The sequence below is a fragment of the Dasypus novemcinctus genome (genome assembly GCF_030445035.2).
Source record: "Dasypus novemcinctus isolate mDasNov1 chromosome 12 unlocalized genomic scaffold, mDasNov1.1.hap2 SUPER_12_unloc_4, whole genome shotgun sequence".
NCBI classification, from domain to species: domain Eukaryota; kingdom Metazoa; phylum Chordata; class Mammalia; order Cingulata; family Dasypodidae; genus Dasypus; species Dasypus novemcinctus.
The window spans coordinates 362457-416051 of NW_026688132.1; the positions used below are offsets into that span (position 1 = coordinate 362457).

Consider the following 53595-nt stretch of genomic DNA (forward strand, 5'->3'; position numbering starts at 1 on the left):
TTAGGGATTAATGTACAAGATATAGAGAGAGATGTAACAACTCAACAATAAAAAGACAAACGACCCAATAGAAAAATGGGCAAAAGACATGAATAGACATTTGTCCAAAGAAGAAATACAAATGGCAAAAAACACATGAAAAAATATTCAACATCATTAATGATTAGAGAAACGCAAATCAAAATGAGATGTGATTTCACAGCTATCAGAATAGCCACTATGAAAAAGTCAGAGAAGTGCAAGTGTTGGAGAGGATGTGGAAAGACAGGAACACTTATTCACTGTTGGTGGGAATGCAGAAGGCCACAGCCACGGTGGAGGACTGTCGGGCAGTTCCTAAAGAAGCTGAATATAGACTTGCCACGGGACCCTGCAACAGCACTACTGGGCATATTCCCAGGAGAACTGAGAGCACTGACATGTCAGACACCTGCACACCTACCTTCAGAGTGCCGTTATCCCAACTGCCAGAAGCCGGAAACAGCCCGGGTGTCCATCAGCCGGTGACTGGAGAAACACACTGTGCTGTATTCACACGGAGGAACATCGTGCCGGGGTGTGAAGAAGTCAAGTCGTGAACCCGATGACAACATGGATGAACTGGAGGACGGGATGCTGAGTGAAGCAAGCCAGACACAACGGGACAAATACAGGAGGCTTGCACTACTCTCACCTAATTGCACTGTGTAACATAACGTATGATTCCATCTACGTAAGATGTCACTATAAATCAACGTATAGAGGGAAAAAAAGTATTTGTGCAAAAATACCTAGAAATGGGATCTGCGGACAGCAGGGGAAGCACAGAGAGATCAAGAGGTGATGTATTTTACTAGTTGTTTTTTTCATTTATTATTATTATTGAACTAACGAAAATGCTCTAATGATGACTGAGGGGATCAACTCATGACTTTGTGATTGTGCCAAATACCACCGATTGTGCACTGTGGATGAACTGTATGCTTCTTTAAAACAAAGGCAAACAGCACTTAAAAATGGGAGAAATACGAGAATACACATTTACCAAAGGAGAAACGTATGATCCTTTTCATCACTAGGGAAATACATGCTAAAATCTGCTATAGATAATAAAATGGCTAAAATCAAGAGACGTAATGCCAACCGTTAAAGAAAATGTGGAAAAACTGGAATCCTCACACATTTCCGGTGAGAATGCAAAACGGTGCTGCCACTTTGGGAAACATTTTGTCAGTTTCTTAAAAATGTGAACTTACCGTAATTCATCCTGACTCCACTCCAAAAAGTCTTTCCTAAACAAACGAAACTGTATCCGTGCAATGATTCCTAGAGCAACTGTACGGCAGCCAAAACTGGAGGAAAAAAAACACACACGTCTATGAGCTGGAGCATGGATAACAAAAGGCGCTGCATCCATCAACAGACCTGCACCTCTACCTATCTAATCTCAGGCACCTCCCCACCACGCTGCCCTTAGAAGCAGCCCACCAAGGCCTGTCTACAACCTACCTGGAGGACACGCAGGCCTCTACAGGACTAACTTCAGTGCTAATTACAGACATAAATAGAAGGACAGAAGAGCCACGTGTGGGGAAACAACTGGGCCCAAGTCAGTGCACTCGGCGGGACCATAAATTCCAAAGTAGGGACCACTGGCAGGGCACCAAACTCCTGAGCTGTCTGCCTGGCTCCAGCGCCTGGATGTTTCAGAACACTCAGGACACCAGCTCTCTGGGGTAGCATCGACTTTGGCAGTGAGAGACCCTGCTGAGACATGCATAAGCATCAACCCTGGGATAACCTCTGGGCTCACCTCCCTTTGCAGACTCTTAGCACCTCAACTGATTTCTCTTTTATCTTTTCCTCATTTTGGTCGAGGTCTTTTTCCAGTGGCATTGCTAGTTGGTACTTGGTAGTAATCCCTCGGTGCCAGGGAGTCTCATACCCTGGAGTCATATCCCACACTGGGGGACAGACAATGTATTTATAGGCTGAGTTTGGCTTAGAGAGAGGCCGCACGTGAGGAACGAGGAGGCTCCCAGGAGGCAACTCTTAGGCACCCTGTAACAGAAGGCTAAGTTTCAATTTCGAGTGTGAAGGTTCATAAGCACACACAGTCATCAATATCAAGTGTCCATCAGGAGACCATCTTCCTCCACTAGTCATTGTCCCTGTACTCTAGGGGGAATCTTGCTGACGTCTTAGAGAACGTGGCAGAGCTCCCCAGGATGGGAATTTGACATTCCTTCGGTTACCGTCTGAACCTCCATCCACCGAGGCGATGCCCCACGAACGTACATTTATGGGCCTTATATGGACGCGAGGTGGGCTTCCTCCCACGTTATCCCGTCCCTGACATCCCACTCCAGTGATCCTGCCACAGACAGAGAACCACAGTGCTGGAGAGGACGTGGAGACACAGGAACGCTAACTCACTGTGGGTGGGAAAGCACAGTGGTACAGCTCCTGTGGAGGACTGTTTGGCAGTTACTAAAGCAGTTAAAGATAAACTTGCCACATGACACTGCAACATCACTACTGGGTATACAGCCCTGATAGCAGGGACACAAACGGACATCAGCACACCCATGTTCAAAGCAGTATCATTCGCTATCGCCGGAAGTTGGGAACACCCCGGGTGTCCATCCGTTGATGAAAGGATAAACGTACTGCGGTGTATTCACATGAAGGAACATTATGCAGCAGTAAAAAGAAATGAAGTCATAAAGCGCATGACACCATGGCTGAATCTAGGGGACATTATGCTGAGGGAAGCAAGCCAGACACAAAAGATCAAATACTATATGGTTGTGTTGACTATGAACCAAACGTATCGTGTAATATAATGTAGGATTGGAAAAAACTTATCAGATACCCAATATATTCAATTTATAATTGTATTGTTTTTATTCAAGTGTTTTCTTTTCTTTAAATTGTTTATATATTCAATTATTAAATGCACAAAAGAAAAAGAAAATAGATGAGGTTACACCGAAGAGTTGAGTTTGGAGACTTTAAAATGTGATCTGTTGCTCAAGAAACAGAGGTAACAAAAGAGATAGAGTAACCAAAAGGTTCTTTCTTAGCATAGGAAAGATCACGTGTGAAATATGAATATGGATAAAACTGCATATATCAGTGTAATTTTTGAAATTGAACAAATGTATGTTAACACTACAAAATATTAATATATCCCTTATGTTAAGGGAAAGAAACCTGACTGTAAGTACTACATACTGCATGATTCCACTGATAGAAAATGTAAATCAGTTTATAAAGATGAAGTTAGGTTAGTGGTTATATAGGGCTGGGGAATGACTGCTAAGGGGCTTGAGATTTTCCTTTTAAAGTACTGAAAAAGATTCTAAAAATTTTTATAACGATGAATGCACCACACTGTGATTATACTAAAAGCCACTGATGGCACGCTTTGGACAGTTCATATCGTTGTGAATATATCTCAATAAAACTGCTTAATACATCAATAATTGTGCTGGAGCTGCCAGAAAGGGAAGTTATATCCAGCAGGCAAACAGAGGGTGTGAAGAATTTTCTCATTAGTTTATTTTTCTTATTATTGAAATAATGAAAATATTCTAATGATGACCAAGGTAATGAATGCACATCCATGTAATTATACTAAATACCATGCATTGTACACTTTGAATGACTTGTAGGCTTTCTTAATATCAATAAAACTGAATTGTTAAAACATACATGTATCAATAAAATTAATTTGTTAAAAAAAAACAAAAAGGACTGCTAATCCTCATCTAAAGATTTCATTGCTACGGTTTTCTTATAAAACCACTGAGAGTAGCACTGTATTCTTCCTCGTCACACTTAGGATCTGCTGAGTGACAGGGCACTAGGAGAACAGCGTGGTCATCTGCATGGAAGTGACAGGGCCCCAGCAGCCCTGCCTGGCTCCCCTTCCAGGAGGCAACCCTGTGAAAACCACCTTCAGAAGTGCAGGGGGAAGTGCAGGGGACAAGAGAAGGGGGTGGGCTGAGAAGGTCCAGCCATCTGTCCTGAGTGAGAGCAGCGGCTCCACAGCCCTGAGCTGCTTCCCTACAACGGGACCAACTCTTCTAAGAGGCCGAGAACAGTAAGCACAGAGGCGTCCTCTGCAGCCAGGCTCCTTTAAGGCCAGCTGGGTGACTGCTCCTGGTAGACAAAGCAGGGCGACAGTGGTGTCCCCAAGACACCCAGGTCACCCCCCTGCCAAGGAGAGGCTCCTGGAGCCCCTGGAAATGCTCAGCACACCCCTGGGACCGTCAGCAGCCTCGGGCAGGCGGCCTGGCCAGCAGGCGCCCTTTCCCAGGCTGTGCAGAGGGTCCTAGCAGGCACCCAAATCCAGTGGCCCCCACCGGCCAGCTGCCCTCCTCCGGCCCTAGCAAGCTATCACCTGAGCAAGAGCTCTCCAACCGTTTCCACCCAGCGTTACTCCAGGAAACCACACTTCTAAGAAAACCTGTAACCACCACCAAAAGGAAAGAGTGTCCTGGGACCAGGGGGAGCTCTGAGGGAAGCCAAGGCTGAGGCTGTCCTGGGCCTACAGTGCAGCCACAGCCAGGAGGGGACACAGTGGTGGGGGCCCTAGAACCCAGCCCTCACCTGCCCTGTGGAATCCCAGAAACCAGAAAAGAATGAAACAGGACACACAGACAAGGAAAGGCTCAAGTGACTCACCAGGGCTGTGACCCCAAGAACGCAAATGCCTGAGAGCAGGAGGAGCCGCACCTGCAGACCTCTGGGGCCAGACACACACTTTTAGACGCACACTGTGGTGGTCCCTGCAAAGCTCCCAGGCCGGGCACAAACCTGCACCCAGAGGCCCCTCCCGCGAGGGCCCCACTCACTGTGCTCCCTGCAGGCACACACCGGGGGTCAGTCACGCTCCCCCTGGGCCTCCCAGGAGCCCTTCCCCAGGAGCCCCCAATTCCCCCTCAGCAGTGACCCCTGGAAGAGCCACTGCTGCAGGCCAGTCCCTGAGCCTGGCCTTTCCAGGTGGGAGGAGAAGAGGGAGAAGCAGCCTCCGCCTGGCTCCAGGGGCCATCTGAAGTGTAGGGCCTTGGCAAGGGGGCGCTGAAAGGGGAAGCACCCAGGGACCTGGGAGGGCCAGGAGGGTGCAGGGCAGGGCCAAGGGGTGGACCATGGGGGACCCTGGGCAGTGCAGGGAGGGAGGGGGGACTGTGGAGAGGGAGAAGGGACCATGGAGGGCAGGGGGGACCACAGGGGTGCAGGAGGGATCATGGGGGGCAGGAAGGGCTGTGGGGGGCAGGAGAGACCAAGGGGAGGCAGGAGGGACTGAGGGGGAAGGAGGGAATATGGGGGTGGGCAGCTGGGACAGTGGGGGGAGAAAGGACCTTGGAGGGGACCATGGGCAGGGAAGACCATAGGCGGGAGGGACCAATGAGGAGGACAAACTTTGAGGGGACACTGAGGGTGGGGAATCATGGGGGGAGAGAGAAAGAGGGACTTTGGGAGGACAGGAGGAACTGTGGGGTGACAGGAGGACCGTGGGAGTGCTGGAAGGAAAGTTGGAGGAAGGGAAGACGGTGGGGGGACAGGAGGGACCATGTGGGGGGACCGGGGTTGGGGAGGATCATGGGAAGGAGGGAACATGGAGGAGGATGGACTTTGGGGGGGGACACAGTGGGTGGGGGGACAATCACGGGGAGGAGGGACCGTAGGAGAGGAGGAGGAACTGTGGAAGGGCAGGAGGGACCGTGGGGGGGGATGAGGGACCATGTGGGGGAGGAACTGTGGGGAGGCAGAGGCAGGGACCGCGAGGGGAGGTGATACTGTGGGGGGCACGAGGGAGTGTGGAGGTGGTAGGAGGGACCGCGGGGGCGAGGAGGACCATGGGGGTGGGGAAGAACCCTGGGGAGGAGGGAGGAGCCGTGGGAGTGGAGGGAGAATGGCACACCAGGAGGTGCGTGGGGGGAGCAGGAGGGACCATGGAGGAATAAGAGGGACCATGGGGGGATAGGAGGGACCTTGGCGGGGGAGAAGGGACCATGGGGGGATAGGAGGGACCTTGGCGGGGGAGGAGGGATCATGGGGGGGATAGGAGGGACCTTGGCCGGGGAGGAGGGGCCATGGGGGAGGCAGGAAGGGGGGGGCAGGAGGAGCCATGTGGGGGTAGAAAGGATTGTGGGGAGGATGGACTGTGTGTGGGGGTGATTCATGGGAGGGGCAGGATGGCCTGTTTGGGGAGGGACAATGGGGGGACAGTAAGCGGGAAGGAGGGACCATGGGGGGATAGGAGGGACCTGGGGGGGACAGGAGGAACCTTGGCAGGGGAGGAGATACTGTGGGGGGGCAGGAGGGTTCGTGGAGGGAAGTAGAGGCCGTGAGGGGGCTAAAGGGACCTTGGGGGAAGGGACTGTGGGGGAGAAGGGAAGGTAGGGGTGCAGGAGTGACTGTGAAGGGGCAGGAGAGAACTTGAGGGTGAGGGACCTTGGTGAGGTGGGAGTAACCATGAGGATGGAGGGAGCGCGGGGCACCAGGAGGGACCATCAGGAAACAGGAGGTACTGTGCGGGGAAAAAGAGGGACCTGGGAGGGGACAGGAGGGACTGCGGGAGGAGGAGGGAGAGTGGGGGGACAGGAGGAGCCATGGGGGACAGGAGCCTTGGGGGGGCAGAAAGCAATGTGTGGGGGAGGGACCGTGGATGGGGGCTGGTTCATGGGGGGGATAAAGGAGGGGACTTTGGAGGGTCAGGGACCAAGAGGGGGCTGGACGGCCTGTTCGGGGAGGGACAACGGGGGGGTGGTCTTGGGGGAAAGGGACAGTAGACGGGGAAGAGGGACTTTGGGGTGAGGGCAGGAAGGACCATGGTAGCCAAGGAGGGACCTGGTGTGGAGAGGGACAGCGGGGGTTAGGAGGGAGAGTGGGGGGGAGGGAGTGGGGGGGGGACAGGCGGGAGTGGGGAGGACAGGAAGCGTTGGGGGGGGTAGGACCTTGCAGGAAGGGGGACTGTGAGGAAAAGGGGGGGACTAAGTGGGAGGAGGAAGCGCTGTGGGACTGGAGGAACCCTGGGGGCAACATTCAGGGGCCAGAGGGGCCCTGGGGGGGAAACGGGGTACCGTGGGGGTGTTCAGGACCATGGGGGGCGCAGGAGGGGCGGGGGTGAGGGCGGGCCACCCTTCCCGTGAACCCCCGGGACCTTACTGTGCCACGGGCCCGGCACCACAGTCCCGCCGGGCCAGGACCCCGACAGCAACCTGCGCCCCCCCCCCCCCCGCACCCTGCGCCCCCCCCCCCCCCCGACTGCAACCTGCACCACCCCCCGAGTGCACCACGCCCCACCCCGACTGCACCCCGCGCCCCCTCGACTGCACCCCCGCCCCCGGCCCCGCGCCGCCCCGGAAGCAGCGCCCCCGCCAGGCGCCGCCCGGGCCCCACCAGGCCCTGAGGGCGCGCAGGACCGGGGGGGCCCCGCTCGAGCTCGCTCCGACGCGCCTGCACCGCGCACGCCGCGCAGCGGACGCTCGCCCTCGCCGCGCCCCGCGGGGTCCCGCCCCCGCCGCCCGCCCGCCCGTACGCCCGACGCACGCTCCGTCCAAACTTACCGCTACCCGGGCGGGACACGGGCGGGGTCCCTGGGCAAGGGCCCAGCGCTCCCGCAGCCCCCACGCCCGCCGACCACACGCTCCCCCCGCCCTCGGGCTCCCGGGCGGCGCCCCGGAACACCCAGCAGGGCCTCGTGCGCCCCACACGCCGCCAGCTCTTCTAGGGGCCGCCGGCCCGGGACGGGGCGGGCTTCAGGGGCGGAGCGTCTGCGTCGGCGCCAGCGCTTGAGCCAATGAGCTCCCGCCCCGCTCCGGGACGCCACGCCCCTACGGGGGCCTGTCCTACCCTTGACGGACAGCCACAGGCACCCAATCACCTACTACCCGGATTGATCCCCGCACACCTGTGCAAAAACCAAACACCTACACCAATAATGACCAATAGAAGGAGGAAATCAAGAAATAAACCGTCATTTGTAATAATAATATAAAAACATCACATACTTAGGAATACATTTAAATAAAGATGTAAATGACAAACACAGAAATCTACACAACACTTTAATCAAAGAAGACGTAAACAAATGGAAAAATATTCCCTGTCCATCAATAGCTAGAATAAACGTCATTAAGGTGTCTAAACTGCCCGAAATAATCTACAGGGTGAATGCAATCCTAATAAAAATAAACACAGCATTTTTTACTGATTTGGAAATACTCCCTGTGAAATGTATTTGGAAGGGCAAGGTACCCTGAACAGTCACAGACATATTGAAAAAGGAAAATGAAATCAAGGAAGGGCACTACCTGACGTTAAATCATACTACAAACCTACAGTGGTCAAAACTGCATTATACTGTCACAAGGACAGACATACTAACCAATGGAACTGGACTGAGAGTCGGGATATAGATCCTGACGTATAGAGTCACCTGATATTCGACAGGGCACCAAGCCCAATCAACTGGGAGAGAACGGCCTCTGCAACAAATGAGCCTTGGAGAACTGCATATCCATATGCATAGGAATGAGAGATGAACACCTGATATAAAAATCAACACAAGGTGCATCAAAGATCTAAATAGAAAAGCCAAGACCATAAAGACCTTGTAAGATAACCTACGGAAGAATCTACAGGACCTTGTGATAGGAAATGGCTTCATGAACTTCACACTCAAAGCAGGAGCAGAAAAAGAAATAATAGATGAAAGGGACCTCCTCAAAATTAAAACCTTTTGTACCTCAAAGAAGTTTCTCAAGAAAGTGACAAGGCAGCCTCCCTAATGCAAGGAAATATTTGGTAACCAGATACCTGAGGGAGCCTAATATCCAGCATATGGAAAGGAATCCTTGATCTCAAAATAAGGAGACAAACAACCCATTTTAAAAAATGGGCACGAGATTTGAACAGACATTTCTCCAAAGAAGAAATACAAATGGCTAAAAAGCACATGAAAAGATGCTCAACATCAATAATTAGAAGGGAAATGCAAATCAAATCTATAGTGAGATACCATCTTATACCCATTAGACTGGCTACTATTAAAAACGAAAGGACTTCAAGTGTTGGAGAGGATGTGGAGGAAGGGGAACCCTCATTCCCTGCTGGTGGGAATGTACAATGGCCAGGCATTGTGGAGGACAGATTGGCACTTCCTCCAAAAACTAACTATAGATCTGCCACATGACCCAGAAATTTCACTACTGAGTGTATACCTACAACTAAAAACAAGGATGCGAACAGATGTATGCACACCAGTATGCATACTGGCATTATGCATACTGGCATTATTCACTATTGCCAAATGGAATCACCCCAAATGCCCTTCAACAGACGAATGGATACACAAAATGTGGGATACACATACAATGGAATGCTACTCAGCTGTAAGAAGGAATACAGTGTGAACATACGGGATACCGTGGATGAATACTGAGAACCTTATGTTGAGTGAAGCAAGTCACGTCTTTAAGGACAAACATTACGTGACCTCTCAGATATGAGTTAAGCAAATCGAGCCGACTCAGAGAGCTACAGTCTGGAAGACAGGTTTACAGGAAAGAGAAGGTTGTGAGCGAATACCCACACAGGCAAAATCTATGATAACGTGGAAATGAGTAGTTGCGCAGGGAAGGGATATGGTAGGGGTATAAGTATACCATTGGGTTGAGCAGTGCAAGCGTCACAACTTCTAGGGTGGGAAGGATGGATCGGATGTCCATGGAACTCAGGGGAATGTTGGGGGAAGGGGCAGATGAACACTGGGGATTCACAGGTATGTGGCTGAAACTACAGTGTTGAGTAAACACTCTGGCAATATGACAAGGAAGGAATACTAGTTTAGGGGGCTGAATAGGAGGCATCTGGCGTAGAATGCACCTGGAGCAGGCTTCTAGGGAGGGTGTGAGTGCTCATCATGTCACAGTGTGTTATACTGCTGAGTGGAGAGCCATACAATGAGTGGGAAGGGGTTGTACCCACTTCCTGGGGAGGCCTGATGTTCTCAAACAGAGGGGAGGGTGTCTCTCGAGAGCATGGGTGACAGACACCTAATGGGGGAGGACAGACTAGCGTGTCAAGCCCTCAGCATTGTTGCAAGTATCGACGAGTCTTGTTCTTCAAGTAGTGAAGCGTCATTGTCACGGTGGTCTCCGAGGGGAGGGGAACAGAGGAATAGGATAGATGGAAGAGGGAAACTGGGGGCAATGGAAGTGTTCTGCATGATCATCAAATGATGGATACGGGTCATGTTAAATTTCACTAAAAACTTATAAACCTGTACGGTCGGAAATATAAACCAAAATGTAAACTACTGACCATGGTTAGTAGCCATGTTTCAATACTTACACATCAGTAGAGCAAATGTAATGTCCACATGGAAAAAGATCATTGGTGGGGAAGGTATAAAGGGAGGATGTTGGGGTATATGGGAGTCCCTTATGTTCTGTATGTGACTTTAATGTGACCTAAAACTTCTTTGAAGACATAAAGAAGAAAATAAAGAGGTAAGACCCTGAGGAAAAAATGGAAGAGATGGCCTTGACACTGTACAGTCAAGACAACACCTATTACAGTGATGAAAGGAAAAACGTCAAAAAATTTTTTGTAGCATTTTTCCTTTTCCAATACCCCAATTTTTTTAAGTTTTCTTACTTTTTTCTAAATTAATATGTATTTGCATTGTAATGCTTAAACTAATCAGTATTATTTCATTTTCCTCTTAACGAAATCTGGCAATATATTAGGCTTAATTTTTTAAGAAGTTTTGGATAGCAGAGGCGGTCAGCTATGGCAGGGGAGGAGCACTGGTGTGGGTGTCATTGATGGGGATGTATGGGAGGGAGCTCGCCTTGGCAAGCCTATGACTTAGACATATTTGGATGTTCATTGGGTATTGTCCTAGTGGGGAGAGTTTCACACTACAACTGATGGAGGGCTGGGTTCCCATCTGGGGAACTCTGCCACATTCCCCATGGAACAGCAACAATCCCCCAAGTGCAAGGGCAATGACCAGCTAAGAAGCATGGTCCAAGGATGGGCCCTTGATATTGAGGACTATGCTTATGACCCTGTTGCGCTTCAAGTGTCAGCTGGCCTGGTGTTGCAGGCTGCCTAAGAGTTGCCTCTGAAATACCTCCACGTTGCTCCAATATGGCCACTCTCTAAATAAACAGTATATAAACGCATTACCTTCCCCCAAGCATAGGACATGACTCTCAGGGACGAGGCTCCCTGGCACCCAGGGATTACAACCAAGCACGAGCTGGTGATGCAGCTGGAAAAAGACCTTGAATTAAAGGGGAATTGGTAAAAACAAATGAGTTTATATGGCTAAGAGACTTCAAAATGAGTCGGGAGGTCATCAGAGGGCTTGTGCTTAAGCACTTCTCAGCAGGATCTCATAGACAGCCGAAGATGACACAACACAACCCCAGGTAGTGGTGCTCCCAGGGGCTATGGGGACACCCTCGTCCTATGGTCATGGCAGATACATGCAGGGTTCAGTGCCTTAAGAGTAGGCCCTAATTAGCAATTTGTCCTCCTGTGATGGAGTTAGACTCAGATATGACTTTCCACAGTGCCTCTTCTGTCCCTTTTTATTGAACTTCTGGTGGGTGCTGGGTTTGCTGTATGCCCAGGAGACTTCAATCTCTGGGCTATCCAGGTTCCACCTGAGCCTCAGTGGTGTTGCTGCACCACCTACACTCCACTTCATTGGACTTACCCAGATCAGCTGAGAGGGAGATGAGGATGGACAACAACCACACCAGGGAACCAAGACAGTCTACGGCTGTGGGCACGAGAGTCACATCCACCAGCCATGTGGGAAAGAAGCCCCTTCTCAATCGAGAGAAGGAGTGGGCATCGCCATCCCAGGGTCCTAGGGATAGACAAAGAAAATATGGACTAGAGTGGACTTAATGGTATTCAACTACAGGAATTATTTTTACTCTAGCAATAGGAGCAATTGTATCATTGATGTGGACACAGTGGCCTCTGGAGTTGCTAAACGCAGGGAAAGGGAAAAGGAGGTGTGATGCGGAGGCATTTTCAGGACTTAGAGATGTGCTGATTGATATTGCAGGGACAGATGCAGGACATGACATATCCTACCAGAATCCACTGGATGGACTGAAGAGAGTTTAAACTACACTGTAAGTAATAGCCCATGCTGTGTAGCGGTGCTTCAAAATGTATTCATCAAATGCAATGCATGTACCACACTAATGAAAAAGTTCTTGATGTGGGATAAGTGTGGGGTGTGGGGTGGGGCATCGGGACCTCCTACCGCTTTTAATGTCACATTTTGTGTGATCTACGTATCTTTTGAAAGTAAATAAAAATATATATCTAGGCAAATTATGTCCAGATTGTATTAGTTTTGAAAGGATTGAAAGAAGTCAGTTAACTAAACAAAAAAGATTACCTATATAAAAAAACAATGATGGCGGAGGACTTGGCCCAGTGGTTAGGGCGTCTGTCTACCAGGTGGGAGGTCCGCGATTCAAACCCTGGGCCTCCTTGACTCGTGTGGAGGTGGCCCACGGGCAATGCTGACACGCGCAAGGACTGCCATGTCATGCAGGGGTGTCCCCGCACAGGGAAGCCACACACGCAAGGAGTGCGCCCCGTAAGGAGAGCCGCCCAGCGCGAAAGAAAGTGCAGCCTGCCCAGGAATGGCGCAGCACACACGGAGAGCTGACACAACAAGATGACGCAACAAAAAGAAACACAGATTCCCAGCCGCTGAGAACAACAGAAGCAGACAAAAAGACGCAGCAAATACGTACAGAGAACAGGCAACGGGGGTGGGGAAGAAGGGGAGAGAAATTAATAAATAAATAAATCTTTAATTAAAAAAAATAAAAACAAAAACAATGATAGAATTAAGGAAAATAAATTCTGAAAAGTCATGCAACTAAGAAGAGGGTTACTTGTAATATATAATGTTAAAAAATTCCAAACCTATACAGTCAAATTCTCTGTATGTAGAGAAATTATGCATTAAATCTTAAGAATAAATACTTTCCTAGGGAGAAATAAAGTAGAAAAGCCTCTTCCTAACAACCATGCCCTAAAAGAAACCTTCAAAAATTTGTCCGGGAGAAAGAAAAAGATATAGATCCGAAAATCTCATCTTCTGAATGAAAGTTACAGCATTATTGTTGGAGTAATGAGGTTTAAATAAAATATTTTCTTTTTCTAATCAAAAAAAGTTAACGTGGTCACTCAGACTATGACCATCTGAAGCTAAAGGAACTTCAGCGAGACAAGGCCAGCACCACGGACAGTTCTCCAAGGCTGTGCCTCAAATGCAAAGAAGCCTAAGGCTTAGAGGGAGAACTGCTTGCGGATCCTGGTTCCACCTCTTCCTAGCTGAAGGTCACTACCATGGGCAGGAAATTTAATTTATATCACCATCAGATAGAAATTAAATATGCTCTAGGTAGTTCTCAGTGCATACATACCAAATGATTAGTAAGAGCTGTATCGCAGTTGTACAAATCAAAGATGTTAAAATGGTTTTTATTCACTTTCACTTCTAATGAATGACCTTTCTCTACATAATACTGTAATATATTAATGAAATTGCTAGATTCTTCTCAAGGAGTTACTAAACATCTCAGCAGTTAAATAACCTTATGAAAGAAACGAGAATACAATAAATAGACACTTTATCGGGGAGAGAATGAGGACTTATTGTTGACACTGTAGGTTCAGACAAGGGTTCTTAAATGTGTTATGGTGTCTCATTTTCATAACTCTTCGGTATTACCCACAGAGTAGCAGGGAGTAAGAACACGCCATGCTGTTTCATCAGCCATGTTCCTGAATGGCCTGAAATGAATGGCATCTTGTATGTCAGCCTAGAGTGGTGTCAAAACTCAGACTCATGGCTTTTCCACGAGTAGTCACTTCTCAGGGGTTTCTTGATTTCAGAACATGTGAGTGAAGGACAGATGGAACAGAGAGTGAAAAAGCACACCTCAGCTCTAGAAGAGAACGTATGGACTTCCATGACCAGGAGATGGAGATATAGATGTCCAGAGACCCCTTTGTGCTGAAGGTCTGGCCATGGTGGGGATTCTCTGCAAAGACCCTCAACCCAGTGTCTATTGAAGGAAATGAAAAATGAACTTTGATATCTGTGTGATACCTTAGGCAATGCAGGGGCATATTAGTGAAAAGCATCTAACTTTATACTGAAGGATTTTAAGAGGAATGAAGTCTATGTCATTAACATTTAATTTCCTGTCTCTGAAGCCAAAGTATTTTCCTTCTCATCCCGCTATTCATTCTTAATAGACTTAATTTGAACGTTTACTTCAGAATAGAATACTAAATCTAGGTTTTCTACACACATGAATTTTCCATGTGAAAAATGATTTGTATATGTAAGTTAATTAATATAAAATGTCTGATAATGAGAAATGATTTGGTACCAAAGAAATGCCCCCTACATCTTTCCACGTGGTTCATCTTATGTACATATGGATGGAGATAGCTACAAGGAGCTTTATAAAACAACAAGACATAAGATCAGCTTGGCTGACTTTTTTATCAGTTTGATAGATGTCTGCCATTATCTGTTCAATAGCCCACTGAGGAATCGGTTGAAACAGCAGCAATTTTCTACTTAGGTAGCATGTTAGATCCGTTACCAGAAGCAAAGGATTCATGTATGCGGCAGTTTTCCCTCAGAAGTTTCAAGAGAAAAATGTTATTTACTAGTCATGTAATAATTTATACATTCGAAAGATCAATGTAATGGGATTGAATTCAGAAGGTGCTAGTTTGAATCCGTCCTTCATGGTAAACTGTTTAAACTCATGGAGCCTCAGTTTCATCCTCTGAAAATGGACTATTCACGTATGTCATAGCATGATGTGGGATTACATTAGATGATGCTGGTAAAAGGGCATGCTATTTTTACCATGTCTCTTTAAAAGAAACCTAATTTATAAAAATTATCTTTTTTGGCTATTTTCAACAGAAAGTGAGGGAGAAGTTTGGAGGAGGTGAAGGAACCAAGCTAGATGATGACTTCAAAGAAATGGAAAAAGTAAGTGTTGATCTACTCAGAGCTCCTTTTTACAAAAGAGAGAGGGGAGAAATGGAAGAGGAAACTGTTATCCACATGAACCTGAGAATACATTAAGTTATTCTCAAAAATATTATCCTTTTGGTATAAGTTTGAAAACATAAAAGGTAATGTCTCCTGATTTTTCTTGAGCTATCCTGACAACAAAACCTCAATGAATGTGAAATGTTATAAACTACTTTTCCTGTTGGATTTTCTTAACACTCTTCTAAGAAGGGACAAAGGGTAGCTGGTCTGAATTGCTGTAAGGTGGGAAGAAAACAGGAGAATGTGGCAAATGATGTCAAATATTTTCTAAAGCCTTAGACTCTGTCTTGAGAGGGTTTCTCTGTCAAGACGGTACCCCTGGCAGTGATGGGGTGTATTAGGCAGAGTGCAGTTTTGGATCCTCTCAAGCCTTGGCCCAGTGCCACTTCGGACACTTGCTGAACAAGCCAGTTCTTTCCTGAGCTTGCATTTTCTTATAAATACAGAATGGGGTTCCCTATACTTTACTCTACAGATCTTAACGAAGGATCAAAAATAAAACAAATTGGACAGGTTCTGGGAAGCTGGTACCAGAGTAGGAAGGCAGGGCTCAACTCTCTCATGAAAAAACAATAGAGGAAGGGCCAAAAACTGTGTGCGGGACCTTCTCTGCGGTCAGCAGACCAGGACAGTGTTGCACAACGCTAGGGGTACAAGGCACAGAAAGTCAAAGGACCTGAAAAAACAAACATGAGTTACTAAACCTGAATGGAGACCAGGAAGGGCTCCCTCTACCCACCATCGAGACTTTAAACCTGGATAAAACCCCTGCCTCACTGCAGCTGACCTAGAGGGAAACAGATGCCTTCCTCCCTGTCAACTGTCACAAGGGAAGAGGGAGGGTGAGTTGGAGAGCTTCTCTTCAGTGAATTTGCCCAGGAGAGCTTCCTTTAAATCTTGGCACCGTCCAGACTAAACGCACTCAAAGCGGAAGTTGAAAGAACTATTTCACTGATGAGTGCCAACTGCTGGCCGGACTGGAAACTGTGATCCAAAACTTCAAAAGTGAAGACTAATATACTGCCAATAAATAGGAAAATGAAATAGTTACGACAGGTTTAATGATAAGAAATAGAATACATAATAATTTAGAAAAACTAAAAGTAAAAATAAACTGGGGTATTAAAAAATGAAAAATATCATAAAAAAATGTTTTGACGTTTTGCTTTTCATCACTGGAATAGGTGTTGCCCTGTATGTACAGTGATCTCTGGTCAATTTTGATAACACAAACTAGGCAATTTTCGAGACTTAGAAAAAGCTGAACCAAAAATCAAAGAAGAGCTGTGATAAAAAACGCTAAGTAACAAAAGAAATTTGCCATCGGCATAAATTCGCAGACATATTCAGATGCCAAGACATCACCAAAAAATTACAAGCCATACTAGGAAACAGGAGGAGATGGGCGAGTCAAAGGAACAAACCAAATATCCTGAGGAAATACAGGATTTGAGGCAATGAATCCATAATAATCACAGAAATCTCCTAAATCAATTCAAGGAGTTAAAGGAAAATATGACTGAAGAATTAAGGATATTAAGAAAACACTGGGTGAGTTTAAAGAACTATCTAACAGCAAGCAAAGAAAAGTAACAGAGCTTATGAGAATTAAAGACATGATGGATGAGATTAAAAACAGATTAGAGGAAGTGGATTTGGCTTAACTGACAGAGCGTCCGCCTACCACATGTGAGGTCCAGGGTCCAAACCCAGGGCATCCTGCCCCTTTGGTGAGCTGACCCATGTGTAGTGATGATGCGCACAAGGAATGCCGTGCCACACGGTGGTGTCCCCCACGTAGGGGGGCCCCACTTCAAGGAGTATGCCCTGTAAGGAGAGCTGCCCCATGCAAAAAAATGTACAGCCTGCCCCAGAAGAGAGCCGCACACACTCAGAGAGCTAACACAGCAAGATGATGCAACAAAAAGAAACACAGACTCCTGGTGTCGCTGACAAGAACGCAAGCGGACACCGAAGAACACACAGTGAATGGACACAGAGAGCAGACAACTGGGGGGTGGGGAGAAAGGGAGAGATATAAATGAAAATTGTTAAGAAAAAATAAAAATGAAACACCTGAGAAAACTTCCCCCAGCGTGAGACATGACTCCAGGGATGAGCATCCCTGGCACCGAGGGATTACTACCAAGCACCAACTGGCAATGCAACTGGAGAAAGACTGTGATCAAAGGGGGAAAAGTTAAAGAAAAATGAGTTTATGTGGCTGAACACTTCAAAGTGGGTCAAAGGTCATTCTAGAGGTTATGCTAATGCAAATTTCAGCAGGATCTCACTGACTGCCAAAGTAAATACTACCTCAAGTAGCAGGGCTACTGCTGGCTCTGGAGACATGCAGACACTAAAGTCAGGGCAGAGAGCTGAGGAATTTGTTGCCTTGACAATGGGCCGTACTTTAGAACTTATGCTCCCCAGTGTGAAAGAGTTGGACTAGGTTGTGGTTTCCCTACACATGGCTTTTCTGACCCTTCTATTTGAACCTATAATTAGTATAGCATATGTCTAAGAGACTTCAATCTTTCTGCTGCCTCTGTATCAGCTGGGTCCTGAATCTCATCAGAGTTGCAACACCTACTCTCTAGTTCATTGGACTCACCTAGGACAACAAAGAAGGAGATGATGATGGACAACAACCATCCCACGGAACTGAGAGTCTACAAATAACTACAAGCAAGAGAGTCCCATCCATCTGCCCTACGGAATCAAAGCCCCCTCTCAATTAGATGTGGAGTGGGCATCACCATCCCAGAATACTCAGGATTGAGGAGTGAACTATGCACTAAAATAGAATTACTGATAATCGACTATAGACTTACTGTGATTCTAGCAATGTAAGAACTTATATGACTGATGTGGAGGCAGGGGTCACAGGAGGTTCTGAGGGCAGGGAGAGGGAAAATCAGGTGTAATACCGGGGTAATTTTGGGACTTCGGCATTGCCTGCATGACATTGCAGTGATAGATACAGACCATGCAAATGACGGATACTGCTAATATGGGAAAATGTGGGAGGTGTAGGGATTGGGGTATGTGAGAAACCCCTATAATTTTATGTAACATTCACGTAATCAAAGTAACTTTTTAAAAAGAAAATGAATAAATAAATAAATAAAAATTAAAAAATCTGCACAGTCTGATGACTATGATGCAACTAATATCTGGGTAGGTGCTCTGGTGTTTCCAGTCTTGACAAGCTCCCAGAACTTAGCTGAATACTTGAATCAATGCTGGGGCCAAATTAGCACTAAATTTGAATGAAGCTACAACAACAACAATCTCCTCATGATGAAGTTTCACCTCCCATTTCAGATTGCTCTCAGTGAGCTCTATTCCCAATTTTTGATACACCACTGGGCAGAAGTGAACTCCCTTGATCCCACCCATCCTCAGGTAGAGGAAAATATTGTGGACAAAAGAGCAATTGTGATGGTTTCCAAAGCTCCACCAGAGTACTGATAGTTATATCCACTCATGGAATCACTAAATCAATGGTTGCATGAAATGCACTAATTAGTTTCCTTAATAGGGAACCTGGAGAATACGTGTACTGTAACAAGGGTAAGATGTTGGCAGAGTAGGGAGTTCCCTTCAGGGCAGTTAAGAATCATCCAGAGCTACCTGGCAATTCAACCTGTTTGTGGGACCCAGGAGGCCTGAAGAGCATTCTACAAGATCCTTGGAAGAACGGGAGGAGGAGACTGCATATCTGCACTGAAGATTCATGAGGAAAGCACTACATGCTGCGGAGCCTGGTGCCCAGTTCCCACTGGCAGGGCAAGATGCCTTGGGAACTAGTTCCTGGATGGAGTTGGAAGCTTCATTTCCCATAAACAGGGGAGGAAGAAATGACTGGGTGCCTACTTCAGTCACTGATGAGTAAATTTGGCTGGATGAAGTACAGCTGAAGATTGGACCCGCACAACTCAGAAAGAGACTGGCAGCCTTCATTTAAACAATGCCTCCAGCGTAAGAGGAAGCAGGGCTACTTTAAATTCACAGTGAAGGTAGGGACAGGCTTCTTTCCACGCAGGTGTGACTGCTGACCTAGACTGGGCTCAAGCCACGACTCCAACATGGAGGAAGCTGGGGACTTGTACCAGACTCTCCAGGCCACTAGAGTCACTTTCAGCCAACAGAGACGAGGAGAGGGCTCTACTGTAAGGCCACATGTCCATTCCCAATGCATTCTGGTGAAGTGTGTGCTTGGAACTGTTCAACATCAGTCCTGCAGGACTGATCCCTGCCCTCCCAATCACCTTAAGGTCAACAAGGAGTTTCACCAGTTAAGTACTGAGAGGGGTGGAGAGTTTGGGGTGGCCTTGACTGCCTCAGGGTAAGCTTTCCAGGGGAAAGGTTACATTAACACTCTTCACTTGCTGGGCTGCTCTAACAAATACCACTGCCTCACTGCCTTAAACAACAGGAATTTATGGTCTTGCAGGGTGAGAGGCTAGATGTCCAAAATCGGCATGTCAGCAGGATCACTTTTACGGTCAGCAGCATTCTTGTGGCAGGTTGCCAGCAATGCACAACTGCATCCCTGCCTCCACCACCTGGCCATCTCTTCTCTGTCTCCCACTCCTGAGTGGGTCCCAATTTCCTCTACTCATAAGCACTCCAGTCGTACTGAGTTGAGGTCCACCCTTATGCAGACTGGCTTCACTGTCGTGAATGGGATCTTTGAAGGTCATGTTCATAAATGAGTTCACAGCCATAGTGTAGGAGATTAGGACCTGACATGTCATTGTGGGAGGCCACGATGCAACCCATAATAAAGACAGAGGCACTCTGGGGTGCCCCCCCATGCAAGCAGGGGAGCACCTCTGGCCCAGCTTTCTATCTAGTGGGTACTCAGCAGGCGCGACTGGGAGCTGCCCAAGTGCTGAGGGCCCTCTGCCCCAGTGGAGGCCTGTTCAGGGCCCAGGTCACCCCATGGCACCTTGTCCCAAACTGAGGTTACATAAAATTCTGTAATAATATGTATGTAAAATACCAACGAAAACAAAGCCTGAAGGAAAATGTACTTGCAGTGATCACTTGGAATGAGTGAATGGATAAGTTCCTTTTTTTATTTTCTAATATTAAAATTAAAATAAATATAACGGGTTTTATTATATTTTAGAGTATTTTTTATAACTGTTTTAGGTTAAAATTTACTAAAGTAAAAAAATGTATGCTTTTTAAACCAAACAATCTTTTTTTTTTTAATTTAAAGGCAAAGGTAAAGGTTGCTAGTGGCTTTACCAAAAAAAATGGCAGGAAGCAGATGTGTCTCAACTGCTACAGCGTCCCTCTACTTACGGAGGGTTCAGGGTTCAATCACCAGGGCCTCCTGACCCGTGGGGTAAGCTGGCCGACACGCAGTGCCGCCGCGCACAAGGAGTGCTGCGCCACGCACGGGGGCCCCCAGGTAGGGGTGCCCCATACAGAAGGAGCGCGCCCCACAAGGAGAGCCGCCCCACGTGAATAAAGTGCATCCCGCCAAGGATTGGCGCCACACACACAGCTGATGCAGCAAGATGACGCAACAAAAAAAGAGACGCAGTTTCCCAGTGCTGCTAAGAACACACGGGGAACAGACAGGGACAGCAGACAATGGGGCGGGGGGAGGAGGAAGGGAGAGAAAGAAATAAATCAAATCTTTTTTAAAAAAGTTATTAGAGAGAAAAAAAGAAGAGCACCAGGAAGCTGCCATTTCTTGATATGCAGCTGTCGGTACTGGACAGTGTTGAGGGTAGGGGTCATAATGAATCATTAAATCATATAATATCATAAAATCATTATGTCAACCTCTTTCCTTCACAACTCCCGCTCATCACATGTCCCAAGTGTGGTATCACCTCTGCCATCCCAGAGTCCAAGACCCTCCCCTCTCCTCTCCATCAGTGTCACTCTTCAGGGGAAATTTATACCAAGGCTGCTCAGCCAAGCAATACGTAAACACACTGTATGCCAAACCAGAGACCTGAAAGCGAAAGGTCGGAAAAAGATACTCCATCCAAATGGTAACCAAAAAAGAGCAGGGGTAGCTATCCTAATATTGGACAAAACAGACTATAAATGCAAAAAAGTAAGAAGAGATACACACGGCCATGAAATATTAACAAAAGGGACAATCAACAAACAAGAGGTCACAGGCAGGAGTTATGTGAGAGTACACGAGGATGAATATAAAACAGCTAATATTACACCAAAAACATATAGGGGACGACAGACTAATAATGAAAACCATAAGACAAAACATAGGATAACTAAAAAATTTAGAAAACTGTACAACCTAAAGTATGGAACACATAGTAAGCACAAATGTCACCTTGTTTGAAAACTATAGTTTCGGAATCTGTACATCAGTTTCAGGAAATATGATATGAATAAGTTAAAAGATTATTGCTGTGGAAGGGAAAAGGTTTTATGGTGGATCTGGGGAAATACTGTATATTGTATATATGAATTTCGGTGATCTAAGACTCTTCTGAAGCTGACATTATGTTGGGATTCACTTTACGGGAAGTTTTGGATCACAGAGTGGTTCAACAATGGCAGTGGAGGAATACTGATATGGGATGTTATTGACAGGATATATATGGTTGACAGGGAGTTATACAGGGCATTTGCCCAGGGTATATGGTAATGTCTACATATACTCATAGTGGAAACAATTAAAAACAACAGGTGGGGGGGTACTGGGCTCCTGGCCGGGGGGTCACTGTTGTGGGCCCTGGGAGAGCAGCGGCAATCCTCCAGGTGCAACGGCAAGAACCAGGAAGGAAGGACGGCCCAACAGTGGGCTCTTGATACTAATGGCTGCACTTTTGAGCCTATACACCTGCAATAAGAACAAGGCCTAGAGTAGCATTGTGCCTGGGGGTTTCCTCCTGACAGCCTTCATGTTACTCCAATGTGGCCACTCTCACAGCCAAACTCAGCGTGTAGATGCGATGCATTCCCCCCAGCGTGGGACACGACACCCGGGGATGAGCCTCCCTGGCACCGAGGGATCACTACCACATACCAGCTGAAGAAGCAACTAGAAAATGACCTTGAATTAAAGATTCAATGCGGAACAGCAGAATATACCTGTCTACATATAATAACATGACTTCGGGAGGCTGTTTGACCTAATGTAAGGGGGAAATGGAAAGGAGAAATGAGATTATAAGGCTGTGAGCCTCTAAAAAAGAGTCTGGAGGTTGTCAGAAGGAATACCCCTATGTACAACTGAACAGAGTCTAAGAGACAGATAAGGTAGATACAACCCCAGGTATTGGTTCTTTTGAGGGATAAAGAGACCCACGGGTTCTATGGTCATGGCAGAAGGGGTTCACTGCCATGACAGGTGGCCCTTCTTTGGAGCTGGTGTTTCTGCGTGATGGAATTGGACTCAGAGGGGATCTCTTTTCACAAGACTTGCATGCTACTTTACTGGAATTGTAGTTGGTGCTGGGTTTAAGATATATGTAGGGGATTTGAATCTCTGGACTGATAATATGACACCCAGGCCCAGAGCCTCAACAGACTTCAGCTCCTACACTTTGATTTACTGGACTTACTCCACTCAGCTAACGTGGAGTTGAAGAAGGTCAACCACCACAACATGGAGCCTAGAGTGTCTACAACTGGAAGCGGGAGGAGTGCATCCAGTGCCCATGTGGAATCTAAGCCCTCACTTGACATAGGTGTGCAATGGACACAACCAATCCAATGTCCACAGAGAAAATGTGGAATGGGTGTGGGAACGGTAGCCATGGTGGCTGCTGGGTGTGGGGAACGGGAGGAAGAGAGGAGATGTGGAGGCGTTTTCGGGACGGGGAGTTGTCCTGGATAGTGCTTCACGGACAATTACGGGACATTGTAGATCCCCCCAGGGCCCACTGGATGGAACGTGAGAGAGTCTGGGCTATGATGTGGACCATTGACTATGGGGTGCAGTGATGCTCAGAGATGAACTTACCAGGTGCAATGGATGTGTCATGATGATGGGAGAGAGTGTTGCTGCGGGGGGAGTGGGGGGCGGGGACGGTGGGGTTGAATGGGACCTCATATTTTTTTTAATGTAATTTAAAAAAATAATAATAAATAAATAATTTTTTTAAAAAAAGATGTCACAGGCATAAATATCTACGCACCTAACTGAGGTCCCCAAAATACATGAAAGAAACTCTGGGAAAACTGAAGGGAGAAACAGACATCTCTACAATAATCATTGGTGACTTCAAAATACCTCTCACATCATTAGATGGAACTAGATGGAAGACCAACGAGGAAAGAGGGAACTGAAACAATACGATCAATGAGTTAGACCTAACAGACATAGACAGAAGGCAGCATTCAAATTCACTGGGATATACATTCTTTACACGTGCCCAAGGATCCTTCTCCAGGATAGACCACATGGTAGGGCATAATGCAGCTCTCAATAAATATAAAAAGACTGAAATTATATAAAGCATCTTCTCAGATCATAGGGGAATGAAATAAAATCAATAACAGACAGGCAAAAGGTAACTTGGCAAATGTGTGCAGGTTAAACAACACACTCTAAGATAATTACTGGGTGAAAGAAGAAAGTGCAAGTGAAATCAGACAAATGAAAATGAGACCACAATTTATCAAAACTAATGGGATACAGCAAAGGCAGTCTTGAGAGGGAAAGTTATAGACCTAAAAGCCTGTATTAAAAAAGAAAAAAGAGCGAAACTCAAAGAATTAAGGGAACAAAATGAGAAATTAGAAAAAGAACAGCAAACCAGTCCTCAAAAAAAAGAGAAGAAATAATAAAGATTAGAGAAGAAATAAATGAAATTGAGAAGAAAAAGAAATAGAGAAAATCAAAACAAAAGCAGATTCTTTGAGAAGATTAGTAAAATTCACAAACTCCTAGCAAGATTAACAAAGGAAAAAAAAAAAAGAAGAACCTAATACATACAATTTGAAATGAAAAGGGGCAACCCAAGAACTAGAAAGGATCATAAGAAGATATTCCCAGACGCTGTATGTCAATAAACTAATCAACCTAGATGAAATGCTCACATTTCTAGAAATGCACAACCTAACCTACATTGACACTACAAGATACATAAGAACTTAACAAACCAATTACAATTAAAGACACTGAATCTGTTTTCAAAAATCTCCCAACAGAGAAAACTCCAGGACCATCTGCCTTCCCAGGTGAATTCTCCTAAACATTTCAAAAAGAATTAACACCAATCCTGCTTAAACTCTTCCAAATATTGAAGAGGAAGAAAAATAACCCAACACATTTTAGGAAGCCAACATCACCGTAATACCAAAGCCAAACAAAGACACTGGAAGGAAAAGAAAATTACAGACCAATCTCTCTAATTAAGATTGATGCAAAAATTCTCAACAAAATATTTATAAATCGAATCCAGCAGCACATCAAAAGACTTATCTATCAAAACCAAATGGGATTTATTCGGTAGGCAAAGCTGGTTCAACATAAGAAAATCAATCAATGAAATACACCACATTAACAAAGTGAACGAAATGAAACCAAATGATCATCTGAATAACAGCAGAAAAAGCATTTGACAAAATCCAACACTGTTTCTTATAAAAACATTTCAAAACAGACGAGTAGAAGGGAAATTCCTGAATATGGTAACAGGCACATAAGAAAAAACCCACAGCTAACATCGTACCCAGGGGGAATGGCTGAAAGCTTTTTCTCTGAGACCGGGAACAAGACAAGGATGTCCACTAGCACCATTGTTCTTTGACATTGCAATAGACGCTCTAGGTAGAGCAACTAGAAAAAAAAATAAAGGCATCCAAATAAGAAAAGAGGAAGGAAAACTCTGTTTTCGGAAGGCATGATCTTATATTTAGGAAATTCTGAAATGTCTACACCGAAGCTACTTGAGCTAATAACTGAGTTCAGCACAGTGACAGGCAGCAAGATCGACACGGAGAAATCAGTAATGTTTAGGTACACTAGCGCTGCACAACCTGAGGAGGAAATCAGGGGAAAATTTCATGTACAAGAGCAACAAAAAGACTCCAACATCTAGCAATCGATTTAACAAAAGCAGCACAGGACCTATAAGGAGAAAATTACAAAACAATGCTAAAAGAAATTTAAAAAGACCGAAACAATTGGAAAGACATTCCGTGTTCATGGACTGGAAGACTAAATATCATAAAGAGGTGAATCGTACCCAGAATGATTGATATATTCACTGCCATACCAATGAGAATTCCAACAGTCTACTTTACAGAAATAGGAAAGACAATTGCCAAATCATTTGGAAGGGAAAGTGCACACGAGGAGCCAAAAGTATTCTAAAAAAGAAGACCAACGTAGGAAAAATTTCACTGACCTTGAAACATATTACAAAGCTACAGTGGACAAATCAGCATGACACTGCCATAAAAAGAGATACACCAATCAGTGCAATAAGATTGAGAGTACAGAAATATACTCTCACCTCTATGGTCAAGCAGTTTTTGACAAGCCTACCAAGTCTGTGTGAATGGGAAAAAACAGACTCTTCAACAAATTCCTATAGAACAGGTTATAAATAACCAAAAGAATTTAAAAAAGACCCCCATCTCACTCTCCATACAAGAATCAACTCAAAATGGATCAAACACCTAAATGTCAAAGCAAGTACCGGAGAACCAGGAAGATGGCAGAGGAGTAAGGGGCTCCTACAGTCCGCTCCTGCTGCAGGGCAGTTAGCAAACACCCAGAGCTCTCTGAGCCAGCTGAAGCATCATATGGGGGCTCCAGGAGGCCAGAAGAGCTTCCTGCAACATCCTTGGGGGAGTGGAAGGAGGAGATGCCCGTCTGCAGAGAAGACTCGTAAGTAGAGGCTCCACACCCTGGGGGCCGGTGCCATCCTCCACTGGAGGTACAAGCCGCCTCAGGAGCAGCTCCGAGGCTGGAATCAAAGCTCCACTTCCCAAAACTGGTGAGAGGCGGCAGACTTGGCCCAGTGGTTAGGGCGTCCGTCTACCACATGGGAGGTCCACAGTTCAAACCCAGGGCCTCCTTGACCCGTGTGGAGCTGGCCCATGTGCAGTGCTGATGCGCGCAAGGAGTGCCGTGCCACGCAGGACACCCACGCGCAGGGTGTGTGCCCCGTAAGGAGAGCGGCCCAGCGCAAAACAAAGTGCAGAGTGCCCAGTAGTGGTGTGGCACACACGGAGAGCTGACACGACAAGATGATGCAACAAAAAGACACACAGATTCCCGGGGTGGGGGAGGAAGGGGAGAGAAATAAATAAATAAATAAGTAAATACAATTTTTAAAAACATGGGTGAGGAAGAGATGGATGGGCACCAACTTCAGCTACTGATGAGGAAATTCAGCGGGCTACAGTATAATCCTGAGAAGAAGTTTGAGCCTGTCCAAGTCAGAAAGAGGCCGGGAGCTGCCATCTTAACTCCACGCCTGTCACGAGGGGAAGCGGGGTGGACTGAGGATCCCAGTGCTGGCGGGGACCGGCTTCTTCCCACCAAGATCACATTGCAGCTCCAGCCTAGGCCCCAGTGCCACCACCAGCCAGCAGGGAGGAAGCTGCGGGGACCTGAGCCAGCCTCTCTGGGAAATTACCGGCCAAGCCAGGGAGGCCCGTGATCATCCTACTCTGGCGGCACGAGCCGCCCCAGGAGCTGCTCTGTGACAGGAATTGGAAGATCCACTTCCCAGAAACAGGAGAAGACAGTTGGCTGCCCATTTCGCCTACTGATTGGGAGACTTGGCTGGCTAAGAGATAACCCTGGGAACAGGAAGGGTGAGAACGAGCCAAGCCGAAAGTCAGAAACAGGCCAGCAGACGCCATTCTGACTCCACCCCCAGCCTGAGGGGAAGCCGGGCTGACTGAAACTCTCAGGGTCAGCAGGAACCAGTTTCTTTCCCGCAGATCAGCCTGCAGCCTGCCTAAGTTTCAGCCCTGCCTCTGGCAGGGAGGACACTGAGGAGCCCTGCACCAGCCTGTACAGGTAACTGCAGGGAACTCTGGCTGGCACAGACTGAAAATCAGAAGTCTACCAGCGCCACTGTGGTCATCTTAGGACCCGCACTGCATAGATTGCTGCCCACACCTGCAGCTCCATCCCTGCCCCAGGCAGGGGAGAAAGGGATGTGAGGCTCCATCAGTCTCTCTGGGCAACTACAGTCTAGGCCTGCATGTGGATTATTCCAGTCACAGGGGCTGTGACTCTGTCCCTACCCCTGGCAAAGGAGAAAGTTGGAAGAAGCTTCACTGGTCCCGGCACAATGAAGGGGGCTTGAAACTCCACAGCTCACAGCAACAACTACATGCTTGGCTCCTACTGCACAATCAGCAAGGGAGGAAGGATAGGAAGCCCTAAACTAAAGAGAAAGATTGCACCCAGAATAAATACTCTAGGAAGCCAGATGCAAAGACACCAACAAAAAATTACAATCCACACCAAGAAACAGGAAGCTACGGCCCAGTTAAAAGAACAAGATAAGCCTCCAGATGACATAAAGGAGTTGAGACAACTAATTATACATGTTCAAACAAATCCCCTTAATAAATTCAATGAGATGGCTAAAGAGATTAAGGATATTAAGACGACATTGGAGGAGCACAAAGAAGACTTTGAAAGCAGACATAGAAAAATAGCAGATCTTATGGGAATGAAGAAGGTGCAACTCATGAAATTAAAAAAAACACTGGAATCATATAATAGCAGGTTTGAGGAGGCAGAAGAAAGGATTGGTGAGCTTGAAGAAATGGCCTCTGAAAGTGAACTTACAAAAGAAGAGTTGAAGAAAAGAATGGAAAAAAATTGTAAAAGGTCTCAGGGAACTAAATGACAGCAAAAGGCATGCAAACATATGTGTCATGGGTGTCCCAGAAGGAGAAGAGAAGGGAAAAGGGGCAGAAGGACTATTTAAAGAAATAATGGTAGAAAAGTTCCCAACCCTGTTGAAGAAAATAGGTATCGCTGTCCAGGAAGTACAACATACTCCCATCCGAGAAAATCCGAATAGACCGACTCCGACACATACTCATCAGAACGTCAAAGGCCAAAGACAGAGAATTCTGAGAGCAGCAAGAGAAAACCAATGCATAACATATAAGGGATATTCAGTAAGGTTAAGTACGGATTTCTCACCAGAAACCATGGAGGCAAGAAGACAGTGGTCCGATATATTAAAGATATTACAAGAGAAAAACTTCCAGCCAAGAATCTTATATCCAGCAAGACTGCCTTTCAAAAATGAGGGTGAAATTAGAATATTCACAGATAAACAGAAACTGATAGAATTTCTAAGCAAGAGACTAGAATTTCAGGAGATACTAAAGGGTGTGCAAAAGAAAGACAGGAGAGAGAGGCCTGGAAGAAAGTCTAGAAATGAAGATTATATCAAAAAAAGTAACCAAGAGTGTCAAAAAAGTGGGGAAAATAATACGACAGATAAAACTCAAATAGGAATAAACTTAACCAATGATGGAAAGCACTTGTATTCAGAAAACTGCACCTCAGTGTTAAAACAAATTAAAAAAGGCCTAAATAACTGGAAGCACACTCCATGCTCATGGATTAGAAGGCTAAATATCATTAAGATACCAGTTCTACTCAAATTGATATACAGAGTTAATGCAATCCTGATAAAAATTCCACCAGCATTAAAGAAAAAACTGAAAACACAATCATTAAATTTATTTGGAAGGGAAAGGAGTCTTGAATAGCCAGAAACACCATAAAAAGGAAAAGCTAACCCTCATCTCCAGACTTTAAATCATAATACCTACCTATAGTGGTAAAAACAGCGTGGTACTGGCCTAAAGACAGACACAATAGACCAGTGGAACCAAATTTCTGGTTCACAAACAGACCCTCACAGGTATGGTCAAGTGATTGTTGACTAGCCTGTCAAACTCACACAGCTTGGGCAGAACAATCCATTCAACAAACGGTGCTGAAAGAATTGGACATCCATAGCTGAAAGAAGGAAAAGAGGACACCTATCTCACACCTTATCCAAAAATTAACTCAAAATGGATCAAAAAACTAAAAATGAAAACAAGAACCGTAAAACTTCTAGAAGAAATTATTGGAAAATATCTTCAAGACCGAGTGGTAGGGGGTGGATTCTTGAAGGAGAAAAGAGGGGAACTGAGTGGACTACTGATGTTTAATGTATGTAGAAGTTTTAGTTAGCTGTGCTGTAAAATTGGGGAAATGTATAGAGTGGATGGTAACACACAGTGAGTAACAGCTACTTTATAAATGGGGATGTGACTGAAAATCGTAGTCTAGTTATGTAAATGCCAATTGACGGAATGCTTGGGAATGATCTAGGAACTGGATAGCACGGTAAACCAAGAGGTGGGTGAGAATTGTGGTTGATGGCACAGATGCACGAGTGTCCTTTGTGAGCTACAACAAATGTATATTACCAGGGCAGGTGTTGGGAATGTGGAGAAGCATGGGAATAATACAGCTGGAGGGACCTATGGACTGTGGTTAGTAGTCATAATATACTATTCTTGCATCTATGCAAAAGATGTACTGTGTTGATACTGAGGCAGTATGGAAAAGTGAGCCAAATGTACGCTATGGACATGACAATAATCAGATTTCTGCACATGTGCATAATTGTTTGATAAGTTTACAACTTTTGTCATAAAAATATACATATTTAAAAAATAATAGGGCGGTTTGGCCAAAAAACACACCAAATGTAAGATAAGAACTATGATTAGTGGTAAGATTTTGACAGTGTTCTTTCATAGTTTGCAGCAAACGTCCCATGACAATACAAGGTTTTGGTGGAGGGTTGATGTATGGGACCCCTGCATGACGTTATGCATGTTTGCTTTGTAAGTTCGCAACTTTTGCTATAGACTTTTTTATGTATGTTCATATATAAATGATATAAAGATAATAATTGTATTGGTTAGAGGAAAAATACTTTGTTTAGTAGTAATATTTTGACAATGTTCTTTAATCATTAGTTTAAAAGGTTTAAAAACAATACAAGTTACTGGTGGTAGAGTGAGATGTTACATGTTTTTTAAGTTCACAACTATTATACATTTATTGTTTCTGTAAAAAAAAAAAAAGGGCCATAAAACTACTAGTAGAAAATGTAGAGAAATGTCTTAAAGACCTTGTAGTATGTGGTGGTTTCTTGGACCTTACTCCCAAAGCACAAACGACAAAAGAAAAATTAAATAAATGGGACTTTCTGAAAATTAAACACTTTTGCACCTCCCAGGACTTTATCAAACGGGGGAAAAGGCAGCCAATTCAATGGGAGAAAACACTTAGACACCACATGTCCAATTAGGGATTAATGTACAAGATATAGAGAGAGATGTAACAACTCAACAATAAAAAGACAAACGACCCAATAGAAAAATGGGCAAAAGACATGAATAGACATTTGTCCAAAGAAGAAATACAAATGGCAAAAAACACATGAAAAAATATTCAACATCATTAATGATTAGAGAAACGCAAATCAAAATGAGATGTGATTTCACAGCTATCAGAATAGCCACTATGAAAAAGTCAGAGAAGTGCAAGTGTTGGAGAGGATGAGGAAAGACAGGAACACTTATTCACTGTTGGTGGGAATGCAGAAGGCCACAGCCACGGTGGAGGACTGTCGGGCAGTTCCTAAAGAAGCTGAATATAGACTTGCCACGGGACCCTGCAACAGCACTACTGGGCATATTCCCAGGAGAACTGAGAGCACTGACATGTCAGACACCTGCACACCTACCTTCAGAGTGCCGTTATCCCAACTGCCAGAAGCCGGAAACAGCCCGGGTGTCCATCAGCCGGTGACTGGAGAAACACACTGTGCTGTATTCACACGGAGGAACATCGTGCCGGGGTGTGAAGAAGTCAAGTCGTGAACCCGATGACAACATGGATGAACTGGAGGACGGGATGCTGAGTGAAGCAAGCCAGACACAACGGGACAAATACAGGAGGCTTGCACTACTCTCACCTAATTGCACTGTGTAACATAACGTATGATTCCATCTACGTAAGATGTCACTATAAATCAACGTATAGAGGGAAAAAAAGTATTTGTGCAAAAATACCTAGAAATGGGATCTGCGGACAGCAGGGGAAGCACAGAGAGATCAAGAGGTGATGTATTTTACTAGTTGTTTTTTTCATTTATTATTATTATTGAACTAACGAAAATGCTCTAATGATGACTGAGGGGATCAACTCATGACTTTGTGATTGTGCCAAATACCACCGATTGTGCACTGTGGATGAACTGTATGCTTCTTTAAAACAAAGGCAAACAGCACTTAAAAATGGGAGAAATACGAGAATACACATTTACCAAAGGAGAAACGTATGATCCTTTTCATCACTAGGGAAATACATGCTAAAATCTGCTATAGATAATAAAATGGCTAAAATCAAGAGACGTAATGCCAACCGTTAAAGAAAATGTGGAAAAACTGGAATCCTCACACATTTCCGGTGAGAATGCAAAACGGTGCTGCCACTTTGGGAAACATTTTGTCAGTTTCTTAAAAATGTGAACTTACCGTAATTCATCCTGACTCCACTCCAAAAAGTCTTTCCTAAACAAACGAAACTGTATCCGTGCAATGATTCCTAGAGCAACTGTACGGCAGCCAAAACTGGAGGAAAAAAAACACACACGTCTATGAGCTGGAGCATGGATAACAAAAGGCGCTGCATCCATCAACAGACCTGCACCTCTACCTATCTAATCTCAGGCACCTCCCCACCACGCTGCCCTTAGAAGCAGCCCACCAAGGCCTGTCTACAACCTACCTGGAGGACACGCAGGCCTCTACAGGACTAACTTCAGTGCTAATTACAGACATAAATAGAAGGACAGAAGAGCCACGTGTGGGGAAACAACTGGGCCCAAGTCAGTGCACTCGGCGGGACCATAAATTCCAAAGTAGGGACCACTGGCAGGGCACCAAACTCCTGAGCTGTCTGCCTGGCTCCAGCGCCTGGATGTTTCAGAACACTCAGGACACCAGCTCTCTGGGGTAGCATCGACTTTGGCAGTGAGAGACCCTGCTGAGACATGCATAAGCATCAACCCTGGGATAACCTCTGGGCTCACCTCCCTTTGCAGACTCTTAGCACCTCAACTGATTTCTCTTTTATCTTTTCCTCATTTTGGTCGAGGTCTTTTTCCAGTGGCATTGCTAGTTGGTACTTGGTAGTAATCCCTCGGTGCCAGGGAGTCTCATACCCTGGAGTCATATCCCACACTGGGGGACAGACAATGTATTTATAGGCTGAGTTTGGCTTAGAGAGAGGCCGCACGTGAGGAACGAGGAGGCTCCCAGGAGGCAACTCTTAGGCACCCTGTAACAGAAGGCTAAGTTTCAATTTCGAGTGTGAAGGTTCATAAGCACACACAGTCATCAATATCAAGTGTCCATCAGGAGACCATCTTCCTCCACTAGTCATTGTCCCTGTACTCTAGGGGGAATCTTGCTGACGTCTTAGAGAACGTGGCAGAGCTCCCCAGGATGGGAATTTGACATTCCTTCGGTTACCGTCTGAACCTCCATCCACCGAGGCGATGCCCCACGAACGTACATTTATGGGCCTTATATGGACGCGAGGTGGGCTTCCTCCCACGTTATCCCGTCCCTGACATCCCACTCCAGTGATCCTGCCACAGACAGAGAACCACAGTGCTGGAGAGGACGTGGAGACACAGGAACGCTAACTCACTGTGGGTGGGAAAGCACAGTGGTACAGCTCCTGTGGAGGACTGTTTGGCAGTTACTAAAGCAGTTAAAGATAAACTTCCCACATGACACTGCAACATCACTACTGGGTATACAGCCCTGATAGCAGGGACACAAACGGACATCAGCACACCCATGTTCAAAGCAGTATCATTCGCTATCGCCGGAAGTTGGGAACACCCCGGGTGTCCATCCGTTGATGAAAGGATAAACGTACTGCGGTGTATTCACATGAAGGAACATTATGCAGCAGTAAAAAGAAATGAAGTCATAAAGCGCATGACACCATGGCTGAATCTAGGGGACATTATGCTGAGGGAAGCAAGCCAGACACAAAAGATCAAATACTATATGGTTGTGTTGACTATGAACCAAACGTATCGTGTAATATAATGTAGGATTGGAAAAAACTTATCAGATACCCAATATATTCAATTTATAATTGTATTGTTTTTATTCAAGTGTTTTCTTTTCTTTAAATTGTTTATATATTCAATTATTAAATGCACAAAAGAAAAAGAAAATAGATGAGGTTACACCGAAGAGTTGAGTTTGGAGACTTTAAAATGTGATCTGTTGCTCAAGAAACAGAGGTAACAAAAGAGATAGAGTAACCAAAAGGTTCTTTCTTAGCATAGGAAAGATCACGTGTGAAATATGAATATGGATAAAACTGCATATATCAGTGTAATTTTTGAAATTGAACAAATGTATGTTAACACTACAAAATATTAATATATCCCTTATGTTAAGGGAAAGAAACCTGACTCTAAGTACTACATACTGCATGATTCCACTGATAGAAAATGTAAATCAGTTTATAAAGATGAAGTTAGGTTAGTGGTTATATAGGGCTGGGGAATGACTGCTAAGGGGCTTGAGATTTTCCTTTTAAAGTACTGAAAAAGATTCTAAAAATTTTTATAACGATGAATGCACCACACTGTGATTATACTAAAAGCCACTGATGGCACGCTTTGGACAGTTCATATCGTTGTGAATATATCTCAATAAAACTGCTTAATACATCAATAATTGTGCTGGAGCTGCCAGAAAGGGAAGTTATATCCAGCAGGCAAACAGAGGGTGTGAAGAATTTTCTCATTAGTTTATTTTTCTTATTATTGAAATAATGAAAATATTCTAATGATGACCAAGGTAATGAATGCACATCCATGTAATTATACTAAATACCATGCATTGTACACTTTGAATGACTTGTAGGCTTTCTTAATATCAATAAAACTGAATTGTTAAAACATACATGTATCAATAAAATTAATTTGTTAAAAAAAAACAAAAAGGACTGCTAATCCTCATCTAAAGATTTCATTGCTACGGTTTTCTTATAAAACCACTGAGAGTAGCACTGTATTCTTCCTCGTCACACTTAGGATCTGCTGAGTGACAGGGCACTAGGAGAACAGCGTGGTCATCTGCATGGAAGTGACAGGGCCCCAGCAGCCCTGCCTGGCTCCCCTTCCAGGAGGCAACCCTGTGAAAACCACCTTCAGAAGTGCAGGGGGAAGTGCAGGGGACAAGAGAAGGGGGTGGGCTGAGAAGGTCCAGCCATCTGTCCTGAGTGAGAGCAGCGGCTCCACAGCCCTGAGCTGCTTCCCTACAACGGGACCAACTCTTCTAAGAGGCCGAGAACAGTAAGCACAGAGGCGTCCTCTGCAGCCAGGCTCCTTTAAGGCCAGCTGGGTGACTGCTCCTGGTAGACAAAGCAGGGCGACAGTGGTGTCCCCAAGACACCCAGGTCACCCCCCTGCCAAGGAGAGGCTCCTGGAGCCCCTGGAAATGCTCAGCACACCCCTGGGACCGTCAGCAGCCTCGGGCAGGCGGCCTGGCCAGCAGGCGCCCTTTCCCAGGCTGTGCAGAGGGTCCTAGCAGGCACCCAAATCCAGTGGCCCCCACCGGCCAGCTGCCCTCCTCCGGCCCTAGCAAGCTATCACCTGAGCAAGAGCTCTCCAACCGTTTCCACCCAGCGTTACTCCAGGAAACCACACTTCTAAGAAAACCTGTAACCACCACCAAAAGGAAAGAGTGTCCTGGGACCAGGGGGAGCTCTGAGGGAAGCCAAGGCTGAGGCTGTCCTGGGCCTACAGTGCAGCCACAGCCAGGAGGGGACACAGTGGTGGGGGCCCTAGAACCCAGCCCTCACCTGCCCTGTGGAATCCCAGAAACCAGAAAAGAATGAAACAGGACACACAGACAAGGAAAGGCTCAAGTGACTCACCAGGGCTGTGACCCCAAGAACGCAAATGCCTGAGAGCAGAGGAGCCGCACCTGCAGACCTCTGGGGCCAGACACACACTTTTAGACGCACACTGTGGTGGTCCCTGCAAAGCTCCCAGGCCGGGCACAAACCTGCACCCAGAGGCCCCTCCCGCGAGGGCCCCACTCACTGTGCTCCCTGCAGGCACACACCGGGGGTCAGTCACGCTCCCCCTGGGCCTCCCAGGAGCCCTTCCCCAGGAGCCCCCAATTCCCCCTCAGCAGTGACCCCTGGAAGAGCCACTGCTGCAGGCCAGTCCCTGAGCCTGGCCTTTCCAGGTGGGAGGAGAAGAGGGAGAAGCAGCCTCCGCCTGGCTCCAGGGGCCATCTGAAGTGTAGGGCCTTGGCAAGGGGGTGCTGAAAGGGGAAGCACCCAGGGACCTGGGAGGGCCAGGAGGGTGCAGGGCAGGGCCAAGGGGTGGACCATGGGGGACCCTGGGCAGTGCAGGGAGGGAGGGGGGACTGTGGAGAGGGAGAAGGGACCATGGAGGGCAGGGGGGACCACAGGGGTGCAGGAGGGATCATGGGGGGCAGGAAGGGCTGTGGGGGGCAGGAGAGACCAAGGGGAGGCAGGAGGGACTGAGGGGGAAGGAGGGAATATGGGGGTGGGCAGCTGGGACAGTGGGGGGAGAAAGGACCTTGGAGGGGACCATGGGCAGGGAAGACCATAGGCGGGAGGGACCAATGAGGAGGACAAACTTTGAGGGGACACTGAGGGTGGGGAATCATGGGGGGAGAGAGAAAGAGGGACTTTGGGAGGACAGGAGGAACTGTGGGGTGACAGGAGGACCGTGGGAGTGCTGGAAGGAAAGTTGGAGGAAGGGAAGACGGTGGGGGGACAGGAGGGACCATGTGGGGGGACCGGGGTTGGGGAGGATCATGGGAAGGAGGGAACATGGAGGAGGATGGACTTTGGGGGGGACACAGTGGGTGGGGGGACAATCACGGGGAGGAGGGACCGTAGGAGAGGAGGAGGAACTGTGGAAGGGCAGGAGGGACCGTGGGGGGGGATGAGGGACCATGTGGGGGAGGAACTGTGGGGAGGCAGAGGCAGGGACCGCGAGGGGAGGTGATACTGTGGGGGGCACGAGGGAGTGTGGAGGTGGTAGGAGGGACCGCGGGGGCGAGGAGGACCATGGGGGTGGGGAAGAACCCTGGGGAGGAGGGAGGAGCCGTGGGAGTGGAGGGAGAATGGCACACCAGGAGGTGCGTGGGGGGAGCAGGAGGGACCATGGAGGAATAAGAGGGACCATGGGGGGATAGGAGGGACCTTGGCGGGGGAGAAGGGACCATGGGGGGATAGGAGGGACCTTGGCGGGGGAGGAGGGATCATGGGGGGGATAGGAGGGACCTTGGCCGGGGAGGAGGGGCCATGGGGGAGGCAGGAAGGGGGGGGCAGGAGGAGCCATGTGGGGGTAGAAAGGATTGTGGGGAGGATGGACTGTGTGTGGGGGTGATTCATGGGAGGGGCAGGATGGCCTGTTTGGGGAGGGACAATGGGGGGACAGTAAGCGGGAAGGAGGGACCATGGGGGGATAGGAGGGACCTGGGGGGGACAGGAGGAACCTTGGCAGGGGAGGAGATACTGTGGGGGGGCAGGAGGGTTCGTGGAGGGAAGTAGAGGCCGTGAGGGGGCTAAAGGGACCTTGGGGGAAGGGACTGTGGGGGAGAAGGGAAGGTAGGGGTGCAGGAGTGACTGTGAAGGGGCAGGAGAGAACTTGAGGGTGAGGGACCTTGGTGAGGTGGGAGTAACCATGAGGATGGAGGGAGCGCGGGGCACCAGGAGGGACCATCAGGAAACAGGAGGTACTGTGCGGGGAAAAAGAGGGACCTGGGAGGGGACAGGAGGGACTGCGGGAGGAGGAGGGAGAGTGGGGGGACAGGAGGAGCCATGGGGGACAGGAGCCTTGGGGGGGCAGAAAGCAATGTGTGGGGGAGGGACCGTGGATGGGGGCTGGTTCATGGGGGGGATAAAGGAGGGGACTTTGGAGGGTCAGGGACCAAGAGGGGGCTGGACGGCCTGTTCGGGGAGGGACAACGGGGGGGTGGTCTTGGGGGAAAGGGACAGTAGACGGGGAAGAGGGACTTTGGGGTGAGGGCAGGAAGGACCATGGGAGCCAAGGAGGGACCTGGTGTGGAGAGGGACAGCGGGGGTTAGGAGGGAGAGTGGGGGGGAGGGAGTGGGGGGGGGACAGGCGGGAGTGGGGAGGACAGGAAGCGTTGGGGGGGGTAGGACCTTGCAGGAAGGGGGACTGTGAGGAAAAGGGGGGACTAAGTGGGAGGAGGAAGCGCTGTGGGACTGGAGGAACCCTGGGGGCAACATTCAGGGGCCAGAGGGGCCCTGGGGGGGAAACGGGGTACCGTGGGGGGTGTTCAGGACCATGGGGGGCGCAGGAGGGGCGGGGGTGAGGGCGGGCCACCCTTCCCGTGAACCCCCGGGACCTTACTGTGCCACGGGCCCGGCACCACAGTCCCGCCGGGCCAGGACCCAGACAGCAACCTGCGCCCCCCCCCCCCCCGCACCCTGCGCCCCCCCCCCCCCCGACTGCAACCTGCACCACCCCCCGAGTGCACCACGCCCCACCCCGACTGCACCCCGCGCCCCCTCGACTGCACCCCCGCCCCCGGCCCCGCGCCGCCCCGGAAGCAGCGCCCCCGCCAGGCGCCGCCCTGGCCCCACCAGGCCCTGAGGGCGTGCAGGACCGGGGCCCCGCACGACTTCCCGGGACCCGCGCCCCTGACGCCGCCAGCGGGGAGCTCCTCGCCCCCTTCTCCGCGCCCCGGGGGGTCCCCGCCCGCCTGTCCCGCCCCGATGCCAACTCCGTCCCAAACTTACCGCTACCCGGGCGGGACACGGGCGGGGTCCCTGGGCAAGGGCCCAGCGCTCCCGCAGCCCCCACGCCCGCCGACCACACGCTCCCCCCGCCCTCGGGCTCCCGGGCGGCGCCCCGGAACACCCAGCAGGGCCTCGTGCGCCCCACACGCCGCCAGCTCTTCTAGGGGCCGCCGGCCCGGGACGGGGCGGGGCTTCAGGGGCGGAGCGTCTGCGTCGGCGCCAGCGCTTGAGCCAATGAGCTCCCGCCCCGCTCCGGGACGCCACGCCCCTACGGGGGCCTGTCCTACCCTTGACGGACAGCCACAGGCACCCAATCACCTACTACCCGGATTGATCCCCGCACACCTGTGCAAAAACCAAACACCTACACCAATAATGACCAATAGAAGGAGGAAATCAAGAAATAAACCGTCATTTGTAATAATAATATAAAAACATCACATACTTAGGAATACATTTAAATAAAGATGTAAATGACAAACACAGAAATCTACACAACACTTTAATCAAAGAAGACGTAAACAAATGGAAAAATATTCCCTGTCCATCAATAGCTAGAATAAACGTCATTAAGGTGTCTAAACTGCCCGAAATAATCTACAGGGTGAATGCAATCCTAATAAAAATAAACACAGCATTTTTTACTGATTTGGAAATACTCCCTGTGAAATGTATTTGGAAGGGCAAGGTACCCTGAACAGTCACAGACATATTGAAAAAGGAAAATGAAATCAAGGAAGGGCACTACCTGACGTTAAATCATACTACAAACCTACAGTGGTCAAAACTGCATTATACTGTCACAAGGACAGACATACTAACCAATGGAACTGGACTGAGAGTCGGGATATAGATCCTGACGTATAGAGTCACCTGATATTCGACAGGGCACCAAGCCCAATCAACTGGGAGAGAACGGCCTCTGCAACAAATGAGCCTTGGAGAACTGCATATCCATATGCATAGGAATGAGAGATGAACACCTGATATAAAAATCAACACAAGGTGCATCAAAGATCTAAATAGAAAAGCCAAGACCATAAAGACCTTGTAAGATAACCTAAGGAAGAATCTACAGGACCTTGTGATAGGAAATGGCTTCATGAACTTCACACTCAAAGCAGGAGCAGAAAAAGAAATAATAGATGAAAGGGACCTCCTCAAAATTAAAACCTTTTGTACCTCAAAGAAGTTTCTCAAGAAAGTGACAAGGCAGCCTCCCTAATGCAAGGAAATATTTGGTAACCAGATACCTGAGGGAGCCTAATATCCAGCATATGGAAAGGAATCCTTGATCTCAAAATAAGGAGACAAACAACCCATTTTAAAAAATGGGCACGAGATTTGAACAGACATTTCTCCAAAGAAGAAATACAAATGGCTAAAAAGCACATGAAAAGATGCTCAACATCAATAATTAGAAGGGAAATGCAAATCAAATCTATAGTGAGATACCATCTTATACCCATTAGACTGGCTACTATTAAAAACGAAAGGACTTCAAGTGTTGGAGAGGATGTGGAGGAAGGGGAACCCTCATTCCCTGCTGGTGGGAATGTACAATGGCCAGGCATTGTGGAGGACAGATTGGCACTTCCTCCAAAAACTAACTATAGATCTGCCACATGACCCAGAAATTTCACTACTGAGTGTATACCTACAACTAAAAACAAGGATGCGAACAGATGTATGCACACCAGTATGCATACTGGCATTATGCATACTGGCATTATTCACTATTGCCAAATGGAATCACCCCAAATGCCCTTCAACAGACGAATGGATACACAAAATGTGGGATACACATACAATGGAATGCTACTCAGCTGTAAGAAGGAATACAGTGTGAACATACGGGATACCGTGGATGAATACTGAGAACCTTATGTTGAGTGAAGCAAGTCACGTCTTTAAGGACAAACATTACGTGACCTCTCAGATATGAGTTAAGCAAATCGAGCCGACTCAGAGAGCTACAGTCTGGAAGACAGGTTTACAGGAAAGAGAAGGTTGTGAGCGAATACCCACACAGGCAAAATCTATGATAACGTGGAAATGAGTAGTTGCGCAGGGAAGGGATATGGTAGGGGTATAAGTATACCATTGGGTTGAGCAGTGCAAGCGTCACAACTTCTAGGGTGGGAAGGATGGATCGGATGTCCATGGAACTCAGGGGAATGTTGGGGGAAGGGGCAGATGAACACTGGGGATTCACAGGTATGTGGCTGAAACTACAGTGTTGAGTAAACACTCTGGCAATATGACAAGGAAGGAATACTAGTTTAGGGGGCTGAATAGGAGGCATCTGGCGTAGAATGCACCTGGAGCAGGCTTCTAGGGAGGGTGTGAGGGCTCATCATGTCACAGTGTGTTATACTGCTGAGTGGAGAGCCATACAATGAGTGGGAAGGGGTTGTACCCACTTCCTGGGGAGGCCTGATGTTCTCAAACAGAGGGGAGGGTGTCTCTCGAGAGCATGGGTGACAGACACCTAATGGGGGAGGACAGACTAGCGTGTCAAGCCCTCAGCATTGTTGCAAGTATCGACGAGTCTTGTTCTTCAAGTAGTGAAGCGTCATTGTCACGGTGGTCTCCGAGGGGAGGGGAACAGAGGAATAGGATAGATGGAAGAGGGAAACTGGGGGCAATGGAAGTGTTCTGCATGATCATCAAATGATGGATACGGGTCATGTTAAATTTCACTAAAAACTTATAAACCTGTACGGTCGGAAATATAAACCAAAATGTAAACTACTGACCATGGTTAGTAGCCATGTTTCAATACTTACACATCAGTAGAGCAAATGTAATGTCCACATGGAAAAAGATCATTGGTGGGGAAGGTATAAAGGGAGGATGTTGGGGTATATGGGAGTCCCTTATGTTCTGTATGTGACTTTAATGTGACCTAAAACTTCTTTGAAGACATAAAGAAGAAAATAAAGAGGTAAGACCCTGAGGAAAAAATGGAAGAGATGGCCTTGACACTGTACAGTCAAGACAACACCTATTACAGTGATGAAAGGAAAAACGTCAAAAAATTTTTTGTAGCATTTTTCCTTTTCCAATACCCCAATTTTTTTAAGTTTTCTTACTTTTTTCTAAATTAATATGTATTTGCATTGTAATGCTTAAACTAATCAGTATTATTTCATTTTCCTCTTAACGAAATCTGGCAATATATTAGGCTTAATTTTTTAAGAAGTTTTGGATAGCAGAGGCGGTCAGCTATGGCAGGGGAGGAGCACTGGTGTGGGTGTCATTGATGGGGATGTATGGGAGGGAGCTCGCCTTGGCAAGCCTATGACTTAGACATATTTGGATGTTCATTGGGTATTGTCCTAGTGGGGAGAGTTTCACACTACAACTGATGGAGGGCTGGGTTCCCATCTGGGGAACTCTGCCACATTCCCCATGGAACAGCAACAATCCCCCAAGTGCAAGGGCAATGACCAGCTAAGAAGCATGGTCCAAGGATGGGCCCTTGATACTGAGGACTATGCTTATGACCCTGTTGCGCTTCAAGTGTCAGCTGGCCTGGTGTTGCAGGCTGCCTAAGAGTTGCCTCTGAAATACCTCCACGTTGCTCCAATATGGCCACTCTCTAAATAAACAGTATATAAACGCATTACCTTCCCCCAAGCATAGGACATGACTCTCAGGGACGAGGCTCCCTGGCACCCAGGGATTACAACCAAGCACGAGCTGGTGATGCAGCTGGAAAAAGACCTTGAATTAAAGGGGAATTGGTAAAAACAAATGAGTTTATATGGCTAAGAGACTTCAAAATGAGTCGGGAGGTCATCAGAGGGCTTGTGCTTAAGCACTTCTCAGCAGGATCTCATAGACAGCCGAAGATGACACAACACAACCCCAGGTAGTGGTGCTCCCAGGGGCTATGGGGACACCCTCGTCCTATGGTCATGGCAGATACATGCAGGGTTCAGTGCCTTAAGAGTAGGCCCTAATTAGCAATTTGTCCTCCTGTGATGGAGTTAGACTCAGATATGACTTTCCACAGTGCCTCTTCTGTCCCTTTTTATTGAACTTCTGGTGGGTGCTGGGTTTGCTGTATGCCCAGGAGACTTCAATCTCTGGGCTATCCAGGTTCCACCTGAGCCTCAGTGGTGTTGCTGCACCACCTACACTCCACTTCATTGGACTTACCCAGATCAGCTGAGAGGGAGATGAGGATGGACAACAACCACACCAGGGAACCAAGACAGTCTACGGCTGTGGGCACGAGAGTCACATCCACCAGCCATGTGGGAAAGAAGCCCCTTCTCAATCGAGAGAAGGAGTGGGCATCGCCATCCCAGGGTCCTAGGGATAGACAAAGAAAATATGGACTAGAGTGGACTTAATGGTATTCAACTACAGGAATTATTTTTACTCTAGCAATAGGAGCAATTGTATCATTGATGTGGACACAGTGGCCTCTGGAGTTGCTAAACGCAGGGAAAGGGAAAAGGAGGTGTGATGCGGAGGCATTTTCAGGACTTAGAGATGTGCTGATTGATATTGCAGGGACAGATGCAGGACATGACATATCCTACCAGAATCCACTGGATGGACTGAAGAGAGTTTAAACTACACTGTAAGTAATAGCCCATGCTGTGTAGCGGTGCTTCAAAATGTATTCATCAAATGCAATGCATGTACCACACTAATGAAAAAGTTCTTGATGTGGGATAAGTGTGGGGTGTGGGGTGGGGCATCGGGACCTCCTACCGCTTTTAATGTCACATTTTGTGTGATCTACGTATCTTTTGAAAGTAAATAAAAATATATATCTAGGCAAATTATGTCCAGATTGTATTAGTTTTGAAAGGATTGAAAGAAGTCAGTTAACTAAACAAAAAAGATTACCTATATAAAAAAACAATGATGGCGGAGGACTTGGCCCAGTGGTTAGGGCGTCTGTCTACCAGGTGGGAGGTCCGCGATTCAAACCCTGGGCCTCCTTGACTCGTGTGGAGGTGGCCCACGGGCAATGCTGACACGCGCAAGGACTGCCATGTCATGCAGGGGTGTCCCCGCACAGGGAAGCCACACACGCAAGGAGTGCGCCCCGTAAGGAGAGCCGCCCAGCGCGAAAGAAAGTGCAGCCTGCCCAGGAATGGCGCAGCACACACGGAGAGCTGACACAACAAGATGACGCAACAAAAAGAAACACAGATTCCCAGCCGCTGAGAACAACAGAAGCAGACAAAAAGACGCAGCAAATACGTACAGAGAACAGGCAACGGGGGTGGGGAAGAAGGGGAGAGAAATTAATAAATAAATAAATCTTTAATTAAAAAAAATAAAAACAAAAACAATGATAGAATTAAGGAAAATAAATTCTGAAAAGTCATGCAACTAAGAAGAGGGTTACTTGTAATATATAATGTTAAAAAATTCCAAACCTATACAGTCAAATTCTCTGTATGTAGAGAAATTATGCATTAAATCTTAAGAATAAATACTTTCCTAGGGAGAAATAAAGTAGAAAAGCCTCTTCCTAACAACCATGCCCTAAAAGAAACCTTCAAAAATTTGTCCGGGAGAAAGAAAAAGATATAGATCCGAAAATCTCATCTTCTGAATGAAAGTTACAGCATTATTGTTGGAGTAATGAGGTTTAAATAAAATATTTTCTTTTTCTAATCAAAAAAAGTTAACGTGGTCACTCAGACTATGACCATCTGAAGCTAAAGGAACTTCAGCGAGACAAGGCCAGCACCACGGACAGTTCTCCAAGGCTGTGCCTCAAATGCAAAGAAGCCTAAGGCTTAGAGGGAGAACTGCTTGCGGATCCTGGTTCCACCTCTTCCTAGCTGAAGGTCACTACCATGGGCAGGAAATTTAATTTATATCACCATCAGATAGAAATTAAATATGCTCTAGGTAGTTCTCAGTGCATACATACCAAATGATTAGTAAGAGCTGTATCGCAGTTGTACAAATCAAAGATGTTAAAATGGTTTTTATTCACTTTCACTTCTAATGAATGACCTTTCTCTACATAATACTGTAATATATTAATGAAATTGCTAGATTCTTCTCAAGGAGTTACTAAACATCTCAGCAGTTAAATAACCTTATGAAAGAAACGAGAATACAATAAATAGACACTTTATCGGGGAGAGAATGAGGACTTATTGTTGACACTGTAGGTTCAGACAAGGGTTCTTAAATGTGTTATGGTGTCTCATTTTCATAACTCTTCGGTATTACCCACAGAGTAGCAGGGAGTAAGAACACGCCATGCTGTTTCATCAGCCATGTTCCTGAATGGCCTGAAATGAATGGCATCTTGTATGTCAGCCTAGAGTGGTGTCAAAACTCAGACTCATGGCTTTTCCACGAGTAGTCACTTCTCAGGGGTTTCTTGATTTCAGAACATGTGAGTGAAGGACAGATGGAACAGAGAGTGAAAAAGCACACCTCAGCTCTAGAAGAGAACGTATGGACTTCCATGACCAGGAGATGGAGATATAGATGTCCAGAGACCCCTTTGTGCTGAAGGTCTGGCCATGGTGGGGATTCTCTGCAAAGACCCTCAACCCAGTGTCTATTGAAGGAAATGAAAAATGAACTTTGATATCTGTGTGATACCTTAGGCAATGCAGGGGCATATTAGTGAAAAGCATCTAACTTTATACTGAAGGATTTTAAGAGGAATGAAGTCTATGTCATTAACATTTAATTTCCTGTCTCTGAAGCCAAAGTATTTTCCTTCTCATCCCGCTATTCATTCTTAATAGACTTAATTTGAACGTTTACTTCAGAATAGAATACTAAATCTAGGTTTTCTACACACATGAATTTTCCATGTGAAAAATGATTTGTATATGTAAGTTAATTAATATAAAATGTCTGATAATGAGAAATGATTTGGTACCAAAGAAATGCCCCCTACATCTTTCCACGTGGTTCATCTTATGTACATATGGATGGAGATAGCTACAAGGAGCTTTATAAAACAACAAGACATAAGATCAGCTTGGCTGACTTTTTTATCAGTTTGATAGATGTCTGCCATTATCTGTTCAATAGCCCACTGAGGAATCGGTTGAAACAGCAGCAATTTTCTACTTAGGTAGCATGTTAGATCCGTTACCAGAAGCAAAGGATTCATGTATGCGGCAGTTTTCCCTCAGAAGTTTCAAGAGAAAAATGTTATTTACTAGTCATGTAATAATTTATACATTCGAAAGATCAATGTAATGGGATTGAATTCAGAAGGTGCTAGTTTGAATCCGTCCTTCATGGTAAACTGTTTAAACTCATGGAGCCTCAGTTTCATCCTCTGAAAATGGACTATTCACGTATGTCATAGCATGATGTGGGATTACATTAGATGATGCTGGTAAAAGGGCATGCTATTTTTACCATGTCTCTTTAAAAGAAACCTAATTTATAAAAATTATCTTTTTTGGCTATTTTCAACAGAAAGTGAGGGAGAAGTTTGGAGGAGGTGAAGGAACCAAGCTAGATGATGACTTCAAAGAAATGGAAAAAGTAAGTGTTGATCTACTCAGAGCTCCTTTTTACAAAAGAGAGAGGGGAGAAATGGAAGAGGAAACTGTTATCCACATGAACCTGAGAATACATTAAGTTATTCTCAAAAATATTATCCTTTTGGTATAAGTTTGAAAACATAAAAGGTAATGTCTCCTGATTTTTCTTGAGCTATCCTGACAACAAAACCTCAATGAATGTGAAATGCTATAAACTACTTTTCCTGTTGGATTTTCTTAACACTCTTCTAAGAAGGGACAAAGGGTAGCTGGTCTGAATTGCTGTAAGGTGGGAAGAAAACAGGAGAATGTGGCAAATGATGTCAAATATTTTCTAAAGCCTTAGACTCTGTCTTGAGAGGGTTTCTCTGTCAAGACGGTACCCCTGGCAGTGATGGGGTGTATTAGGCAGAGTGCAGTTTTGGATCCTCTCAAGCCTTGGCCCAGTGCCACTTCGGACACTTGCTGAACAAGCCAGTTCTTTCCTGAGCTTGCATTTTCTTATAAATACAGAATGGGGTTCCCTATACTTTACTCTACAGATCTTAACGAAGGATCAAAAATAAAACAAATTGGACAGGTTCTGGGAAGCTGGTACCAGAGTAGGAAGGCAGGGCTCAACTCTCTCATGAAAAAACAATAGAGGAAGGGCCAAAAACTGTGTGCGGGACCTTCTCTGCGGTCAGCAGACCAGGACAGTGTTGCACAACGCTAGGGGTACAAGGCACAGAAAGTCAAAGGACCTGAAAAAACAAACATGAGTTACTAAACCTGAATGGAGACCAGGAAGGGCTCCCTCTACCCACCATCGAGACTTTAAACCTGGATAAAACCCCTGCCTCACTGCAGCTGACCTAGAGGGAAACAGATGCCTTCCTCCCTGTCAACTGTCACAAGGGAAGAGGGAGGGTGAGTTGGAGAGCTTCTCTTCAGTGAATTTGCCCAGGAGAGCTTCCTTTAAATCTTGGCACCGTCCAGACTAAACGCACTCAAAGCGGAAGTTGAAAGAACTATTTCACTGATGAGTGCCAACTGCTGGCCGGACTGGAAACTGTGATCCAAAACTTCAAAAGTGAAGACTAATATACTGCCAATAAATAGGAAAATGAAATAGTTACGACAGGTTTAATGATAAGAAATAGAATACATAATAATTTAGAAAAACTAAAAGTAAAAATAAACTGGGGTATTAAAAAATGAAAAATATCATAAAAAAATGTTTTGACGTTTTGCTTTTCATCACTGGAATAGGTGTTGCCCTGTATGTACAGTGATCTCTGGTCAATTTTGATAACACAAACTAGGCAATTTTCGAGACTTAGAAAAAGCGGAACCAAAAATCAAAGAAGAGCTGTGATAAAAAACGCTAAGTAACAAAAGAAATTTGCCATCGGCATAAATTCGCAGACATATTCAGATGCCAAGACATCACCAAAAAATTACAAGCCATACTAGGAAACAGGAGGAGATGGGCGAGTCAAAGGAACAAACCAAATATCCTGAGGAAATACAGGATTTGAGGCAATGAATCCATAATAATCACAGAAATCTCCTAAATCAATTCAAGGAGTTAAAGGAAAATATGACTGAAGAATTAAGGATATTAAGAAAACACTGGGTGAGTTTAAAGAACTATCTAACAGCAAGCAAAGAAAAGTAACAGAGCTTATGAGAATTAAAGACATGATGGATGAGATTAAAAACAGATTAGAGGAAGTGGATTTGGCTTAACTGACAGAGCGTCCGCCTACCACATGTGAGGTCCAGGGTCCAAACCCAGGGCATCCTGCCCCTTTGGTGAGCTGACCCATGTGTAGTGATGATGCGCACAAGGAATGCCGTGCCACACGGTGGTGTCCCCCACGTAGGGGGGCCCCACTTCAAGGAGTATGCCCTGTAAGGAGAGCTGCCCCATGCAAAAAAATGTACAGCCTGCCCCAGAAGAGAGCCGCACACACTCAGAGAGCTAACACAGCAAGATGATGCAACAAAAAGAAACACAGACTCCTGGTGTCGCTGACAAGAACGCAAGCGGACACCGAAGAACACACAGTGAATGGACACAGAGAGCAGACAACTGGGGGGTGGGGAGAAAGGGAGAGATATAAATGAAAATTGTTAAGAAAAAATAAAAATGAAACACCTGAGAAAACTTCCCCCAGCGTGAGACATGACTCCAGGGTTGAGCATCCCTGGCACCGAGGGATTACTACCAAGCACCAACTGGCAATGCAACTGGAGAAAGACTGTGATCAAAGGGGGAAAAGTTAAAGAAAAATGAGTTTATGTGGCTGAACACTTCAAAGTGGGTCAAAGGTCATTCTAGAGGTTATGCTAATGCAAATTTCAGCAGGATCTCACTGACTGCCAAAGTAAATACTACCTCAAGTAGCAGGGCTACTGCTGGCTCTGGAGACATGCAGACACTAAAGTCAGGGCAGAGAGCTGAGGAATTTGTTGCCTTGACAATGGGCCGTACTTTAGAACTTATGCTCCCCAGTGTGAAAGAGTTGGACTAGGTTGTGGTTTCCCTACACATGGCTTTTCTGACCCTTCTATTTGAACCTATAATTAGTATAGCATATGTCTAAGAGACTTCAATCTTTCTGCTGCCTCTGTATCAGCTGGGTCCTGAATCTCATCAGAGTTGCAACACCTACTCTCTAGTTCATTGGACTCACCTAGGACAACAAAGAAGGAGATGATGATGGACAACAACCATCCCACGGAACTGAGAGTCTACAAATAACTACAAGCAAGAGAGTCCCATCCATCTGCCCTACGGAATCAAAGCCCCCTCTCAATTAGATGTGGAGTGGGCATCACCATCCCAGAATACTCAGGATTGAGGAGTGAACTATGCACTAAAATAGAATTACTGATAATCGACTATAGACTTACTGTGATTCTAGCAATGTAAGAACTTATATGACTGATGTGGAGGCAGGGGTCACAGGAGGTTCTGAGGGCAGGGAGAGGGAAAATCAGGTGTAATACCGGGGTAATTTTGGGACTTCGGCATTGCCTGCATGACATTGCAGTGATAGATACAGACCATGCAAATGATGGATACTGCTAATATGGGAAAATGTGGGAGGTGTAGGGATTGGGGTATGTGAGAAACCCCTATAATTTTATGTAACATTCACGTAATCAAAGTAACTTTTTAAAAAGAAAATGAATAAATAAATAAAAATTAAAAAATCTGCACAGTCTGATGACTATGATGCAACTAATATCTGGGTAGGTGCTCTGGTGTTTCCAGTCTTGACAAGCTCCCAGAACTTAGCTGAATACTTGAATCAATGCTGGGGCCAAATTAGCACTAAATTTGAATGAAGCTACAACAACAACAATCTCCTCATGATGAAGTTTCACCTCCCATTTCAGATTGCTCTCAGTGAGCTCTATTCCCAATTTTTGATACACCACTGGGCAGAAGTGAACTCCCTTGATCCCACCCATCCTCAGGTAGAGGAAAATATTGTGGACAAAAGAGCAATTGTGATGGTTTCCAAAGCTCCACCAGAGTACTGATAGTTATATCCACTCATGGAATCACTAAATCAATGGTTGCATGAAATGCACTAATTAGTTTCCTTAATAGGGAACCTGGAGAATACGTGTACTGTAACAAGGGTAAGATGTTGGCAGAGTAGGGAGTTCCCTTCAGGGCAGTTAAGAATCATCCAGAGCTACCTGGCAATTCAACCTGTTTGTGGGACCCAGGAGGCCTGAAGAGCATTCTACAAGATCCTTGGAAGAACGGGAGGAGGAGACTGCATATCTGCACTGAAGATTCATGAGGAAAGCACTACATGCTGCGGAGCCTGGTGCCCAGTTCCCACTGGCAGGGCAAGATGCCTTGGGAACTAGTTCCTGGATGGAGTTGGAAGCTTCATTTCCCATAAACAGGGGAGGAAGAAATGACTGGGTGCCTACTTCAGTCACTGATGAGTAAATTTGGCTGGATGAAGTACAGCTGAAGATTGGACCCGCACAACTCAGAAAGAGACTGGCAGCCTTCATTTAAACAATGCCTCCAGCGTAAGAGGAAGCAGGGCTACTTTAAATTCACAGTGAAGGTAGGGACAGGCTTCTTTCCACGCAGGTGTGACTGCTGACCTAGACTGGGCTCAAGCCACGACTCCAACATGGAGGAAGCCGGGGACTTGTACCAGACTCTCCAGGCCACTAGAGTCACTTTCAGCCAACAGAGACGAGGAGAGGGCTCTACTGTAAGGCCACATGTCCATTCCCAATGCATTCTGGTGAAGTGTGTGCTTGGAACTGTTCAACATCAGTCCTGCAGGACTGATCCCTGCCCTCCCAATCACCTTAAGGTCAACAAGGAGTTTCACCAGTTAAGTACTGAGAGGGGTGGAGAGTTTGGGGTGGCCTTGACTGCCTCAGGGTAAGCTTTCCAGGGGAAAGGTTACATTAACACTCTTCACTTGCTGGGCTGCTCTAACAAATACCACTGCCTCACTGCCTTAAACAACAGGAATTTATGGTCTTGCAGGGTGAGAGGCTAGATGTCCAAAATCGGCATGTCAGCAGGATCACTTTTACGGTCAGCAGCATTCTTGTGGCAGGTTGCCAGCAATGCACAACTGCATCCCTGCCTCCACCACCTGGCCATCTCTTCTCTGTCTCCCACTCCTGAGTGGGTCCCAATTTCCTCTACTCATAAGCACTCCAGTCGTACTGAGTTGAGGTCCACCCTTATGCAGACTGGCTTCACTGTCGTGAATGGGATCTTTGAAGGTCATGTTCATAAATGAGTTCACAGCCATAGTGTAGGAGATTAGGACCTGACATGTCATTGTGGGAGGCCACGATGCAACCCATAATAAAGACAGAGGCACTCTGGGGTGCCCCCCCATGCAAGCAGGGGAGCACCTCTGGCCCAGCTTTCTATCTAGTGGGTACTCAGCAGGCGCGACTGGGAGCTGCCCAAGTGCTGAGGGCCCTCTGCCCCAGTGGAGGCCTGTTCAGGGCCCAGGTCACCCCATGGCACCTTGTCCCAAACTGAGGTTACATAAAATTCTGTAATAATATGTATGTAAAATACCAACGAAAACAAAGCCTGAAGGAAAATGTACTTGCAGTGATCACTTGGAATGAGTGAATGGATAAGTTCCTTTTTTTATTTTCTAATATTAAAATTAAAATAAATATAACGGGTTTTATTATATTTTAGAGTATTTTTTATAACTGTTTTAGGTTAAAATTTACTAAAGTAAAAAAATGTATGCTTTTTAAACCAAACAATCTTTTTTTTTTTAATTTAAAGGCAAAGGTAAAGGTTGCTAGTGGCTTTACCAAAAAAAATGGCAGGAAGCAGATGTGTCTCAACTGCTACAGCGTCCCTCTACTTACGGAGGGTTCAGGGTTCAATCACCAGGGCCTCCTGACCCGTGGGGTAAGCTGGCCGACACGCAGTGCCGCCGCGCACAAGGAGTGCTGCGCCACGCACGGGGGCCCCCAGGTAGGGGTGCCCCATACAGAAGGAGCGCGCCCCACAAGGAGAGCCGCCCCACGTGAATAAAGTGCATCCCGCCAAGGATTGGCGCCACACACACAGCTGATGCAGCAAGATGACGCAACAAAAAAAGAGACGCAGTTTCCCAGTGCTGCTAAGAACACACGGGGAACAGACAGGGACAGCAGACAATGGGGCGGGGGGAGGAGGAAGGGAGAGAAAGAAATAAATCAAATCTTTTTTAAAAAAGTTATTAGAGAGAAAAAAAGAAGAGCACCAGGAAGCTGCCATTTCTTGATATGCAGCTGTCGGTACTGGACAGTGTTGAGGGTAGGGGTCATAATGAATCATTAAATCATATAATATCATAAAATCATTATGTCAACCTCTTTCCTTCACAACTCCCGCTCATCACATGTCCCAAGTGTGGTATCACCTCTGCCATCCCAGAGTCCAAGACCCTCCCCTCTCCTCTCCATCAGTGTCACTCTTCAGGGGAAATTTATACCAAGGCTGCTCAGCCAAGCAATACGTAAACACACTGTATGCCAAACCAGAGACCTGAAAGCGAAAGGTCGGAAAAAGATACTCCATCCAAATGGTAACCAAAAAAGAGCAGGGGTAGCTATCCTAATATTGGACAAAACAGACTATAAATGCAAAAAAGTAAGAAGAGATACACACGGCCATGAAATATTAACAAAAGGGACAATCAACAAACAAGAGGTCACAGGCAGGAGTTATGTGAGAGTACACGAGGATGAATATAAAACAGCTAATATTACACCAAAAACATATAGGGGACGACAGACTAATAATGAAAACCATAAGACAAAACATAGGATAACTAAAAAATTTAGAAAACTGTACAACCTAAAGTATGGAACACATAGTAAGCACAAATGTCACCTTGTTTGAAAACTATAGTTTCGGAATCTGTACATCAGTTTCAGGAAATATGATATGAATAAGTTAAAAGATTATTGCTGTGGAAGGGAAAAGGTTTTATGGTGGATCTGGGGAAATACTGTATATTGTATATATGAATTTCGGTGATCTAAGACTCTTCTGAAGCTGACATTATGTTGGGATTCACTTTACGGGAAGTTTTGGATCACAGAGTGGTTCAACAATGGCAGTGGAGGAATACTGATATGGGATGTTATTGACAGGATATATATGGTTGACAGGGAGTTATACAGGGCATTTGCCCAGGGTATATGGTAATGTCTACATATACTCATAGTGGAAACAATTAAAAACAACAGGTGGGGGGGTACTGGGCTCCTGGCCGGGGGGTCACTGTTGTGGGCCCTGGGAGAGCAGCGGCAATCCTCCAGGTGCAACGGCAAGAACCAGGAAGGAAGGACGGCCCAACAGTGGGCTCTTGATACTAATGGCTGCACTTTTGAGCCTATACACCTGCAATAAGAACAAGGCCTAGAGTAGCATTGTGCCTGGGGGTTTCCTCCTGACAGCCTTCATGTTACTCCAATGTGGCCACTCTCACAGCCAAACTCAGCGTGTAGATGCGATGCATTCCCCCCAGCGTGGGACACGACACCCGGGGATGAGCCTCCCTGGCACCGAGGGATCACTACCACATACCAGCTGAAGAAGCAACTAGAAAATGACCTTGAATTAAAGATTCAATGCGGAACAGCAGAATATACCTGTCTACATATAATAACATGACTTCGGGAGGCTGTTTGACCTAATGTAAGGGGGAAATGGAAAGGAGAAATGAGATTATAAGGCTGTGAGCCTCTAAAAAAGAGTCTGGAGGTTGTCAGAAGGAATACCCCTATGTACAACTGAACAGAGTCTAAGAGACAGATAAGGTAGATACAACCCCAGGTATTGGTTCTTTTGAGGGATAAAGAGACCCACGGGTTCTATGGTCATGGCAGAAGGGGTTCACTGCCATGACAGATGGCCCTTCTTTGGAGCTGGTGTTTCTGCGTGATGGAATTGGACTCAGAGGGGATCTCTTTTCACAAGACTTGCATGCTACTTTACTGGAATTGTAGTTGGTGCTGGGTTTAAGATATATGTAGGGGATTTGAATCTCTGGACTGATAATATGACACCCAGGCCCAGAGCCTCAACAGACTTCAGCTCCTACACTTTGATTTACTGGACTTACTCCACTCAGCTAACGTGGAGTTGAAGAAGGTCAACCACCACAACATGGAGCCTAGAGTGTCTACAACTGGAAGCGGGAGGAGTGCATCCAGTGCCCATGTGGAATCTAAGCCCTCACTTGACATAGGTGTGCAATGGACACAACCAATCCAATGTCCACAGAGAAAATGTGGAATGGGTGTGGGAACGGTAGCCATGGTGGCTGCTGGGTGTGGGGAACGGGAGGAAGAGAGGAGATGTGGAGGCGTTTTCGGGACGGGGAGTTGTCCTGGATAGTGCTTCACGGACAATTACGGGACATTGTAGATCCCCCCAGGGCCCACTGGATGGAACGTGAGAGAGTCTGGGCTATGATGTGGACCATTGACTATGGGGTGCAGTGATGCTCAGAGATGAACTTACCAGGTGCAATGGATGTGTCATGATGATGGGAGAGAGTGTTGCTGCGGGGGAGTGGGGGGCGGGGGCGCTG

The 53595-nt window shown here is 46.5% G+C and overlaps 2 long non-coding RNA genes across 2 annotated transcripts; both read right to left on the reverse strand.

Annotated features, from left to right (window-relative positions):
- Nucleotides 1-447: 447 nt before the first annotated feature.
- On the reverse strand, nt 448-2019 carry LOC139438478 (uncharacterized). Its single transcript, XR_011648151.1, has 3 exons — nt 1793-2019; nt 1236-1331; nt 448-615 (listed from the first exon to the last, which is right to left on the reverse strand). It is a non-coding gene; the product is annotated as an uncharacterized lncRNA (long non-coding RNA).
- A 28871-nt stretch (nt 2020-30890) lies between these two features.
- Nucleotides 30891-32462, reverse strand: LOC139438479 (uncharacterized). Its single transcript, XR_011648152.1, has 3 exons — nt 32236-32462; nt 31679-31774; nt 30891-31058 (listed from the first exon to the last, which is right to left on the reverse strand). It is a non-coding gene; the product is annotated as an uncharacterized lncRNA (long non-coding RNA).
- Between the last annotated feature and the right edge of the window lie 21133 nt (nt 32463-53595).